Source organism: Astatotilapia calliptera, chromosome 16 (assembly GCF_900246225.1).
Source record: "Astatotilapia calliptera chromosome 16, fAstCal1.2, whole genome shotgun sequence".
Classification (NCBI taxonomy): Eukaryota; Metazoa; Chordata; class Actinopteri; order Cichliformes; family Cichlidae; genus Astatotilapia; species Astatotilapia calliptera.
Genome location: NC_039317.1, coordinates 25,235,094 through 25,305,430, shown reverse-complemented (window position 1 = coordinate 25,305,430; position 70,337 = coordinate 25,235,094). Strand labels below are relative to the sequence as shown.

At 42.8% G+C, this 70,337-nt stretch overlaps 9 protein-coding genes across 9 annotated transcripts; all 9 read right to left on the bottom strand.

Annotated features, from left to right (window-relative positions):
* Window positions 1-8,672: 8,672 nt before the first annotated feature.
* On the bottom strand, window positions 8,673-9,666 carry LOC113008354 (olfactory receptor 10Z1-like). Its single transcript, XM_026145713.1, has one exon. It carries the CDS (start codon window positions 9,615-9,617, stop codon window positions 8,673-8,675), a length of 945 nt encoding a protein of 314 aa, XP_026001498.1. The 5' UTR covers window positions 9,618-9,666.
* Window positions 9,667-13,217: 3,551 nt separating this feature from the next.
* LOC113008326 (olfactory receptor 142-like) lies at window positions 13,218-14,281 on the bottom strand. Its single transcript, XM_026145675.1, has one exon. It carries the CDS (start codon window positions 14,160-14,162, stop codon window positions 13,218-13,220), a length of 945 nt encoding a protein of 314 aa, XP_026001460.1. The 5' UTR covers window positions 14,163-14,281.
* A 3,253-nt stretch (window positions 14,282-17,534) lies between these two features.
* On the bottom strand, window positions 17,535-22,985 carry LOC113007596 (olfactory receptor 142-like). Its single transcript, XM_026144311.1, has 6 exons — window positions 22,923-22,985; window positions 22,202-22,267; window positions 21,169-21,973; window positions 18,866-19,086; window positions 18,129-18,188; window positions 17,535-17,621 (listed from the first exon to the last, which is right to left on the bottom strand). Exons 1-6 carry the CDS (start codon window positions 22,983-22,985, stop codon window positions 17,535-17,537), a joined length of 1,302 nt encoding a protein of 433 aa, XP_026000096.1.
* Window positions 22,986-33,470: 10,485 nt separating this feature from the next.
* Window positions 33,471-35,318, bottom strand: LOC113007595 (olfactory receptor 142-like). The gene is made up of 3 exons (XM_026144310.1): window positions 35,256-35,318; window positions 34,530-34,595; window positions 33,471-34,301 (listed from the first exon to the last, which is right to left on the bottom strand). The coding sequence occupies exons 1-3, from the start codon at window positions 35,316-35,318 to the stop codon at window positions 33,471-33,473; spliced, it is 960 nt and encodes a 319-aa protein (XP_026000095.1).
* A 2,248-nt stretch (window positions 35,319-37,566) lies between these two features.
* Window positions 37,567-38,630, bottom strand: LOC113008152 (olfactory receptor 10Z1-like). Its single transcript, XM_026145358.1, has one exon. It carries the CDS (start codon window positions 38,509-38,511, stop codon window positions 37,567-37,569), a length of 945 nt encoding a protein of 314 aa, XP_026001143.1. The 5' UTR covers window positions 38,512-38,630.
* Window positions 38,631-45,225: 6,595 nt separating this feature from the next.
* Window positions 45,226-46,170, bottom strand: LOC113008179 (olfactory receptor 6N1-like). The gene has a single exon (XM_026145417.1). It carries the CDS (start codon window positions 46,168-46,170, stop codon window positions 45,226-45,228), a length of 945 nt encoding a protein of 314 aa, XP_026001202.1.
* Window positions 46,171-54,713: 8,543 nt separating this feature from the next.
* LOC113007594 (olfactory receptor 10Z1-like) lies at window positions 54,714-55,783 on the bottom strand. Its single transcript, XM_026144309.1, has one exon. The coding sequence runs from the start codon at window positions 55,662-55,664 to the stop codon at window positions 54,714-54,716; it is 951 nt and encodes a 316-aa protein (XP_026000094.1). The 5' UTR covers window positions 55,665-55,783.
* Window positions 55,784-59,204: 3,421 nt separating this feature from the next.
* Window positions 59,205-60,268, bottom strand: LOC113008197 (olfactory receptor 142-like). The gene has a single exon (XM_026145439.1). The coding sequence runs from the start codon at window positions 60,147-60,149 to the stop codon at window positions 59,205-59,207; it is 945 nt and encodes a 314-aa protein (XP_026001224.1). The 5' UTR covers window positions 60,150-60,268.
* Window positions 60,269-66,930: 6,662 nt separating this feature from the next.
* Window positions 66,931-67,994, bottom strand: LOC113008189 (olfactory receptor 6N1-like). Its single transcript, XM_026145429.1, has one exon. The coding sequence runs from the start codon at window positions 67,873-67,875 to the stop codon at window positions 66,931-66,933; it is 945 nt and encodes a 314-aa protein (XP_026001214.1). The 5' UTR covers window positions 67,876-67,994.
* Between the last annotated feature and the right edge of the window lie 2,343 nt (window positions 67,995-70,337).

Genomic DNA, 70,337 nt, shown 5'->3' with positions numbered 1-70,337 from the left:
ATAGTAACACAAGTTTCCTGCTTTAACGCACGGGGACGGATCACACACTGCCACTTTTTCCTAATAACTAAAGACGGGTCACACACCGCCACGGATGAAACACAGATGCTATTATTTACACTGAGATACATTCAACTTAGCGAACAGATAATTTAGGCTTTAAACAATATGCACAGGGCAGCACGGTGGCACGGTGGTTAGCACTGTTGCCGCACAGCAAGAAGGTCCTGAGTTCAATTCCACCATCAGGCCGGGGTCTTTCTGTGTGGAGTTTGCATGTTCTCCCTGTGTTTGCGTGGGTTCTCTCCGGGTACTCCGGCTTCCTCCCACCGTCCAAAGACATGCAGCTTGTGGGGATAGGTTAATTGGATAATCCAAATTGCCACTAGGTGTGAATGTGCGAGTGAATGTGAGTGTGAATGGTTGTCTGTCCCTATGTGTTAGCCCTGCGACAGACTGGCGACCTGTCCAGGGTGTACCCCGCCTTTCGCCCTATGACAGCTGGGATAGGCTCCAGCGCCCCCCGCGACCCTGAAAAGGATAAGCGGAAGCGAATGGATGGATGGACAATATGCACGGTTCGAAAATAATTAGGTCGTGCTTACCTGTTCGCCTCGTTTCACGATCTCAACTCTGCCAATTCATCCTCTCTGGGCCTCGAACGAATCCCGGGTTTCGGCACCAAAACTGTTACGAAATTAGTTTTACCCCAGTTCTTTTATTCATCGAAACTTCCAGAGACGCCACCGGAACTCAGTAGTCATTTTACAAAACCTTTATTCATCTTTATTCATCTTCATTTAAGCATGCACTTCTAGAAGGGAAGACGAGGCCCGTGTGTCCCTCTGCAAAAAATCTTCACTCCTTTGTCTGTGAAACACAGTTTTGTAGGGGCGACCCTATCATAAAACCCCCCACGGTGTGCTGCAAACTCTGTGTCTGTGTCTATGTGCACGAGCACATGAATGCCTACATGTGCGCGTTCCCACGTGTCTATGTGAGTGCTCGTGTGTGACTGTGTACGCATACCTGTGTGTATGTGTGAGTGAACATGAGTGAGTGTGCGTGTGGATGTGTGTGCGTGACAGTTAAAACACTGTGGGTGTAGGTGACTCCCTAGGTCATAAAACCATCTCCCTTCCAGACCACAGTTATCCAGTTACAAATGTTGAGACCCCCACCCAAACATTCTCTGGGGAATTTCCACTCAGCATTAACTCCTCTCTGTTTTACTTTCACAGTTCAAGTGGGGGAGGGGTCTCCTACAATCTACTCCTAAGTTCACGACACAGTGAGGCCTTTATTATATTGACGGCAGTGTCAGTATCTCTACAATAGTTCTACATTCTATGTTAACACATTTCTAAACTCTAAAATAAGCTAAACACTCCTACACCGGTCAGCCAGCCAACCATTAATTTATTAATTCACTCACTCCCTCACTCCTTCATTCATTTATTCAATTGGTATAGTCAGTCCGTCTTCTCATGTTCTGTTCATCCTGGCTTCACAACAAACATCATCCACATCCTTCACCAGCCTGCGAGTCCTGAGTTTGAGTCCTCTCTTCCTTCCACACATCACATTGTGTCACATATATAGAGACTGTTTATACATAGGGCCCAGAATTCTGTGCTAACATGAACCTTGCACAATCTGTGGTGCCAACTCATAAACAAAAACACACTTGCTGTGTATATAGTACTGTCAGCATAGCTGGACTGGCCATCGGGCATACCGGGCACTTGCCCGGTGGGCCGCTCGCGATTTTTTTTTTTTAAGGAAGGGTATATATAATGAAAGGTGTTGGATTGGCCAATTGGTCATGATCGACTCTGGGCTGGACCAATTACAGCCGAGGAGGCTGAATGCACCCGCCCCCTTGTTTAGCAATCACGTGATTTTCGCGCATTGCATGCCGGGAATTAGTGGCAAAACAATCCAAGTACCGCATCAAATGCAAGCATTTGCAGCACCGCAAAACGTTCATTCTCCGGTTCCAATACCTTCTTGTTTTTTCTTTGCCGCACAAAAAAGGAATGTACAAAACAAAAGGAGAACAATGCCGGTCCGTACAAAGACAGACTCGACGAAAAGACAAAGAAAAGATACGAGGAAAAAATCAAAGGAGTGAAAGGGTCAGACCCTTACGAGCACGCAGAGGGACAAAATACGTTAGCGTGCTGCCCAACTTTCACCACGCGCAGATTTATAATTATACAAAACAAAACATCGTACGAACAAAGGTAAGTTTACCAGTCTCACAAATCGTCGTCATTAATACACATTCGTTAACCGTTTATTAATATAACCTTTGAGCTCAACGGTAATTAATTAGTAGTGGCAATAATATTGTATGCTGTAATCGCACTGGACAGTTAGTGATACAAAACAACTGTTTTATCCTGTGAATAAAAGTATATGTTTTTGTCAATGTACCATAATAACAGAAGCGAAACGCAATATTGTGTCAGGACAATTCACTATTTATGCACAATAAATAAAGGAGCATAGAGCGACAATTTCTGTTCAGCGCCAGACTTGCTTGTAACCTATATCACCAATTATGTTAAGAAAAATGACGTATTAACTACTACAAAACTCTGACCTTTGTGGGAATGCTTGGAGCAGACTAACATGTGAGCTGGAGTGTTCTGGGATGTTATATTTGGTATATCCAGACCATCCGTTGGCTCTTACTTCGGAAACATGGCTTAAAAAATTTCTCTTCAACGATGTAATCCGATAAAAAAAAACCAAAAACGATCGGCTTCCCGTGGCTGTCATGCGACCGGCTATTGCAGTTAATAATACAACAGCTTCTTGCCATTTTTTGTGTTTCTTTTTATCGCTGTGTAACTGAGTTCAATTGAAAGCCTGCGTGCGCTAGTACCTCTTGCCACAAGTTCCCAGAATCCTTTGCGGTTTTACCCCTGAATGACGTCACATTTTCAATCTTTATCCTGGTGGGCCGGTCTCTAGTCAAAATGCCCGGGCCGATTTTTTGTCCCAGTCCAGCCTTGACTGTCAGGCCTTTATTTTTTAACAGCAGCTCTGTGGAAAAAAGGTAGTTTTAAAGCAGCATGAATCTATAACCTACTAAGCAATCACTTCTTTCTTCCCCTGCCTTTGAATTAATTTGCAAACTGTGAAACTGATATTCTGTTAAATATAGACATCATGTCAGGTTTTTTTTTTTTTTTTTTTGAGTCAAGATGGCGCCGAGTATGGCAGCCTCGTCGCGAGCTCCCCCAAGCAACAGCTTTTTTCTGTGTTTAATTTTACTTTTCCTTCATTTTTTCGCGAGTAGCACATGTCTCCTTGTGTACGACCGACAAACCTTACTGGACATAAAAGACGGTCTTTCTTATAACTTTCCGTAGTTCAAGTTTTGCAACACGGACGCTCCGTTTGCAGACCCCCCATTCATCTCACCTGAGACGCCTTTGTTCTCTGGCCCTGGAGGCCGCAAACGCTGACGCAGAGGGAGAAGATCTGGCGTTCTGGTTCGACTGAGACGGCGCACTAACAGACCACCGTTACCCAGTTTATTACTGGCTAATGTGCAGTCTCTGGAGAACAAGCTGTGCGAGCTTCGGGCACGGATCTCATTCCAGCGAGATATGCGGGACTGCTGCGTGATCTGCCTCACAGAAACCTGGCTATCGGACAAGGTACCGGACTCCGCAATACAACTACCGGGGTTCTCCGTGCATCGCACGGACAGGTCACAGGATCTTACTGGGAAAAGCAGAGGCGGTGGTGTATGTTTCATGATCAACAACAGCTGGTGTGATTATGTGAACGTGCACCCGGTCAAATCCTTCTGCTCACCGGACCTGGAGTACCTGATGATTAAGTGCCGGCCATTCTGGCTACCGAGGGAATTTACAGCAGTGATTATTACGCCTGTTTACATTCCCCCACAAGCCGACACTGACCGAGCACTCAGGGAACTGTACAGCACGATCAGCAGCGAGGAAACCGCACACCCAGAGGCAGCGTTTATCACAGCCGGAGACTTTAATAAGGGAAACCTGAAGAAAGTCTCACCCAAACTCCACCAACACATCCATTTTAACACTCATGGAGACCAGCTACTTGACCACTGCTACACCTCTTTCCGGGATGCGTACAAAGCCCTCCCCCACGCCCCATTCGGCCAATCAGATCACCGCTCCATCCTGCTCCTGCCCGCCTACAGGCAGAAGCTGAAACAGGAAGCTCCAACCCGGAGGGCGGTGCACTGTTGGACGGACCAATCAGAGTCTGCGTTGCGGGACTGTTTTGATCATGCGGACTGGGAAATGTTTCACGTGGCTGCTAGGGACATTGATGAGTACACAGACTCAGTCTGCGGATTTATCAGGAAATGCGTGGAAGATGTCGTCCCATCCAGAACAGTTAAATCCTTCCCAAATCAAAAACCCTGGATTAACGGAGATGTTCGCACGGCACGGAGCACCGCCTTTGCCTCCGCGAACACATCGGACTACAAACACGCACATTACCAACTCCGGAAGACGATCAAAGCAGCCAAACATGAGTACAGGGACAGGGTGGAGCAACAGTTTGACAACTCTCGGGGTATGTGGCAGAGACTAAACACGATCACAGACTTTAGAGGGAAAACCAGCACACCGCAGACCACGGCCTCTCTGTGTGAGGATCTAAACGTATTCTACGCTAGATTCGACACAGCGAACACCATGAGACCGGACAGTGTGCGCACCACGGATGACATCAGTGCGCACACTGTGTCTGAGGAGGATGTGCGGAAGTGCTTCAGGAAGGTGAATGCACGCAAAGCTACAGGTCCGGACGGGATTCCCGGCCGCGTCCTCAAGTCATGCGCGGCTCAGCTGGCTGGAGTGTTCACGCACATCTTCAACCTTTCCCTCTCTCTGTCTGTAGTCCCAGCCTGCTTCAAAATGGCCACCGTCGTCCCTGTACCCAAATCCTCCACCATCTCCTCACTGAACGACTGGCGACCTGTAGCCCTGACCCCCATCGTGAGCAAATGCTTCGAGAAGCTGGTAAGGGACTTCATCTGCTCTGCACTACCCGACTCACTAGACCCTCTACAGTTCGCGTACCGCCACAACTGGTCCACTGATGATGCCATAGCCCTGACACTACACACTGCCCTGTCACACCTGGAGAAGAGAGACACGTATGTGAGGATGCTGTTTGTAGATTACAGCTCAGCATTCAATACCATCGTTCCCTCGAAGCTGGACAGGAAACTGCAGGATCTAGGACTGAGTAGCTCCCTCTGCAGCTGGATCCTTAGCTTCCTGTCTGACAGACGCCAAGTGGTCAGACTGGGCAGCATCACCTCATCCCCCATCACACTGAACACTGGTGCTCCACAGGGGTGTGTACTGAGCCCTCTCCTGTACTCACTCTACACCTACGACTGCACGGCCACTAACAACTCCAACATCATTGTGAAGTTTGCGGACGACACTACAGTGGTGGGTCTTATCACCAATGGTGATGAGACGGCTTACAGGGAGGAGGTCAGCGCCCTGACCCACTGGTGTCAAGACAACCATCTCACCCTCAACGTCGCAAAGACAAAGGAGTTGATAGTGGACTTCCGGAGGTGCAGAGAAGTACACACCCCCATCACCATCAACGGCGCTGCTGTGGAGAGAGTGAGCAGCTTCCGGTTCCTTGGTGTACATCTGGCTGAGGATCTTACGTGGTCAGTACACACAAACAAAACAGTGAAGAAGGCGCAGCAGCACCTCTTCTTTCTCAGGAGACTGAAAAGATTCGGCATGAGCCCCCACATCCTCAGGACCTTCTATCACTGTGCCATTGAGAGCATCCTCACTGGATGCATCACCACCTGGTATGGCAACAGCACCGCCTACAACTGCAAAGCTCTCCAGCGAGTAGTGCGGTGCTCTGAACGGATAATTGGAGGTGAGCTTCCCTCCCTCCAAGACATCTACAGGAAGCGCTGCCTGAGGAAAGCGGGGAGGATCATCAAGGACTCCAGTCACCCCAGCCATAAACTGTTCAGACTACTTCCATCAGGAAGGAGGTTCTGCAGCATCCGGTCCCGTACCAGCAGACTGAGAGACAGCTTCTTCCACCAGGCCATCAGACTGCTGAACACGTCATAGACACCTCAGCTTCACTACTGGAACTTTAACATTATGCACTCCATACTGTACAGTAATGCCACTGTTTTGCACATGTCTCAACTTTGTATATTTTTATATATTGTATTTATTGTTTACTCTATTTAATTTGTAAAATATGTGTACACACACACACACACACACACACACACACACACACACACACACACACACACACACACACGTAGAAAAATATTTAGTATACACATCCAAAAATGCATATACTATTATATATTGTACATATATTTATTAGTTTCAGATGTAGCCATTCTTGTATTTTGCTTGTTTACATTATTGTATTTTGCACAACTCTGTTGCTTGTGAAGCTCGCACACAAGAATTTCACTCACATGTGCTGTACCAATGTACCTGCACATGTGATGTGACAATAAAAGTGATTTGATTTGATTTGATTTACATTTTCTGAATTAGCCTTGTGATATAAGTGTACAATGAGCGAGACTACAGAGGCACCCGAAAAACTGGCTAAGCTTTGAGCCACAGTAAACACGTCACTCATGAGACTCAGACATTTTATGCTTGAAAAAAGGATATAAATATGAGTCTGTTACTTGAGAAACATAAACCTATTTACTGTAAATGACAATAAATTGACCAATTTACATCTTAATGGAACGTGTTAGAGATATGGCATTATGACACCTTAAGTTCAAACGATAAGATGACCTGGATTAAACCTAAAACCAGAAGTGGAAATGCATTTTAGTTTACATCTGAAAAAATGTAAAAAACAAAAAACAATAATTTTTAAAAGGTAAAATATGTGTAAGCTGTCTAGATCTTTGATAGTCTAAAGGTCAAATTTAAGTAAACAATAATGCTTTTTACTGAGACTTGGTTGTCTTGGTGCATTTATAGTTAATGTTATGATGCCTTCATTTGCTGTCATGTACAAGATAATAATGTACATTTTTGAAATTTTAGTTTGGTCTATTTTTATTTGGTGAACAAGAAAGTCTTAATTTTGAAGTTCTTTTAAAATAAAATAAACCCAATATCCTGTTTCGTATTTTGGTGAGTTTAAATGCATATATGAGAGGATTCATAACTGGAGGGATGATGAGAAATTCAATAGTGATGAAGTTTTGGAGGCTTTGAGGTAAACGTGTAGAGCCAGATATCATGTACACTGGATCAAGAAAAAACAGGAAAGTCATCAAAGAGATCAGGTGGGGCACACAGGTCTGCATAAACATTAACCTGTCCTCTCTGGACCTCGCACATGTTTTAATAAGATATATGTAAGTCCAAATTATAAAAAGCCAATGACACAGATAAACAATAAGTGTTACATTTGCACTGATGTTTTTTCTAAAGGTGTCAACATCAGGACAAGCAAGTTTAATTATTAACCAGTTTAGATACAAGACTCTGTGAATGTTTATATCACACAACTTGAGTCTTGATGTTAGCAGGACATTGATGGAGAAAAGGCAGAAAGGTGTTAGCCTGGAGAAACACACCAGCTGAGAGAGCCTCCTTCCTAGTTAAGGCGAGGAAGGAATAGAAGAGAAGGGAGTTACTGTTAAAATACTATTATTGCATTGTTTTTTGTTGTTGTTGTTGTTGTTTTTTAATTTTATGCTATGGGATTGAAAAACTTCAAAAAAACAACAACAGCACAATTTTATGCTTGATATGCTAAACAAAACTTTAATTTTTAAAGTAGTAAATACTACAGTATGTCAAGCAATGGGGATATATGATCAGATTTCAAAAAGTACAGAATTATGGTGTCATTAATTAATGTACAGAGAGAAATTTACATATAAATTTAAAAACAAAAAAAAGCCAAATAAAAGTAGGTAACAGTTCAATTACTATTACTATTTTTCCAAAATAATAATAAAAAAAACACTATATAAATAAATAAATACTACTGAAAAAATACAGCCTAATAACACTGATCCTTATATTTATACATGTAACGTGTTTATAGGAAAAAAAGAAACATTAAGCATTGTTAACTGACCTTTGTGATAAACTGAGATGTAACACACAGGGATTCCTGCACTAACCAGCCCTTTACAACAGAATATTTCATACAATATTTTGTTTACTTTAAACCTAAAACACTTTGAAATAAACCTGTTTAATCAACTTGCACATATATCAGCTAATCTACCTTGAACATGAAGACACAGCAAGGCAAGGTAATGAAATGTCAATTTGTGATGATTTCTGAATGGTATATAGATGAATTTTACAACAGTACTTAAAAACTCATGCAGAATCCTTTTTAAAATGAAGTCAAAAAAATGAAAAAAAAAACGTTGTTTTCATTTAACGTTCGTGCTGGATTGAGCAAATATGACACATGACAAATTTATGTAATATTATGACAAATATAACAAAGAATATTAGTAAAATTAGTCTAGTCCAAATATATGTTTGCCTTAGACAAGGCAAACATGACTAAATGTTTCTGAATCAAGTGCCTTCAGAAAGACTTGTATTTATATTGCTGCATCTGTTTTGAATATTTTTGAATTCAAATCATTTCCCTTTCAAATAAATTAAACTCGAGATTCTGTTTCGTATTTTGGTGAGATTAAATCCATACATGAGAGGATACATAACTGGACGGATGATGAGAAATTCAAGAGTGATGAAGTTTTGGAGGCTTTGGGGTAAATCTCTGGAGACAAAGCGCAAGTACATCGAATCAAAAACCATTACAGTGAAATTTATGATCACAGAAGTCAGATGGGGCACACAGGTCTGCGTAAACTTTACTCTGTCCTCTCTGGACCTCACACATGTTTTAATAATATATATGTAAGTCCAAATTATGAAAAGCCAATGAGACAGATAAACGACAAGTATCACATATGCACTTACGTTATTTGAAAAAGTGTCAGCTTCAGGACAAGCAAGTTTAACAATTAACCAGTTTAGACATAAGGCTCTCTGAATCTTTATACCACATAACTTGAGTCTTGCTGTAAGCACAACATTGATGGCAAAAATGCAGAAAGGTGTCAGCCAGGAGAAACACACCAGCTGTGAAAGCCTCCTCTTAGTCATGAAAGAGTAGTAGTGCAGAGGTCGACATATAGCCATATACCTGTCAAAGGCCATGACAGTTAAAATAGACAAATTACAGCACACAAATGAATACATGATAAAAGCTTGTAAAAGGCACCCTTCATAGGAGATTCTGTGAGAAGACGACAGTAAATCTGAAAGGAATTTGGGGTAGAAACCTGTGGTTCCATAAAGGGCATTAATGCAAAGGCTACTCAGGAAAATGTACATAGGTTCGTGGAGGCTTTCATCCAAGACAATGAGCAGCACAAGAGAAATATTGAAGAACAAAATCACACAGTAATACAGTAAAGTAACTGAGAAGAGGGGTACTGTGAAATTCATCGTCTCATTAAATCCTGACAGAATAAAACTTCTTTCATTAGACTGATTATCCATGATCAGAGGGCACATCTACCTTTTTAAAATAACAACATAACAGAGCACTGAGCTGCTGCTTCTGTACCTGACTAATGTCTGCTGTCCCTCTTCACCTCCCATTAATTATAGAATAAAATAAAATACTATATATACAGTACAATAAATAGAATAAAATATACAATAGGATAGAAATAGAATGCAAATGCTTTATACAACTGAGTAAAAATACAACTTTGTCAGAAAAAGAGTATTGCACTCAGAGTGTGTGAATGTGTGTGTTTGATCAGTTAAAGTCATTGTTGTGGAGCCTGACAGCAGTGAGGAGGAAAGACCTGCGAAATCTCTCCGTCCCACACCGTGTGTGCCGCAGCCTGCCACTGAAGGAGCTGCTCAGTGCTGTCACAGTCTCCTGCATGGGGTGGGAGATGTTGTCCAACAGGGATGAGTGTATGTTTTTGTTCTGTGTCCTGTTTGTTTCTATATGTGTCTTTCTGGCTGCTGTTACAAGCAAATTTCCCCTTGTGGGACAATTAAAGGATTATTCTATTCTAATGCTGTTTCTATCAAACTATTTTTCTCCTACAGTTACACAGAGGCCTGACAACAATATTATACATTCACATTATAATGCAGCCACCTAATGTTATCACATCATATCACAACTCCACACTGGGTTTCAGCCCCCAGCTGACTCTGGACCCCTGGAGGTTAAGAAGCCAGCTGAGGACTGCACCCGGCTGTTGCTGCCTGAGCAGAGTCAATGCCCTGTGCAGCTGCAGCCTGCTATGTGCCTGCCAGAGGCCCATGCGCCTGCTGGTCCTGTTCTGTGCCTGCCAGGGGCCCGTGTGCCTGCTGGTTCTGTTCTGTCCCTGCCAGGGGCCTGTGCACCTGCTGGTTCTGTTCTGTCCCTGCCAGGGGCCTGTGCACCTGCTGGTTCTGTTCTGTGCCTGCCAGGGGCCCGTGCACCTGCTGGTCCTGTTCTGTGCCTGCCAGGGGCCCGTGCACCTGCTGGTTCTGTTCTGTCCCTGCCAGGGGCCCGTGCACCTGCTGGTTCTCTTCTGTGCCTGCCAGAGGTCCCTGTGCCCACTGGTCCTGAGACTGTTCTCGCTGGAGGGCCCGAGGAGCCCATCCAACCTCCTGCCTCGTCAGCTGGAGGGCCCGAGGAGCCCATCCAACCTCCTGCCTCGTCAGCTGGAGGGCCCGAGGAGCCCGTCCAGCCTCCTGCCTCGTCAGCTGGGGGGCCCGAGGAGCATCGTCAGCGTCGCCAGCTCCGGCTTCATCCTCCGCTTCAGCTGCTTCATCCTCGTCTGGCCCAGCCTCCGCTTCGCCTTCGTCTGGCCCAGCCTCCGCTTCAGCTGCTTCATCCTCGTCTGGCCCAGCCTCCGTGTCTTCGCCTTCGGCGTCGCCTGGTCCAGCCTCGTCTGGGTCTGTGGTTTATTGGCCGCCTTCCAGGCCACTGGTCGGGCGTCATCTCCATCGTAGGCGGCCCCCAGACCCCCTTCGCCTGAATCGCCGCCGCTGCCTTCCGCTGCCTTCCGCTGCCTTCCGCACGGCCGGCCCCTGGACCCCTTTCGCCTGAGTCGCCACCGCTGCCTTCCGCACGGCCGGACCCCGGATCGCCGCCGCTGCCTTCCGCATGGCCGGCCCCCTGAACTGTTTCCACGTCGCCGCCGTTGCCGTCCGCACGGCCGGCCCCCTGAACTGTTCTTTTTTGGACTCCTCTTTTGTTTTGGGGCTTTCTTGTGCTTCGGTGTTTTGTTTCGAGCCCTCCTTCCTGGACCCCCGCTGCCCGCCCTGTTCGGGTTGTTTTCTGTTTTGGGCGGTTTTTGTGTTTTTCTTTCGTTTTCTTGTGTTGGGCTGTCTGGTGCCAGCCCTTGAGGGGGGGTACTGTCATGGTCCTGGGTCGGTGACCCAGCGCTTTTAGTTTATTATTATGATGATTATTATTGTTCGAGTTCTATGTGTTATATTCGGTCTGTCTGTCTATGGTGTCACCCCGTCTGTTTGCGAATCTGTCTGTTTAGTTCTGTGTCTTGTTTGGTTCCCTGTGTCTGAGTTTCCTGTCTTATTGTGAAGGTCTCTGTCTGATGTGAGTGTGTTCAGTTTACGTTTCCTCTGTCCCGTCAGCTCTGATTTCTCCCAGCTGTGTTGCCCTTCTGTCTCTCATCCCCTGATTACTGGTGTGTGTATTTAAGCCCTGTGTGTTCTCCTGCCTGTTGCCGGTTCGTCTGCGTTACGCCGTGTCAGTCTGCGTTACTCTGTGGTCCACGGTGTCCTGTCCCTCGTCAGTGTCTCTCTGCCTCTCACCCCATTCTGGTACCCTCTCAGGTTTGTCATTTAGCTTTCCCAGTTTAGGTCTTTAGTTTTGTCTTCCCTCTTGCCTGTTTTGTCATCTCACCACTGTGTAAATATAACATCACCAGCATTATCATCTACTGCCTGCGATTTGGGTCCTTTCTCCCGTCAATACCACATGGCTCGCCTCGACAGCCGTGACAGAATGTTTATATCACACAACTTGATGTTAGCAGGACATTGATGGAGAAAAAGCAGAAAGGTGTTAGCCTGGAGAAACACACCAGCTGAGAGAGCCTCCTTCCTAGTTAAGGCGAGGAAGGAGTAGAAGAGAAGGGAGTTACTGTTGAAATACTATTATTGCATTGTTTTTTGTTGGGTTTTTTTTTATGCTATGGGATTGAAAAACTTCAAAAAACAACAACAGCACAATTTTATGCTTGATATGCTAAACAAAACTTTAATTTTTAAAGTAGCAAATACTACAGTATGTCAAGCAATGGGGATATATGATCAGATTTCAAAAAGTACAGAATTATGGTGTCATTAATTAATGTACAGAGAGAAATATACATATAAATTTAAAAACAAAAAAAATGCAAAATAAAAGTAGGTAACAGTTCAATTACTATTTTTCCAAAATAATAATAAAAAAACCTTTATATATAAATAAATAAATACTACTGAAAAAATACAACCTAATAACACTGATCCTTATATTTATATATGGAACGTGTTTATAGGGAAAAAAAAAAGAAACATTAAGCGTTGTTAACTGACCTTTGTGATAAACTGAGATGTAACACACAGGGATTCCTGCACTAACCAGCCCTTTACAACAGAATATTTCATACAATATTTTGTTTACTTTAAACCTAAAACACTTTGAAATAAACCTGTTTAATCAACTTGCACATATATCAGCTAATATACCTTGAGCATCAAGACACAGCAAGGCAAAGAAATGAAATGTCAATTTGTGATGATTTCTGAATGGTATATAGATGAATTTTACAACAGTACTTAAAAACTCATGCAGAATCCTTTTCAAATGAAATTCTTAGTCAAAAACATGAAAAAAATGTTGTTTTCATTTAATGTTCGTGCTGGATTGAGCAAATATGTCATATATGACAAATATGTCTCATATTGTGACAAATATAACAAAGAATATTAGTAAAATTAGTCTAGTCCAAATATATGTTTGCCTTAGACAAGGCAAACATGACTAAATGTTTCTGAATCAAGTGCCTTCAGAAAGACTTGTATTTATATTGCTGCATCTGTTTTGAATATTTTTGAATTATTTTAAATAAGGAAATCTAACCTTAATGGAAATCATTTCCCTTTCAAATAAATTAAACTCAAGATTCTGTTTCGTATTTTGCTGAGTTTAAATCCATACATGAGAGGATTCATAACTGGAGGGATGATGAGAAATTCAAGAGTGATGAAGTTTTGGAGGCTTTGGGGTAAATCTCTGGAGCCAAAGCGCAAGTACATCACATCAACAGCCATTACAATGGCATTTATGATCACAGAAGTCAGATGGGCCACACAGGTCTGCATAAACATTACTCTGTCCTCTCTGGACCTCACACATGTTTTAATAAGATATATGTAAGTCCAAATTATGAAAACATAATGAAAATAACAAATAGCAATTATCACATATGCACTGATGTTATTTAGAAAAGTGTCAGCTTCAGGACAAGCAAGTTTAAGAATTAACCGGGTTAGACATAAGGCTCTCTGAATGTTTATACCACATAACTTGAGTCTTGCTGTAAACAGGACATTAATGGAAAAAAGACAGAAAGGTGTCAGCCAGGAGAAACACACCAGCTGTGAAAGCCTCCTCTTAGTCATGAAAGAGTAGTAGTGCAGAGGTCGACATATAGCCAGATACCTGTCAAAGGCCATGACAGTTAAAATAGACAAATCACAAAAAGAAAATGAATACGCGATAAAAGCTTGTAAAAGGCACCCTTCATAGGAGATTCTGTGAGAAGACGACAGTAAATCTGAAAGGAATTTGGGGTAGAAACCTGTGGTTCCATAAAGTGCATTAATGCAAAGGCTACTCACGAAAATGTACATAGGTTCATGGAGGCTTTCATCCAAGACAATGAGCAGCACAAGAGAAATATTGAAGAACAAAATCACACAGTAATACAGTAAAGTAACTGAGAAGAGGGGTACTGTGAAATTCATCGTCTCATTAAATCCTGACAGAATGAAACTTCTTTCATTAGACTGATTATCCATGATCAGAGGGCACATCTACCTTTTTAAAATAACAACATAACAGAGCACTGAGCTGCTGCGTCTGTACCTGACTAATGTCTGCTGTCCCTCTTCACCTCCCATTAATTATAGAATAAAATAAAATACTATATACAGTACAATAAATAGAATAAAATATACATTAGGATAGAAATAGAATGCAAATGCTTTATACAACTGAGTAAAAATACAACTTTGTCAGAAAAAGAGTATTGCACTCAGAGTGTGTGGATGTGTGTGTTTGATCAGTTAAAGTCTTTGTTGTGGACTCTGACAGCAGTGAGGAGGAAAGACCTGCAAAATCTCTCCGTCCCACACCGTGTGTGCCGCAGCCTGCCACTGAAGGAGCTGCTCAGTGCTGTCACAGTCTCCTGCATGGGGTGGGAGAGGTTGTCCAACAGGGATGAGTGTATGTTTTTCTTCTGTGTCCTGTTTGTTTCTATATGTGTCCTTCTGGCTGCTGTTACAAGCAAATTTCCCCTTGTGGGACAATTAAAGGATTATTCTATTCTATTCTAATGCTGTTTCTATCAAACTATTTTTCTCCTACAGTTACACAGAGGCCTGACAACAATATCATACATTCACATTATAATGCAGCCACCTAATGTTATCACATCATATCACAACTCCACACTGTGTATCTAAGCCCTCAGTTCCCAGTCTTGTCATTCCGTCCATTCCTCATGTGTGTTTTCAGTTCAGTCCATCCAGTCAGCCAGCCAACCATTAATTTATTAATTCACTCACTCACTCCCTCACTCATTCATTCATTTATTCAATTGGTATAGTCAGTCCGTCTTCTCATGTTCTGTTCATCCTGGCTTCACAACAAACATCATCCACATCCTTCACCAGCCTGCGAGTCCTGTGTTTGAGTCCTCTCTTCCTTCCACACATTACATTGTGTCACATATATAGAGACTGTTTATACATAGGGCCCAGAATTCTGTGCTAACATGAACCTTGTACAATGTGTGGTGCCAACTCATAAACAAAAACACACTTGTTGTATATATAGTACTGTCAGGCCTTTATTTTTTAACAGCAGCTCTGTGGAAAGAAGGTAGTTTTAAAGCAGCATGAATCTATAACCTACTAAGCAATCACTTCTTTCTTCCCCTGTCTTTGAATTAATTTGCAAACTGTGAAACTGATATTCTGTTAAATATAGACATCATCATGTCAGTTATATTTTCTGAATTAGCCTTGTGATATAAGTGTACAATGAGCGAGACTACAGAGGCACCCGAAAAACTGGCTAAACTTTGAGCCACAGTAAACACGTCACTCTTGAGACTCAAACATTTTATGCTTGAAAAAAGGATATAAATATGAGTCTGTTATTTGAGAAACAAAAACCTATTTACTGTAAATGACAATAAATTGACCAATTTACATCTCAATGGAACGTGTTAGAGATATGGCATTATGACACCTTAAGTTCAAACGATAAGATGACCTGGATTAAACCTAAAACCAGAAGTGGAAATGCATTTTAGTTTACATCTGAAAAAATGTAAAAAACAAAAAACAATAATGATAAATTTTTAAAAGGTAAAATATGTGTTAGTTGTCTTTAGATCTTTGATAGTCTAAAGGTCAAATTTAAGTAAACAATAATGCTTTTTACTGAGACTTGGTTGTCTTGGTGCATTTATAGTTAATGTTATGAGACCTTCATTTGCTGTCATGTACAAGAGAATAATGTACATTTTTGAAATTTTATTTTGCTCCATTTTTATTTGGTGAACAAGAAAATCTTAATTTCGAAGTTCTTTTAAAATAAAATAAACCCAATATCCTGTTTCGTATTTTGGTGAGTTTAAATCCATATATGAGAGGATTCATAACTGGAGGGATGATGAGAAATTCAATAGTGATGAAGTTTTGGAGGCTTTGAGGTAAACGTGTAGAGCCAGATATCATGTACACTGGATCAAGAAAAAACAGGAAAGTCATCAAAGAGATCAGGTGGGGCACACAGGTCTACGTAAACTTTAACCTGTCCTCTCTGGACCTCACACATGTTTTAATAAGATATATGTAAGTCCAAATTATAAAAAGCCAATGAGACAGATAAACAATAAGTGTTACATTTGCACTGATGTTTTTTCTAAAGGTGTCAACATCAGGACAAACAAGTTTAATTATTAACCAGTTTAGATACAAGACTCTCTGATTGTGTCATGGTCCTGGGTCGGTGACCCAGCGCTTTTAGTTTATTATGATGATGATTATTGTTCGAGTTCTATGTGTTATATCCGGTCTGTGTCTCTGTCTGTCTATGGTGTCACCCCGTCTTTATGCGAATCTGTCTGTTTAGTTCTGTGTCTTGTTTGGTTCCCTGTGTCTGAGTTTCCTGTCTTATTGTGAAGGTCTCTGTCTGATGTGAGTGTGTTCAGTTTACGTTTCCCCTGTCCCGTCAGCTCTGATTTCTCCCAGCTGTGTTGCCCTTCTGTCTCTCATCCCCTGATTACTGGTGTGTGTATTTAAGCCCTGTGTGTTCTCCTGCCTGTTGCTGGTTCGTCTGCGTTACGCCGTGTCAGTCTGCGTTACGCCGTGTCAGTCTGCGTTACTCTGTGGTCCATGGTGTCCTGTTCCTCGTCCGTGTCTCTCTGCCTCTCACCCCATTCAGGTACCCTCTCAGGTTTGTCATTTAGCTTTCCCAGTTTAGGTCTTTAGTTTTGTCTTCCATCTTGCCTGTTTTGTCATCTCACCACTGTGTAAATATAACATCACCAGCATTATCATCTACTGCCTGCGATTTGGGTCCTTTCTCCCGTCAATACCACACGGCTCGCCTCGGCAGCCGTGACAGTACGAACCAGCCAAACATGGACCCAGCGGCATTCGCACCTTCCAAGGAGGTTCGGGAGGAATTAACCGATTCAGTTTCAAGATGGACTAATCTGTGGCTAGAGCATGAGGGGGAGGAACTTCGTTATGCTCTGGAGGCCCGACTACAGCGGCTAGTTTTCAATCACCCCTGGCTGCTGGATTCACTTCACCCACTCGTATAGGACTTCATCCTCAACACACTTCATCTTCACCCCCCAACTGCGACAGCTGACCTGCCTGGCTTACCGGAAGATCCTCTCCCCAGTCCACCAGAGGACTCTCAGCCGGACAAAATGCCGCCCGTTCAGTCGGCTTCTCCCTCCTTCCGGGCAAAACGGCGGTCACGCCGCCGTCATCCTTCGCTCGCCAAGCAAGCCCTCGGGGTCAGTGAGAGTGACTGTTTCATTTACATGCAGCCCCCCAGTGGCCAGCTCACACCAGCCCAGGCTTTTTACAAAGCACTGGGAATCATCCTCATTCCACCCAGCCTATCCACCCCACAGCAGGAGCAGCCACTTCAGAGCTGGCTCATATCACCCCCCGCTTCCCCTGCCGCTCTTGCCCCTTCTCCCAGGTGGAAGCGACGTCCACGCGGCCGTCAGTTACCGGCAGATTCTGTGAGTCAGGAACACAGTGTTTTTTCTGTTCCATCTGAGCTTGCATTCATGACCACTCTGTCAGTTGATCCTGAGTCTAGTAATTCAATGCCAGTCAACTCAGGTTTATTCAAATGTGAAAAGATTAATTCAGAAACGGTTAATTCTTTGTCAGATACTCCAAGGTCCGTTAACACATGCTCTGAGGATTTAAAGGACTGCTTTCATTCTGCCTCTTCCGAGTCCTGTGTTATGCTAACCAGGACTTTTAATCCGGAATCTGAAAATAAAAAAGACTATCTACTAGAAGCTCGGTTAGCCGCCGGGCCAGAAGCTCAGTCGCCACCTCCACCACATTCAGCCTCACCACCCATAGCTCAGTTACAGTCACAGCCAGACTTACTGCAAACTATGTTGCAATCCCTAGCCCAGTCAGTAGCCCAGTTGGCAGAAGAATCATCAGCCTTATCATCCATTCAGTCTCCCACTCCACCACCATTGTCATCACAACCATTATGTCAGTCACCCTCAGTTCAGCCTCCTGTTCAGCAGCCACCAGCCCTGCATCCTGTGTCAGTTTCTCCACCTGTACAACAATACAAGTCAATTCAACCTGAAAAACACTGTTCTTCGCCCATCCATTCCAAGCAGAGAGACAAATCTAATAATGTCAACATTCCTCAAAGGCTGGCCAGTTCTGAGACTGAGATGCACTCCAGGGCCTCCATTGAGGCTGGGTTTCAGCCCCCAGCTGACTCTGGACCCCTGGAGGTTAAGAAGCCAGCTGAGGACTGCACCCGGCTGTTGCTGCCTGAGCAGAGTCAATGCTCTGTGCAGCTGCAGCCTGCTATGTGCCTGCCAGAGGCCCGTGCGCCTGCTGGTCCTGTTCTGTGCCTGCCAGGGGCCCGTGCGCCTGCTGGTTCTGTTCTGTCCCTGCCAGGGGCCCGTCCACCTGCTGGTTCTGTTCTGTGCCTGCAAGAGGCCCGTGCACCTGCTGGTTCTCTTCTGTGCCTGCCAGAGGTCCCTGTGCCCACTGGTCCTGAGACTGTTCTCGCTGGAGGGCCCGAGGAGCCCATCCAACCTCCTGCCTCGTCAGCTGGAGGGCCCGAGGAGCCCGTCCAGCCTCCTGCCTCGTCAGCTGGGGGGCCCGAGGAGCATCGTCAGCGTCGCCAGCTCCGGCTTCATCCTCCGCTTCAGCTGCTTCATCCTCGTCTGGCCCAGCCTCCGCTTCGCCTTCGTCTGGCCCAGCCTCCGTGTCTTCGCCTTCGGCGTCGCCTGGTCCAGCCTCGTCTGGGTCTGTGGTTTATTGGCCGCCTTCCAGGCCACTGGTCGGGCGTCATCTCCATCGTAGGCGGCCCCCAGACCCCCTTCGCCTGAATCGCCGCCGCTGCCTTCCGCTGCCTTCCGCACGGCCGGCCCCTGGACCCCTTTCGCCTGAGTCGCCACCGCTGCCTTCCGCACGGCCGGACCCCGGATCGCCGCCGCTGCCTTCCGCACGGCCGGCCCCCTGAACTGTTTCCACGTCGCCGCCGTTGCCGTCCGCATGGCCGGCCCCCTGAACTGTTTCCACGTCGCCGCCGTTGCCGTCCGCACGGCCGGCCCCCTGAACTGTTCTTTTTTGGACTCCTCTTTTGTTTTGGGGCTTTCTTGTGCTTCGGTGTTTTGTTTCGAGCCCTCCTTCATGGACCACTGCTGCCCGCCCTGTTCGGGTTGTTTTCTGTTTTGGGCGGTTTTTGTGTTTTTCTTTCGTTTTCTTGTGTTGGGCTGTCTGGTGCCAGCCCTTGAGGGGGGGTACTGTCATGGTCCTGGGTCGGTGACCCAGCGCTTTTAGTTTATTATTATGATGATTATTATTGTTCGAGTTCTATGTGTTATATTCGGTCTGTCTGTCTATGGTGTCACCCCGTCTGTTTGCGAATCTGTCTGTTTAGTTCTGTGTCTTGTTTGGTTCCCTGTGTCTGAGTTTCCTGTCTTATTGTGAAGGTCTCTGTCTGATGTGAGTGTGTTCAGTTTACGTTTCCTCTGTCCCGTCAGCTCTGATTTCTCCCAGCTGTGTTGCCCTTCTGTCTCTCATCCCCTGATTACTGGTGTGTGTATTTAAGCCCTGTGTGTTCTCCTGCCTGTTGCCGGTTCGTCTGCGTTACGCCGTGTCAGTCTGCGTTACTCTGTGGTCCACGGTGTCCTGTCCCTCGTCAGTGTCTCTCTGCCTCTCACCCCATTCTGGTACCCTCTCAGGTTTGTCATTTAGCTTTCCCAGTTTAGGTCTTTAGTTTTGTCTTCCCTCTTGCCTGTTTTGTCATCTCACCACTGTGTAAATATAACATCACCAGCATTATCATCTACTGCCTGCGATTTGGGTCCTTTCTCCCGTCAATACCACATGGCTCGCCTCGACAGCCGTGACAGAATGTTTATATCACACAACTTGATGTTAGCAGGACATTGATGTAGAAAAAGCAGAAAGGTGTTAGCCTGGAGAAACAGACCAGCTGAGAGAGCCTCCTTCCTAGTTAAGGTGAGGAAGGAGTAGAAGAGAAGGGAGTTACTGTTGAAATACTATTATTGCATTGTTTTTTGTTGGGGTTTTTTTTTATGCTATGGGATTGAAAAACTTCAAAAAACAACAACAGCACAATTTTATGCTTGATATGCTAAACAAAACTTTAATTTTTAAAGTAGTAAATACTACAGTATGTCAAGCAATGGGGATATATGATCAGATTTCAAAAAGTACAGAATTATGGTGTCATTAATTAATGTACAGAGAGAAATTTACATATAAATTTAAAAACAAAAAAAATGCAAAATAAAAGTAGGTAACAGTTCAATTACTATTTTTCCAAAATAATAATAAAAAAACCTTTATATATAAATAAATAAATACTACTGAAAAAATACAACTTAATAACACTGATCCTTATATTTATATATGGAACGTGTTTATAGAAAAAAAAAAAAGAAACGTTAAGCGTTGTTAACTGACCTTTGTGATAAACTGAGATGTAACACACAGGGATTCCTGCACTAACCAGCCCTTTACAACAGAATATTTCATACAATATTTTGTTTACTTTAAACCTAAAACACTTTGAAATAAACCTGTTTAATCAACTTGCACATATATCAGCTAATATACCTTGAACATCAAGACACAGCAAGGCAAAGAAATGAAATGTCAATTTGTGATGATTTCTGAATGGTATATAGATGAATTTTACAACAGTACTTAAAAACTCATGCAGAATACTTTTTCAAATGAAATTCCTAGTCAAAAACATGAAAAAAATGTTGTTTTCATTTAATGTTCGTGCTGGATTGAGCAAATATGACACATGACAAATTTATGTCATATTATGATAAATATAACAAAGAATATTAGTAAAATTAGTCTAGTCCAAATATATGTTTGCCTTAGACAAGGCAAATATGACTAAATGTTTCTGAATCAAGTGCCTTCAGAAAGACTTGTATTTATATTGCTGCATCTGTTTTGAATATTTTTGAATTGTTTTAAATAAGGAAATCTAACCTTAATGGAAATCATTTCCCTTTCAAATAAATTAAACTCAAGATTCTGTTTCGTATTTTGCTGAGTTTAAATCCATACACGAGAGGATTCATAACTGGAGGGATGATGAGAAATTCAAGAGTGATGAAGTTTTGGAGGCTTTGGGGTAAATCTCTGGAGCCAAAGCGCAAGTACATCACATCAACAGCCATTACAGTGACATTTATGATCACAGAAGTCAGATGGGCCACACAGGTCTGCATAAACATTACTCTGTCCTCTCTGGACCTCACACATGTTTTAATAAGATATATGTAAGTCCAAATTATGAAAACATAATGAAAATAACAAATGGCAATTATCACATATGCACTGATGTTATTTGGAAAAGTGTCAGCTTCAGGACAAGCAAGTTTAAAAATTAACCAGTTTAGACATAAGGCTCTCTGAATGTTTATACCACATAACTTGAGTCTTGCTGTAAGCAGGACATTAATGGAAAAAAGACAGAAAGGTGTCAGCCAGGAGAAACACACCAGCTGTGAAAGCCTCCTCTTAGTCATGAAAGAGTAGTAGTGCAGAGGTCGACATATAGCCAGATACCTGTCAAAGGCCATGACAGTTAAAATAGACAAATCACAAAAAGAAAATGAATACATGACAAAACCTTGTAAAAGGCACCCTTCATAGGAGATTCTGTGAGAAGACGACAGTAAATCTGAAAGGAATTTGGGGTAGAAACCTGTGGTTCCATAAAGGGCATTAATGCAAAGGCTACTCAGGAAAATGTACATAGGTTCATGGAGGCTTTCATCCAAGACAATGAGCAGCACAAGAGAAATATTGAAGAACAACATCACACAGTAATACAGTAAAGTAACTGAGAAGAGGGGTACTGTGAAATTCATCGTCTCATTAAATCCTGACAGAATGAAACTTCTTTCATTAGACTGATTATCCATGATCAGAGGGCACATCTACCTTTTTAAAATAACAACATAACAGAGCACTGAGCTGCTGCGTCTGTACCTGACTAATGTCTGCTGTCCCTCTTCACCTCCCATTAATTATAGAATAAAATAAAATACTATATACAGTACAATAAATAGAATAAAATATACATTAGGATAGAAATAGAATGCAAATGCTTTATACAACTGAGTAAAAATACAACTTTGTCAGAAAAAGAGTATTGCACTCAGAGTGTGTGGATGTGTGTGTTTGATCAGTTAAAGTCTTTGTTGTGGAGTCTGACAGCAGTGAGGAGGAAAGACCTGCGAAATCTCTCCGTCCCACACCGTGTGTGCCGCAGCCTGCCACTGAAGGAGCTGCTCAGTGCTGTCACAGTCTCCTGCATGGGGTGGGAGATGTTGTCCAACAGGGATGAGTGTATGTTTTTCTTCTGTGTCCTGTTTGTTTCTATATGTGTCTTTCTGGCTGCTGTTACAAGCAAATTTCCCCTTGTGGGACAATTAAAGGATTATTCTATTCTAATGCTGTTTCTATCAAACTATTTTTCTCCTACAGTTACACAGAGGCCTGACAACAATATTATACATTCACATTATAATGCAGCCACCTAATGTCATCACATCATATCACAACTCCACACTGTGTATCTAAGCCCTCAGTTCCCAGTCTTGTCATTCCGTCCATTCCTCATGTGTGTTTTCAGTTCAGTCCATCCAGTCAGCCAGCCAACCATTAATTTATTAATTCACTCACTCACTCCCTCACTCATTCATTCATTTATTCAATTGGTATAGTCAGTCCGTCTTCTCATGTTCTGTTCATCCTGGCTTCACAACAAACATCATCCACATCCTTCACCAGCCTGCGAGTCCTGTGTTTGAGTCCTCTCTTCCTTCCACACATCACATTGTGTCACATACAGTGGGGCAAAAAAGTATTTAGTCAGCCACCGATTGTGCAAGTTCCCCCACTTAAAATGATGACAGAGGTCAGTAATTTGCACCAGAGGTACACTTCAACTGTGAGAGACAAAATGTGAAAAAAAAATCCATGAATTCACATGGTAGGATTTGTAAAGAATTTATTCGTAAATTAGGGTGGAAAATAAGTATTTGGTCACCTCAAACAAGGAAAATCTCTGGCTCTCACAGACCTGTAACGTCTTCTGTAAGAAGCTTTTCTGTCCCCCACTCGTTACCTGTATGAATGGCACCTGTTTGAACCCATCATCTGAATAAAAGACACCTGTCCACAGCCTCAAACAGTCAGACTCCAAACTCCGCCATGGCCAAGACCAAAGAGCTTTCGAAGGACACCAGGAAAAGTATTGTAGACCTGCACCAGACTGGGAAGAGTGAATCTACAATAGGCAAGCAGCTTGGTGTGAAAAAATCAACTGTGGGAGCAATCATCAGAAAATGGAAGACATACAAGACCACTGATAATCTCCCTCGATCTGGGGCTCCACGCAAGATTTCATCCCGTGGGGTCAAAATGATCATGAGAATGGTGAGCAAAGATCCCAGAACCACACGGGGGGACCTGATGAATGACCTGCAGAGAGCTGGGACCAAAGTAACAAAGGTCACCATCAGTAAAACACTACAACGGCAGGGAATCAAATCCCGCAGTGCCAGACGTGTTCCGCTGCTGAAGCCAGTGCATGTCCAGGCCCGTCTGAAGTTTGCCAGAGAGCACATGGATGATACAGCAGAGGATTGGGAGAATGTCATGTGGTCAGATGAAACCAAAGTAGAACTTTTTGGTATAAACTCAACTCGTCATGTTTGGAGGAAGAAGAATACTGAGTTGCATCCCAAGAACACCATACCTACTGTGAAGCATGGGGGTGGAAACATCATGCTATGGGGCTGTTTTTCTGCCAAGGGGACAGGACGACTGATCCGTGTTAAGGACAGAATGAATGGGGCCATGTATCGTGAGATTTTGAGCCAAAACCTCCTTCCATCAGTGAGAACTTTGAAGATGAAACGAGGCTGGGTCTTCCAACATGACAATGATCCAAAACACACCGCCCGGGCAACAAAGGAGTGGCTCCGTAAGAAGCATTTGAAAGTCCTGGAGTGGCCTAGCCAGTCTCCAGACCTCAACCCCATAGAAAATCTGTGGCGGGAGTTGAAAGTCCGTGTTGCTCGGCGACAGCCCCAAAACATCACTGCTCTCGAGAAGATCTGCATGGAGGAATGGGCCAAAATACCAGCTACTGTGTGTGCAAACCTGGTAAAGACCTATAGTAAACGTTTGACCTCTGTTATTGCCAACAAAGGTTATGTTACAAAGTATTGAGTTGTTGTTGTTGTTGTTTTGTTATACTTATTTTCCACCCTGATTTACGAATAAATTCTTTACAAATCCTACCATGTGAATTCATGGATTTTTTTTTCACATTCTGTCTCTCACAGTTGAAGTGTACCTCTGGTGCAAATTACTGACCTCTGTCATCATTTTAGGTGGGGGAACTTGCACAATCGGTGACTGACTAAATACTTTTTTGCCCCACTGTATATAGAGACTGTTTATACATAGGGCCCAGAATTCTGTGCTAACATCCCTGAACCTTGTACAATCTGTGGTGCCAACTCATAAACAAAAACACACTTGCTGTGTATATAGTACTGTCAGGCCTTTATTTTTTAACAGCAGCTCTGTGGAAAGAAGGTAGTTTTAGAGCAGCATGAATCTATAACCTACTAAGCAATCACTTCTTTCTTCCCCTGTCTTAAATTAATTTGCAAACTGTAAAACTGATATTCTGTTAAATATAGACATCATCATGTCAGTTATATTTTCTGAATTAGCCTTGTGATATAAGTGTACAATGAGCGAGACTACAGAGGCACCCGAAAAACTGGCTAAACTTTGAGCCACAGTAAACACGTCACTCATGAGACTCAAACATTTTATGCTTGAAAAAAGGATATAAATATGAGTCTGTTATTTGAGAAACAAAAACCTATTTACTAGGGGTGCAACGACACACAAAATTCACTATTCGGTTCGGTTCGATACTTTGGTGTTACGGTTCGATATTTTTTCGATACAAAAAAAATGTTCATGCCTTTTTAATTTGTCATTTATTAAAATTATAAATATATATTTTAACTCAAAAGTACAGTTTTTAAATTTAACCCTGTTGGGGGAAAACTCTGCAAAAGACCCAGGAGAAATAAAGACACAATGAGACAAAGTTACTTTCTTTATCAAACGTGTACACGGGTGAGCTGCTAAGAACAACTCACACCATGCACAGTGGCTTGGTAATTTTTATAGGCACAGAGCACAGAGACAGTGAGAACAGGATAACAAATAATAAACAGATAGAACAAAACAACTCCATATATGGTGCTAGTCTCGTCAGCAGAGAGCTAGGGAAGATAAAACAATCTAAAACAATATGTCCCAGAAACAAGATGTGTTTGCTGGGAAAGTCTAAAAAGATAATTCTAAACTAATCTAACCATAGGCAGAGGGCAGACAAAAGGCATCTTTGTACATTTAACACTGGCAGTCCCAGGCTTCTACCTTTCTACCTTTAAAACCCGCCACCAGCCAAATGGCTGGTAGGCTTTTAGCTAAGCTTTAGCTTCAGGCAAGTGGAAGCTAAATTGGCTAGTCATTCATATGTAAATTGGGTTGTTACCTGGGAATTCTGGGGGGGGGGGAGTGGGGGTGTGTGGATGAGGGGGTGGGGGAGCTGCTAAAAGCGGTGAGCTTCCTTTTGTGTTTCATCTTGATGCATTCTCAATCATCCAGGGAAACAAATCTCCAAAAGTCACCAACTTGGAGTGTTTCAGTTTGCCATCTTAGGGAGAAATCAACACACATGGGTGTATGTCCTTTGTTGCTGAGATTTATTGATAAAAACAGTACAAAAAATCAACCATTTGTACACATTTTTACAAATAATTATAAAAAGTGAGTGAGTACATTTCAACATTTTCAGCAATCACTCACAATCCTGGCACTGCCATGGTATCTGTAGTCTGCATTTACCTTGGCTTGGCTTCCTGATCAATTGTCCACTACCAAAAGGAAGCCAAGCCCTGTGATCACACCTTGTTTTGTTGTAAAGGGTGGCAGGGCTTGGCTTCCTTTTGGTAGTGGAGCATTGATCAGTCGTCCATTGTGGCATCAATGTGATCACACCTTGTTTTGTTGTAAAGGGTGGCAGGGCTTGGCTTCCTTTTGGTAGTGGAGCATTGATCAGTCGTCCATTGTGGCATCAATGTGATCACACCTTGTTTTGTTGTAAAGGGTGGCAGGGCTTGGCTTCCTTTTGGTAGTGGAGCATTGATCAGTCGTCCATTGTGGCATCAATGTGATCACACCTTGTTTTGTTGTAAAGGGTGGCAGGGCTTGGCTTCCTTTTGGTAGTGGAGCATTGATCAGTCGTCCATTGTGGCATCAATGTGATCACACCTTGTTTTGTTGTAAAGGGTGGCAGGGCTTGGCTTCCTTTTGGTAGTGGAGCATTGATCAGGAAGCCAAGCCCTATATATATGATACAATCTCACTACACTTAGCCTAATCCTTCATTGCCCTGAAGAATTCTGTGGTGTACGGACCTCCTCTCCAAGGAAAGAAAATGCAGAGAAGACTCACCACTCAGCAGGCCTTGGAAATGATCCTGAGGGAAGTCGACCCTTGTGACTCGGATGGAGAAGACCTACAAGTTCAGCCGGATTCGGACTCAGAGCTGTCTGATCAGTCTTCCGGTTAGTTGCATTTCATGTTATTTCCTATTTCATTTCAAATAAGTAAGTGGATGTAGTTTGTAAGTAAGATATTTCAGACATTATTCTGATACAGAGGAGGAGATACTGGACCTTCCCATTGCTCACAATTTGAATTTGTTCACACTGCAGATGAGGAGACTGCTTCTGCACCTAAAAAGAGAGCTTGTTTGGGGACTGAGACAGCGAAAGATGGCACAGTGTGGCGTGAAGAACAGGTGGGGACCTGTCTCCCTTTCACCCCAATAGAAGCGTACGCTGCAGATGGAGAGCCAACGGCTAAGGCCAGGAGAAATATCACGAGTCGCCTTCGGAGCTTCCTGTGTTTCATTACTCTTGACATGCTTCGTAGCATTCAAGAATGGACTGATCAACATGCACAGCAAACGGAGCATGTTCATTGGTTCATGGACCTCCCTGAACTAATGGCATTTATTGCAATTGTCATCTTGCGGGGGGTTACCAGGGTTCCATCTCTAAATGACTGCTGGTCAGCAAACCTGGGAAACCCACAGATAATTGGAACTATGGCACGAAACCGCTTCCAAGAAATCATGCAACACCTACGCTTTGATGACAAGTCCACCCGCAGTGATCGAGCAAAGACTGATAAGTTCGCTGCAATTTCCAGTTTGTGGGGATCATTTGTCACCAACTGCATCACGTGCTACAACCCTGGTATGTCATGTTTGCATAGTAAGCTAACAATTAATAAGACGATGTCATAGGAATTGGTGCACAAATTATCATCACTCACAGATCAGTGCTGTCGCTCTCGCGATTGCAAAGTGAAAGCAAAAAAACAAGCGCAAATTCAAACGCGATTTCAATATGTCACATATTGACAGTGGCTCACCGATGCCAATGACATAATTACCCAGCTACATTTCCGAAAGAATGCAAAAGCATTGACATATATTTTTCCTTCCTACGATAGCCCGACGGGCAGGGCAGAGATAGATTTTGGTACCCCGACTGAAAAAATCGCTAGCTCCGGGACGTCGGGCTAGCGATATTGCGAGCCCTGTATCTGAAATATGTGTTAGTTGTCTTTAGATCTTTGATAGTCTAAAGGTCAAATTTAAGTAAACAATAATGCTTTTTACTGAGACTTGGTTGTCTTGGTGCATTTATAGTTAATGTTAATAACCCAATATCCTGTTTCGTATTTTGGTGAGTTTAAATCCATATATGAGAGGATTCATAACTGGAGGGATGATGAGAAATTCAATAGTGATGAAGTTTTGGAGGCTTTGAGGTAAACGTGTAGAGCCAGATATCATGTACACTGGATCAAGAAAAAACAGGAAAGTCATCAAAGAGATCAGGTGGGGCACACAGGTCTGCGTAAACTTTAACCTGTCCTCTCTGGACCTCGCACATGTTTTAATAAGATATATGTAAGTCCAAATTATAAAAAGCCAATGACACAGATAAACAATAAGTGTTACATTTGCACTGATGTTTTTTCTAAAAGTGTCAACATCAGGACAAGCAAGTTTAATTATTAACCAGTTTAGATACAAGACTCTCTGAATGTTTATATCACACAACTTGAGTCTTGATGTCAGCAGGACATTGATGGAGAAAAGGCAGAAAGGTGTTAGCCTGGAGAAACACACCAGCTGAGAGAGCCTCCTTCCTAGTTAAGGCGAGGAAGGAGTAGAAGAGAAGGGAGTTACTGTTTAAATACTATTATTGCATTGTTTTTTGTTGTTTTTTTGTTTTTTTATTTTATGTTATGGGATTGAAAAACTTCAAAAAACAACAACAGCACAATTTTATGCTTGATATGCTAAACAAAACTTTAATTTTTAAAGTAGTAAATACTACAGTATGTCAAGCAATGGGGATATATGATCAGATTTCAAAAAGTACAGAATTATGGTGTCATTAATTAATGTACAGAGAGAAATTTACATATAAATTTAAAAACAAAAAAAATGCCAAATAAAAGTAGGTAACAGTTCAATTACTATTACTATTTTTCCAAAATAATAATAAAAAACCCTATATAAATACATAAATACTACTGAAAAAATACAAACTAATAACACTGATCCTTATATTTATACATGTAACGTGTTTATTGAAAAAAAAGAAACATTAAGCATTGTTAACTCCTTCTCAGAGATTGGTTGCTCCTCCCTGGCTGACCACCTGTGGGCAATTATTCCGGCAGCATATAAGACCTGCGCACTCAACCGTTCATCGCCTGAGTATCTGCTATCCCATGTTAGTCAAGTGGTGTTTGAGTGCTTTGTCCAGAACCCGTGTGAAGACTTACCTGTTTTTCTTGTCCTCAGAGGTAGCTCCTGGAGTGGGGGTCTTGGCTCCCTCATCTCCGCTTTCCTGGACCTGGGCCACCTGCTGCTGGTACGACGTTGCCAACTGGCCCGCCACTCACTTGCCTGCCTCCCCACGCCTCGACTGTATCCGGGCCTTCCGCCCCACCTGTCACCTCCACCTAAAACCAAGTAAGGCAACTCAGTTTAACTGTGGAGGATCACTGATTGTCTGCCGGATCCAGTTGACTGTGCTCTCCTCTCATTACAGTGCCCCGGCCACTTCATAGTCCAGTTTCCACCTCCCCACTGCCTCAGCTGTTCAGCTGCATCCTAGCGTTGTCTAGGTCACTCTTAGTTGACTTAGTTTTTACCAATCGTTGCTGATAGTGGAAAACTGCGCCCTAATTTAAGTATCCACTGACAGCAATATTACGTCATTCCAAAAATAAAATCAATTCTTTTTGCTTTTGAAATGGATTGAATTGCTACAATCCTTTTAAACACAGGTCTTACCATCTAATATGGTCAGCGCCCCTTTAGGTGAATTTCCTCAGAAGCCCATTGTAATTTAAAGAGAAGCTCACCATATATTTGCTCTCAATTAAAGTGTTTTATAGCGCTTTTACTCCCAATCTTGCAAGCCTGCTTTTAAATCATCAGCACACAAAATATCACCACCAGAGGGATAATACCTGGCAGGTTTTTTCCTAAGTGCACTGTTGCAAAAAAAAAAAACCAAAAACATATTAGGCACAGTTCCAGACATGTCTGAGTGTAAAAAACAAAACAAAACAGTCTTTCTCTTACAAAAAGAAAACAAACCTAACTGGCAGAATCAGCCTGGTACTAAAACAAAACCCTAAAATCAGCCAGAAACATCACAGGAAAAGTTTTGCTTTTAGGTGAAACAACATGCTATAGGGATTAGAACTTGCCACGCAGTGCTGCAGTCACTGCTTCTGGCTTTAATTAATAACTGATGCTTACATCTAGGGATGGGTATCGAAACCCTGTTCTTGTTGAGAACCGGTTCCCACTGTTTCAATTCCTTGGAATTGTTGGCCATTTTAACAAACGATTCCCTTATCGATTCCAGTCGCCCCGAATGATGTCACCACGTTGCGGAGCTTCATTTACCTGGCAGGAAACACGGCGCCTAAGTGGCTCAAACACTCAAAAGTTTGGTTATACTTTACGAGAACGGATGACAACAGGGCAACTTGCAATATTTGCAAAGTAGATATTTCATTTAAGGGAGGAAACACTACGAATATGCAAAAGCATTTGTTCACAAAACACGCGATAACCTTAAATGAATGTTGTGTTTTTAATTCCGCTCCGAAGTCATGAAACTCAACCCAGCAGCAGCGGTAACGTTTGCATGTCCTCTCCCGTTAATGCAGCAGGTAAATAATCAACTAACAGTGCATATTACAAAACCTGCCATTACTGTGCGCTGCATTTAGGTGACCATGATGAGAGAGACAGACAGAGTGGCATTGCAGCCTTTGCTTTGGTACAAAGTGCTAAAAACAATAAACCCAAGGACAGAAGAGTCCTTCCCAAGGACGGGGGTGTATACCTTCTCCCTCACAGAGAGAATTATAACCTTGTTTTCTACTTGGCTGTCACCTAAGGATTTGCAGCCGGATTTACATCCCTGATACTCTAGATATAGAGTCCCTCTATATATTTAATGTCTCCCATTACAATGGCCTCATTGTGCTAACATTCCACATGCACCTGGTGACAGGAGTGCTCTTACTATAATAAAGTGAGAAGTGATATTACTGTAACTTAATGTGATATGATTAAATATGTGACTAATACATGAGAAAAGAAATCTGCCACCACCAACCTAAAAAAATGTGCAGGAAATGTTTCACTCATTTTTTATTTAATGTTGTAAAAACCAGAAGAACGCGCTGATGCATATGCTTATTGAGACTGATTCTCTATATGATTTTAAGTGTTTATAGTTTAACATTGTGGCGGAGGTGTGGTCCGGGGCGCAGCTGCAGGGGAGGAGTGGTGCAGTGAGCTCAACGGGGCGGTGCTGGTAAGAACAGCTGATGGCGATTTTGGACTGATGGTGGTTTTCCTTTCCTTTATATAGTGAAGGTGGAGAGGAGCGGAGGAGAGAGACGCTGGGGAAACCGACCGCTGTCAGACGGTGTTCTGTTGTAATTCAGTGCACACTCTTAATAAATGTGGGATCTGATGACAACGACCTGTGTGTGGGTGTATCTGTGCCTAGCGTGTGTCACAAACATATGTAATGAATTTATGTAAACTAATGAAAGGTAACACATTATAACACAAACCTGCCACAAAGGTGAAAGTACCCTGTATTTAAGTTCAATTTGAGGACATCAAGTCAGGCTTTTGCCAACAAACAATGAAAACAAGTACACTGGTAAGTACCCTGTACTTTTCTGGGGTGCGGGTCTTGTTATGGAGTGACTAAGGTGCAGTACCCTGTACTTACTTGCGTTTTGCAGGCAACAAGTCAGGTTTTTGCCAATAAACAATAAAACAGGTGCACTGTAAAGGTGGAAGAGTTGATGTGTGAGCAGTAGTATGACTTCAGGCTTCATGACAAGAAAGAGCACTTTAGATGCGATGTATAGTATGCATATGTATAGCATGTATAGAATACATGTGTGTGAAGGAGCAGGAGATAGATATGACTGTGACAGATGGAAGGAGTAGCGGTAGTGGATGGTTTCATTCTTTTGGAGGGAAGTCTTACATTTTAAGCGTTTTAATTGTTTAAAATGATTAAAATTATTGCATTTTTAAAATGAAACTATATTTACAAATAATAGTTCCTTGATGATCTGGTTTGACCTCTGATTTATCTTTGTACCAAACAGTTTGGAAATAGTATAATACAGCAGGTGAGATGAATGGATCATATCAGATCTTTATCCTTGTAGAAGCTTTATTTAGTCATTTAATTGTTTTCTAAGGATATTCATGGAATTATCGCCCTTTCGTACCTTTCTGATATTTTATTGTACAATTTCTTCAAGATCACTGAGGTCTTGCAGACCACAATGCTCCTACATTTCCTGAGGTCCAGATTAAGGACACAGAGGAGATCGGGGCCTTTGCTGTGGCTGCTCCTAAACTGTGGGAACAAAATGCCCTTTCACAATCAGATCACCCCAACATTAGACATTTTTAAAACCCATTTGTAAAAAGCCACTTTTATTTTTTGTCTTTTAAATCAGAAGAGATTTGATTACTTTTTTGTGGTATTTCTTACTCATGTTTTCTCTTTTTATTTTTCCTTCCTTAAATTCTGTCATTTTGTCCCGTGTTTTTTTTTTTGTCATTTGATTATTATTATTACTTGATAGCCACATTAGTCAAAAGCTATTGTTTTAAACCGTGCTTTAGAAATACTATTCACTTTGAATTTAAAGGGATTCTGCTATTAGAAAGAGATATGATAGAGCTGAGGGTTGGTTGGAAGGATAAGGCGAGGAAGGAGTAGAAGAGAAGGGAGTTACTGTTAAAATACTATTATTTGCATTGTTTTTTTGTTGGGTTTTTTTTTTTAATTTAATGCTATGGGATTGAAAAAATACAATTTATACTTGATATGCTAAACAAAACTTTAATTGTTAAAGTAGTAAATACTACTGTATGTCAAGCAATGGGGATATATGATATCAGATTTCAAAAAGTACAGAATTATGGTGTCCATTAATTAATGTACAGAGAGAAATTTACATATAAATTTTAAAAACAACAAAAAAACTGCCAAAATAAAAGTAGGTAACAGTTCAATTACTATTACTATTTTTCCAAAATAATAAAAACCCCTATATAAATAAATAAATACTACTGAAAAAATTACAACCTAATAACACTGATCCTTATATTTATACATGTAACGTGTTATATATCAGCTAATATACCTTGATCATCACGACACAGCAAGGCAAAGAAATGAAATATCAATTTGTGATGATTTCTGAATGGTATATTCAGAAATCATCAGAATTTTACAACAGTACTTAAACAATCATGCAGAATCCTTTTTAAAATGAAATTCTTAGTCAAAAACATGAAAAAACAATGTTGTTTTCATTTAACGTTCGTGCTGGATTGAACAAATATGACATATATGACAAATATGTGTCATATTATGATAAATATAACAAAGAATATTAGTAAAATTAGTCTAGTCTAAATATATGTTTGCCTTAGACAAGGCAAACATGACTAAATGTTTCTGAATCAAGTGCCTTCAGAAAGACTTGTATTTATATTGCTGCATCTGTTTTGAATATTTTTGAATTGTTTTAAATAAGGAAATCTAACCTTAATGGAAATCATTTCCCTTTCAAATAAATGAAACTCAAGATTCTGTTTCGTATTTTGGTGAGTTTAAATCCATACATGAGAGGATTCATAACTGGAGGGATGATGAGAAATTCAAGAGTGATGAAGTTTTGGAGGCTTTGGGGTAAATCTCTGGAGCCAAAGCGCAAGTACATCACATCAACAGCCATTACAGTGACATTTATGATCACAGAAGTCAGATGGGCCACACAGGTCTGCATAAACATTACTCTGTCCTCTCTGGACCTCACACATGTTTTAATAATATATATGTAAGTCCAAATTATGAAAAGCCAATGAAAATAACAAATGACAATTATCACATATGCACTGATGTTATTTGGAAAAGTGTCAGCTTCAGGACAAGCAAGTTTAAAAATTAACCAGTTTAGACATAAGGCTCTCTGAATGTTTATACCACATAACTTGAGTCTTGCTGTAAGCAGGACATTAATGGAAAAAAGACAGAAAGGTGTCAGCCAGGAGAAACACACCAGCTGTGAAAGCCTCCTCTTAGTCATGAAAGAGTGGTAGTGCAGAGGTCGACATATAGCCAGATACCTGTCAAAGGCCATGACAGTTAAAATAGACAAATCACAGCAAGCAAATGAATACATGATAAAAGCTTGTAAAAGGCACCCTTCATAGGAGATTCTGTGAGAAGATGACAGTAAATCTGAAAGGAATTTTGGGTAGAAACCTGTGGTTCCATAAAGTGCATTAATGCAAAGGCTACTCACGAAAATGTACATAGGTTCATGGAGGCTTTCATCGAAGACAATGAGCAGCACAAGAGAAATATTGAAGAACAAAATCACACAGTAATACAGTAAAGTAACTGAGAAGAGGGGTACTGTGAAATTCATTATCTCATTAAATCCTGACAGAATGAAACTTCTTTCATTAGACTGATTATCCATGATCAGAGGGCACATCTACCTTTTTAAAATAACAACATAACAGAGCACTGAGCTGCTGCGTCTGAACCTGACTAATGTCTGCTGTCCCTCTTCACCTCCCATTAATTATAGAATAAAATAAAATACTATATACAGTACAATAAATAGAATAAAATATACAATAGGATAGAAATAGAATGCAAATGCTTTATACAACTGAGTAAAAATACAACTTTGTCAGAAAAAGAGTATTGCACTCAGTGTGTGTGGATGTGTGTGTTTGATCAGTTAAAGTCTTTGTTGTGGAGTCTGACAGCAGTGAGGAGGAAAGACCTGCGAAAGCTCTCCGTCCCACACCGTGTGTGCCGCAGCCTGCCACTGAAGGAGCTGCTCAGTGCTGTCACAGTCTCCTGCATGGGGTGGGAGATGTTGTCCAACAGGGATGAGTGTATGTTTCTGTTCTGTGTCCTGTTTGTTTCTATATGTGTCTTTCTGGCTGCGGTTACAACCAAATTTCCCCTTGTGGGACAATTAAAGGATAATTCTATTCTATTCTAATGCTGTTTCTATCAAACTATTTTTCTCCTACAGTTACACAGAGGCCTGACAACAATATTATACATTCACATTATAATGCAGCAACCTAATGTCATCACATCATATCACAACTCCACACTGTGTATCTAAGCCCTCAGTTCCCAGTCTTGTCATTCCGTCCATTCCTCATGTGTGTTTTCAGTTCAGTCCATCCAGTCAGCCAGCCAACCATTAATTTATTAATTCACTCACTCACTCCCTCACTCATTCATTCATTTATTCAATTGGTATAGTCAGTCCGTCTTCTCATGTTCTGTTCATCCTGGCTTCACAACAAACATCATCCACATCCTTCACCAGCCTGCTAGTCCTGAGTTTGAGTCCTCTCTTCCTTCCACACATCACATTGTGTCACATATATAGAGACTGTTTATACATAGGGCCCAGAATTCTGTGCTAACATGAACCTTGTACAATCTGTGGTGCCAACTCATAAACAAAAACACACTTGCTGTGTATATAGTACTGTCAGGCCTTTATTTTTTAACAGCAGCTCTGTGGAAAGAAGGTAGTTTTAAAGCAGCATGAATCTATAACCTACTAAGCAATCACTTCTTTCTTCCCCTGTCTTTGAATTAATTTGCAAACTGTGAAACTGATATTCTGTTAAATATAGACATCATCATGTCAGTTATATTTTCTGAATTAGCCTTGTGATATAAGTGTACAATGAGCGAGACTACAGAGGCACCCGAAAAACTGGCTAAACTTTGAGCCACAGTAAACACGTCACTCTTGAGACTCAAACATTTTATGCTTGAAAAAAGGATATAAATATGAGTCTGTTACTTGAGAAACATAAACCTATTTACTGTAAATGACAATAAATTGAACAATTTACATCTCAATGGAACGTGTTAGAGATATGGCATTATGACACCTTAAGTTCAAACGATAAGATGACCTGGATTAAACCTAAAACCAGAAGTGGAAATGCATTTTAGTTTACATCTGAAAAAATGTAAAAAACAAAAAACAATAATTTTTAAAAGGTAAAATATGTGTAAGCTGTCTAGATCTTTGATAGTCTAAAGGTCAAATTTAAGTAAACAATAATGCTTTTTACTGAGACTTGGTTGTCTTGGTGCTTTTATAGTTAATGTTATGATGCCTTCATTTGCTGTCATGTACAAGAGAATAATGTACATTTTTGAAATTTTATTTTGCTCCATTTTTATTTGGTGAACAAAAAACTCTTAATTTTGAAGTTCTTTTAAAATAAAATAAACCCAATATCCTGTTTCGTATTTTGGTGAGTTTAAATCCATATATGAGAGGATTCATAACTGGAGGGATGATGAGAAATTCAATAGTGATGAAGTTTTGGAGGCTTTGAGGTAAACGTGTAGAGCCAGATATCATGTACACTGGATCAAGAAAAAACAGGAAAGTCATCAAAGAGATCAGGTGGGGCACACAGGTCTGCGTAAACTTTAACCTGTCCTCTCTGGACCTCGCACATGTTTTAATAAGATATATGTAAGTCCAAATTCTAAAAAGCCAATGACACAGATAAACAATAAGTGTTACATTTGCACTGATGTTTTTTCTAAAAGGTGTCAACATCAGGACAAGCAAGTTTAATTATTAACCAGTTTAGATACAAGACTCTCTGAATGTTTATATCACACAACTTGAGTCTTGATGTCAGCAGGACATTGATGGAGAAAAGGCAGAAAGGTGTTAGCCAGGAGAAACACACCAGCTGAGAGAGCCTCCTTCCTAGTTAAGGCGAGGAAGGAGTAGAAGAGAAGGGAGTTACTGTTAAAATACTATTATTGCATTGTTTTTTGTTTTTGTTTTTTTTATGCTATGGGATTGAAAAACTTCAAAAAACAAAAGCACAATTTTATGTTTGATATGCTAAACAAAACTTTAATTTTTAAAGTAGTAAATACTACATTATGTCAAGCAATGGGGATATATGATCAGATTTAAAAAATTCAGAATTATGGTGTCATTAATGTACAGAGAGAAATATACATATAAATTTAAAAACAAAAAAAAAAGCCAAATAAAAGTAGGTAACAGTTCAATTACTATTACTATTTTTCCAAAATAATAATAATAAAAAAACCCTATATAAATACATAAATACTACTGAAAAAATACAAACTAATAACATTGATCCTTATATTTATACATGTAACGTGTTTATTGAAAAAAAGAAACATTAAGCATTGTTAACTGACCTTTGTGATAAACTGAGATGTAACACACAGGGATGCCTGCACTAACCAGCCCTTTACAACAGAATATTTCATACAATATTTTGTTTACTTTAAACCTAAAACACTTTGAAATAAACCTGTTTAATCAACTTGCACATATATCAGCTAATATACCTTGAACATCAAGACACAGCAAGGCAAAGAAATGAAATATCAATTTGTGATGATTTCTGAATGGTATATAGATGAATTTTACAACAGTACTTAAAAACTCATGCAGAATCCTTTTCCTTAGACAAGGCAAACATGACTAAATGTTTCTGAATCAAGTGCCTTCAGAAAGACTTGTATTTATATTGCTGCATCTGTTTTGAATATTTTGAATTATTTTAAATAAGGAAATCTAACCTTAATGGAAATCATTTCCCTTTCAAATAAATTAAACTCAAGATTCTGTTTCGTATTTTGGTGAGTTTAAATCCATACATGAGAGGATTCATAACTGGAGGGATGATGAGAAATTCAAGAGCGATGAAGTTTTTGAGGCTTTGGGATAAATCTCTGGAGCCAAAGCGCAAGTACATCGCATCAAAAGCCAGTACAGTGGCATTTATGATCACAGAAGTCAGATGGGGCACACAGGTCTGCGTAAACTTTACTCTGTCCTCTCTGGACCTCACACATGTTTTAATAATATATATGTAAGTGCAAATTATGAAAAGCCAATGAAAATGATAAATGACAATTATCACATATGCACTGATGTTATTTGAAAAAGTGTCAGCTTCAGGACAAGCAAGTTGAACAATTAACCAGTTTAGACACAAGGCTCTCTGAATCTTTATACCACATAACTTGAGTCTTGCTGTAAGCAGGACATTAATGGAAAAAAGACAGAAAGGTGTCAGCCAGGAGAAACACACCAGCTGTGAAAGCCTCCTCTTAGTCATGAAAGAGTAGTAGTGCAGAGGTCGACATATAGCCATATACCTGTCAAAGGCCATGACAGTTAAAATAGACAAATCACAACAAGCAAATGAATACATGACAAAACCTTGTAAAAGGCACCCTTCATAGGAGATTCTGTGAGAAGATGACAGTAAATCTGAAAGGAATTTGGGGTAGAAACCTGTGGTTCCATAAAGTGCATTAATGCAAAGGCTACTCACGAAAATGTACATAGGTTCATGGAGGCTTTCATCCAAGACAATGAGCAGCACAAGAGAAATATTGAAGAACAAAATCACACAGTAATACAGTAAAGTAACTGAGAAGAGGGGTACTGTGAAATTCATCGTCTCATTAAATCCTGACAGAATGAAACTTCTTTCATTAGACTGATTATCCATGATCAGAGGGCACATCTACCTTTTTAAAATAACAACATAACAGAGCACTGAGCTGCTGCGTCTGTACCTGACTAATGTCTGCTGTCCCTCTTCACCTCCCATTAATTATAGAATAAAATAAAATACTATATACAGTACAATAAATAGAATAAAATATACAATAGGATAGAAATAGAATGCAAATGCTTTATACAACTGAGTAAAAATACAACTTTGTCAGAAAAAGAGTATTGCACTCAGTGTGTGTGAATGTGTGTGTTTGATCAGTTAAAGTCTTTGTTGTGGAGCCTGACAGCAGTGAGGAGGAAAGACCTGCGAAATCTCTCCGTCCCACACCGTGTGTGCCGCAGCCTGCCACTGAAGGAGCTGCTCAGTGCTGTCACAGTCTCCTGCATGGGGTGGGAGATGTTGTCCAGCAGGGATGAGTGTATGTTTCTGTTCTGTGTCCTGTTTGTTTCTATATGTGTCTTTCTGGCTGCTGTTACAAGCAAATTTCCCCTTGTGGGACAATTAAAGGATTATTCTATTCTATTCTAATGCTGTTTCTATCAAACTATTTTTCTCCTACAGTTACACAGAGGCCTGACAACAATATTATACATTCACATTATAATGCTGATATTCTCTTAAATATAGACATCATGTCAGTTATATTTTCTGAATTAGCTTTGTGATATAAGTGTACAATGAGCGAGACTACAGAGGCACCCGGAAAACTGGCTAAACTTTGAGCCACAGTAAACACGTCACTCATGAGACTCAAACATTTTATAATTGAAAAAAGGATATAAATATGAGTCTGTTACTTGAGAAACATAAACCTATTTACTGTAAATGACAATAAATTGACCAATTTACATCTTAATGGAACGTGTTAGAGATATGGCATTATGACACCTTAAGTTCAAACGATAAGATGACCTGGATTAAAGCTAAAACCAGAAGTGGAAATGCATTTTAGTTTACATCTGAAAAAATGTAAAAACAAGAAACAATAATAATAAATTTTCAAAAGGTAAAATATGTGTTAGTTGTCTTCAGATCTTTGATAGTCTAAAGGTCAAATTTAAGTAAACAATAACGCTTTTTACTGAGACTTGGTTGTCTTGGTGCATTTATAGTTAATGTTATGAGGCCTTCATTTGCTGTCATGTACAAGAGAATAATGTACATTTTTGAAATTTTATTTTGCTCCATTTTTATTTGGTGAACAAGGAGCTCTTAATTTCGAAGTTCTTTTAAAATAAAATGAACCCAATATCCTGTTTCGTATTTTGGTGAGTTTAAATCCATATATGAGAGGATTCATAACTGGAGGGATGATGAGAAATTCAATAGTGATGAAGTTTTGGAGGCTTTGAGGTAAACGTGTAGAGCCAGATATCATGTACACTGGATCAAGAAAAAACAGGAAAGTCATCAAAGAGATCAGGTGGGGCACACAGGTCTACGTAAACTTTAACCTGTCCTCTCTGGACCTCACACATGTTTTAATAAGATATATGTAAGTCCAAATTATAAAAAGCCAATGACACAGATAAACAATAAGTGTTACATTTGCACTGATGTTTTTTCTAAAGATGTCAACATCAGGACAAGCAAGTTTAATTATTAACCAGTTTAGATACAAGACTCTCTGAATGTGTCATGGTCCTGGGTCGGTGACCCAGCGCTTTTAGTTTATTATGATGATAATTATTATTGTTCGAGTTCTATGTGTTATATCCGGTCTGTGTCTCTGTCTGTCTATGGTGTCACCCCCACTGTTTGCGAATCTGTCTGTTTAGTTCTGTGTCTTGTTTGGTTCCCTGTGTCTGAGTTTCCTGTCTTATTGTGAAGGTCTCTGTCTGATGTGAGTGTGTTCAGTTTACGTTTCCCCTGTCCCGTCAGCTCTGATTTCTCCCAGCTGTGTTGCCCTTCTGTCTCTCATCCCCTGATTACTGGTGTGTGTATTTAAGCCCTGTGTGTTCTCCTGCCTGTTGCTGGTTCGTCTGCGTTACGCCGTGTCAGTCTGCGTTACGCCGTGTCAGTCTGCGTTACGCCGTGTCAGTCTGCGTTACTCTGTGGTCCATGGTGTCCTGTTCCTCGTCCGTGTCTCTCTGCCTCTCACCCCATTCTGGTACCCTCTCAGGTTTGTCATTTAGCTTTCCCAGTTTAGGTCTTTAGTTTTGTCTTCCCTCTTGCCTGTTTTGTCATCTCACCACTGTGTAAATATAACATCACCAGCATTATCATCTACTGCCTGCGATTTGGCTCCTTTCTCCCGTCAATACCACACGGCTCGCCTCGGCAGCCGTGACAGTACGAACCAGCCAAACATGGACCCAGCGGCATTCGCACCTTCCAAGGAGCTTCGGGAGGAATTAACCGATTCAGTTTCAAGATGGACTAATCTGTGGCTAGAGCATGAGGGGGAGGAACTTCGTCATGCTCTGGAGGCCCGACTACAGCGGCTAGTTTCCAATCACTCCTGGTTGCTAGACTCACTTAACCCACTCGTACAGGACTTCATCCTCAACACGCTTCATCTTCACCCCCCAACTGCGACAGCTGACCTGCCTGGCTTACCGGAAGATCCTCTCCCCAGTCCACCAGAGGACTCTCAGCCAGACAAAATGCCGCCCGTTCATTCGGCTTCTCCCTCCTTCTGGGCAAAACGGCGGTCACGCCGTCGTCATCCTTCGCTCGCCAAGCAAGCCCTCGGGGTCAGCTAGAGTGACTGTTTCATGTACATGCAGCCCCCCAGTGGCCAGCTCACACCAGCCCAGGCTTTTTACAAAGCACTGGGAATCATCCTCATTCCACCCAGCCTATCCACCCCACAGCAGGAGCAGCCACTTCAGAGCTGCCTCATATCACCGCCCGCTTCCCCTGCCGCTCTAGCCCCTTCTCCCAGGTGGAAGCGACGTCCACGCGGCCGTCAGTTACCGGCAGATTCTGTGAGTCAGGAACACAGTGTTTTTTCTGTTCCATCTGAGCTTCCATTCATGACCACTCTGTCAGTTGATCCTGAGTCTAGTAATTCAATGCCAGTCAACTCAGGTTTATTCAAATGTGAAAAGATTAATTCAGAAACTGTTAATTCTTTGTCAGATACTCCAAGGTCCGTTAACACATGCTCTGAGGATTTAAAGGACTGCTTTCATTCTGCCTCTTCCGAGTCCTGTGTTATGCTAACCAGGACTTTTAATCCGGAATCTGAAAATAAAAAAGACTATCTACTAGAAGCTCGGTTAGCCGCCCGGCCAGAAGCTCGGTTAGCCGCCCGGCCAGAAGCTCGGTTAGCCGCCTGGCCAGAAGCTCAGTCGCCACCTCCACCACATTCAGCCTCACCACCCGTAGCTCAGTTACAGTCACAGCCAGACTTACTGCAATCTATGTTGCAATCCCTAGCCCAGTCAGAAGCCCAGTTGGCAGAAGAATCATCAGCCTTATCATCCGTTCAGTCTCCCACTCCACCACCATTGTCATCACAACCATTATGTCAGTCACCCTCAGTTCAGCCTCCTGTTCAGCAGCCACCAGCCCTGCATCCTGTGTCAGTTTCTCCACCTGTACAACAATACAAGTCAATTCAACCTGAAAAACACTGTTCTTCGCCCATCCATTCCAAGCAGAGAGACAAATCTAATAATGTCAACATTCCTCAAAGGCTGGCCAGTTCTGAGACTGAGATGCACTCCAGGGCCTCCCCTGAGGCTGGGTTTCAGCCCCCAGCTGACTCTGGACCCCTGGAGGTTAAGAAGCCAGCTGAGGACTGCACCCGGCTGTCGCTGCCTGAGCAGAGTCAATACTCTGTGCAGCTGCAGCCTGCTATGTGCTTGCCAGAGGCCCGTGTGCCTGCTGGTTCTGTTCTGTCCCTGCCAGAGGCCCGTGCGCCTGCTGGTTCTGTTCTATGCTTGCCAGAGCCCACTGGTCCTGAGACTGTTCTTGCTGGAGGGCCCGAGGAGCCCGTCCAGCCTCCTGCCTCGTCAGCTGGGGGGCCCGAGGAGCCCGTCCAGCCACCAGCTGCTCCACCAGCAGCCTCATCCACGCTTGCAGCAGCAGTTTCATCCTTGCCGCCGCCTGCTCCACCAGCAGCCTCCTAATCAGCTTCAGCGTCGCCTGCAGCAGCCTCCTCATCAGCATCAGCCTCCTCATCAGCATCAGCGTCGCCTGCAGCAGCCTCCTCATCAGCATCGTCAGCGTCGCCAGCTCCGGCTGCATCCTCGCCTGGTCCAGCTCCGGCTGCATCCTCGCCTGGTCCAGCTCCGGCTTCATCCTCGCCTGGTCCAGCTCCGGCCTCAGCTTCGCCTGGTCCGGCCTCAGCTTCGCCTGGTCCGGCCTCAGCCTCAGCTTCGCCCGCTTCGCTCGGTCCGGCCTCCGCCTCAGCTTCTCCCGCTTCGCCATCGTCTGGCCCGGCCCCCGCTTCAGCTGCTTCGCCTTCGGCTGGCCCAGCCTGCGCTTCAGCTGCTTCGCCTTCGTCTGGCCCAGCCTCCGCTTCAGCTGCTTCATCCTCGTCTGGCCCAGCCTCCGTGTCTTCGCCTTCGGCGTCGCCTGGTCCAGCCTCGTCTGGGTCTGTGGTTTATTGGCCGCCTTCCAGGCCACTGGTCGGGCGTCATCTCCGTCGTGGGCGGCCCCCAGACCCCCTTCGCCTGAATCGCCGCCGCTGCATTCCGCACGGCCGGCCTCCGGACCCCTTTCGCCTGAGTCGCCGCCGCTTCCTTCCGCACGGCCAGCCCCCTGAACTATTTCCACGTCGCCACCGTTGCCGTCCGCACGGCCGGCCACCTGAACTGTTTCCACATCGCCGCCGTTGCCTTCCGCATGGCCGGCCCCCTGAACTGTTCTTTTTTGGACTCCTGTTTTGTTTTGGGACTTTCTTGTGCTTCGGTGTTTTGTTTCGAGCCCTCCTTCATGGACCCCCGCTGCCCGCCCTGGTCGGGTTGTTTTCTGTTTTGGGCGGTTTTTGTGTTTTTCTTTCATTTTCTTGTGTTGGGCTGTCTGGTGCCAGCCCTTGAGGGGGGGGGGGGGGGGGGGGGTACTGTCATGGTCCTGGGTCGGTGACCCAGCGCTTTTAGTTTATTATGATGATGATTATTATTGTTCGAGTTCTATGTGTTATATTCGGTCTGTCTCTGTCTGTCTATGGTGCCCCCCCCCCCCCCACTGTTTGCGAATCTGTCTGTTTAGTTCTGTGTCGTGTTTGGTTCTCTGTGTCTGAGTTTCCTGTCTTATTGTGAAGGTCTCTGTCTGATGTGAGTGTGTTCAGTTTACGTTTCCCCTGTCCCGTCAGCTCTGATTTCTCCCAGCTGTGTTGCCCTTCTGTCTCTCATCCCCTGATTACTGGTGTGTGTATTTAAGCCCTGTGTGTTCTCCTGCCTGATGCCGGTTCGTCTGCGTTACGGCGTGTCAGTCTGCGTTACTCTGTGGTCCACGGTGTCCTGTCCCTCGTCCGTGTCTCTCTGCCTCTCACCCCATTCTGGTACCCTCTCAGGTTTGTCATTTAGCTTTCCCAGTTTAGGTCTTTAGTTTTGTCTTCCCTCTTGCCTGTTTTGTCATCTCACCACTGTGTAAATATAACATCACCAGCATTATCATCTACTGCCTGCGATTTGGGTCCTTTCTCCCGTCAATACCACATGGCTCGCCTCGGCAGCCGTGACAGAATGTTTATATCACACAACTTGAGTCTTGATGTTAGCAGGACATTGATGGAGAAAAGGCAGAAAGGTGTTAGCCTGGAGAAACACACCAGCTGAGAGAGCCTCCTTCCTAGTTAAGGCGAGGAAGGAGTAGAAGAGAAGGGAGTTACTGTTAAAATACTATTATTGAATTGTTTTTTGTTGTTTTTTTAAATTTTTTAATTTTATGCAATGGGATTGAAAAACTTCAAACAACAACAGCACAATTTTATGCTTGATATGCTAAACAAAACTTTAATTTTTAAAGTAGTAAGTACTAAAGTATGTCAAGCAATGGGGATATATGATCAGATTTCAAAAAGTACAGAATTATGGTGTCATTAATTAATGTACAGAGAGAAATTTACATATAAATTTAAAAACAAAAAAAAATGCCAAATAAAAGTAGGTAACAGTTCAATTACTATTACTATTTTTCCATAATAATAATAAAAAAAAAACTATATATATAAATAAATACTACTGAAAAAATACAGCCTAATAACACTGATCCTTATATTTATACATGTAACGTGTTTATAGGAAAAAAAAAACATTAAGCATTGTTAACTGACCTTTGTGATAAACTGAGATGTAACACACAGGGATGCCTGCACTAACCAGCCCTTTACAACAGAATATTTCATACAATATTTTGTTTACTTTAAACCTAAAACACTTTGAAATAAACCTGTTTAATCAACTTGCACATATATCAGCTAATATACCTTGAACATGAAGACACAGCAAGGCAAGGAGATGAAATGTCAATTTGTGATGATTTCTGAATGGTATATAGATGAATTTTACAACAGTACTTAAAAACTCATGCAGAATCCTTTTTAAAATGAAATTCTTAGTCAAAAACATGAAAAAAATGTTGTTTTCATTTAATGTTCGTGCTGGATTGAGCAAATATGACATATATGACAAATATGTGTCCTATTATGACAAATATAACAAAGAATATTAGTAAAATTAGTCTAGTCCAAATATATGTTTGCCTTAGACAAGTTTTGAATATTTTTGAATTATTTTAAATAAGGAAATCTAACCTTAATGGAAATCATTTACCTTTCAAATAAATTAAACTCAAGATTCTGTTTCGTATTTTGGTGAGTTTAAATCCATACATGAGAGGATTCATAACTGGAGGGATGATGAGAAATTCAAGAGCGATGAAGTTTTTGAGGCTTTGGGATAAATCTCTGGAGCCAAAGCGCAAGTACATCGAATCAAAAGCCAGTACAGTGAAATTTATGATCACAGAAGTCAGATGGGGCACACAGGTCTGCGTAAACTTTACTCTGTCCTCTCTGGACCTCACACATGTTTTAATAATATATATGTAAGTGCAAATTATGAAAAGCCAATGAGACAGATAAATGACAATTATCACATATGCACTGATGTTATTTGAAAAAGTGTCAGCTTCAGGACAAGCAAGTTGAACAATTAACCAGTTTAGACATAAGGCTCTCTGAATGTTTATACCACATAACTTGAGTCTTGCTGTAAGCAGGACATTAATGGCAAAAACACAGAAAGGTGTCAGCCAGGAGAAACACACCAGCTGTGAAAGCCTCCTCTTAGTCATGAAAGAGTGGTAGTGCAGAGGTCGACATATAGCCAGATACCTGTCAAAGGCCATGACAGTTAAAATAGACAAATCACAGCAAGCAAATGAATACATGATAAAACCTTGTAAAAGGCACCCTTCATAGGAGATTCTGTGAGAAGATGACAGTAAATCTGAAAGGAATTTTGGGTAGAAACCTGTGGTTCCATAAAGTGCATTAATGCAGAAGCTGCTCAGTAAAATGTACATAGGTTCATGGAGGCTTTCATCCAAGACAATGAGCAGCACAAGAGAAATATTGAAGAACAAAATCACACAATAATACAGTAAGGTGGTTAACAAGAGTGGTACTCTGTAATTCATTGTCTCATTAAATCCTGACAAAATAAAAATTCTTACAATAGACACATTATCCATGATCAGAGAACACATCTACCTTCTTTGTGTAACAATATGTAAGTGTACAGAGCACAGAGCTGCTGTATCTAGATCCCTAACAGTATCTGTTCTCCCTCGTCACCTTCCCTTAAATGCTGCCTTTGGCTCAACAACAAACACACACCTGGGAATTTGACCTCTGTTGATTGAAGGGCAAAAAAGTTATAAAATTGATGATGGCACAAGTTAATATAATATAATATAATATAATATAATATAATATAATATAATATCGTCTTCATGCATGCTCAATCGTCCAGGTAAGTAAATCTCCAAAAGTTGATTCTGTTCATCTGGACGTTGCGTTTTCAGTGGGAGAAATGTTTTGTCAGTTGGATGAATGAAACATTTCTCTCATCTCACTTGGATGAGGCTGGACGGGCGACTCGGGCCCTCTACACAGCAAATCCAGCATGTCCAAATTAACACTGTCGGATTTGATTTCAACACTATTAAAGTGTCTATATGGGTCCACACCAGAGAGTGTTAATTTAACTCTTTTTGGAGAGTTGGTACGTTAACTCTGATTTAGTGTTAAACACCAAATCTGTCTGGAGTTGATAATTTAACACTTGGTGTTAAGAGTTTATATATTAACTCTCAAGAGTATTTTAGTTTAACTACGTAAGAGTTATCTTCTAATTCATTCTAAAAAGCGGGAATTTTACTGTTCTGAACTTCTAGAAATTTCTTTTGGAAATAAACATTTACTAAAAAGACGCAATGGTTTTTGAAAAACATTTATTCTGAACTGTGTTCAGTGTACATGTTCTCACTTTCATTAGAATTGTGTTTATCAAAAGGTCTGACATAGGTGAGCTGGTAAATGCAAATAACAGCATTCTCATCACTTATTTCTTCAATACAATATGCATGTCCTTCATTCATCCCTTTGTGGAACTTCAACGCACTTCTGCTCTCCCCCATATTCCATCTTCACAAGCATATCCTGTGCGGAGATTGAATAAAAATTAGTTGACACTAATTAATGGCACAAATAATCCAGTAAACAATTGCAGCACAGTAAAAAAAAAGAAAAAAAAAAAAGGAATCCTTTTTGAGCCATTACTTGTGTAAAGTATTTTCCCAAAGGACAAGGACGCAGGCAACAGGTAATACTGAACTAAATGTAAAACCTCAACCTTTTTCATTTTTACCTAAACCGTGTGCACAAAACTCTGGAGGGATCTAAATGCTAACGTAGAATCCAGTCAGGACGTCTGCTACTGCTGTTTGCTCGTTTTTTTTTTTATGGGCGATCGTTGTCAGACTTCAAGTAGCACCATTATACTAACATTTCACATTCTAGACATTGTTTTAGGTGTATTTGACCAAAGGTTTGACTGAAAATTCACATGCAAGCTTTTTTCAAGGCTGTGGTATTTGCCCACAAACAATACCTTTCAGCTAGCTAAAACAGAATATTATGCTATCAGCGAGCAACACGGCTAATGCCTTTCACACAGCTTTGTCTCAACTCCAAAGAGCCACAGAAGTAAAAGCTCATAATAATAATTGAAACAATCTTTGAAAAAAATGACTTACCAAGCATGGCAAACAACTCAAATATGTAGAGCAAAATGTTCTGAAACGGCTTCACTTCAGCTTCGACTGGAGCCGTGCTGGAGGCGGAGTCTGTGAATTTACTCTGTTGGTGTCATAGCCCCTGTCGGAGTTCAGAGTTAAGAGGTCAGGAGTTAATGTTTCCATTGTAACACCCCCAGATTTGACAGAGAAACACTCATTTTTAACACTCGATTTTAACTACTATCATTTTACACCTCAGAGTTACATTAAAAGAATGTGACTCTGCTTAGAGTAAAATTAACTCTACTTTTGCAAGAAGACTATAAACACCAAAACATTTAACACTTTTGAATTTGCTGTGTAGCAGACGACACTTGAGGCTGGACGGGCGACTCGGGCCTTCCAGCAGACGACACTTGAGGCTGGCTGGGTTCACCTGAACCCCCAGCTAACATGGCTTGAGACTGGACGGGCTCCTCTGGCCCTCCAGTGGAAACAGACACTGAAGCAGCAGGTACAGAGACCTCTGCCAGTGTGGACCCTGGCTGGGACTAAGCAGTCCTCAGAGGGCTGAAAGTGTTCCCCAATACACTCAGCAGAGGACGGAGGCGGACGGGTGAACTCACTTGAGCTCTCAGGGGGTGCTGAGAGCTGACACTGTTCTTGTGAGTTCTCCGGTGAGGCTGCTGGCGCTGGCGTCTTGACCTCTAGGGGTCCAGAGTTGGCTGGTGACTGACACCCAGCCTCTGGGGAGGCCCTAGAGGAAGCAACTGTCTCTGACATGGCCAGCTTAAGAGAACCAGCAGATATTCTGGTGAAGTGTGTTCCCTGCTTTGAATGAGACAGTGAGGATGGTGGCTGAGTAAATGAGCGGGCAGACAGCTGAACTGGTGGGGACAGTGCAATAGGCAGCGAAGCGGCTACAGACTGACCTACAGGTAGCGGAGACGATTGTAGTGGAGTCGTAATAAGTGGTGGAGTGGCTGACTGAACTGAGGGCAGCGCGGCTGCTGACTAAACTGAGGGCAGCGCGGCTGCTGACTAAACTGAGGGCAGCGCGGCTGCTGACTGAACTGAGGGCATCACGGCTGCTGACTGAACTGACTGAACTGAGGGCAGCGTGGCATTTGACTGGGATGGAAGTGAGGATGAGACAATGGAGCGGACACGGTCATAAACATGGAACGAGGGTTCAGAACAGGCAGTCTTACAAGCTATGGCCATGGGTGAGAAATCATTGTTATCCTCAGTAGAAACACAAAAAATAGCTCCAGAAAACACAGTCACAGAGTCTGACGCAGCAGAAAAAGCTTTCCTTTCACTCACCACAGCCGATTGCTTACATGTCCCGACATCTGGCTGTGTGGGTGCCACGCCGACGGCGCAAACGTCGCTTCTTTCTTGGAGATGGCTCCGACAGGCCGGGTAATCCCTCGTCCGGCGATTCGGACGGCACGTCCTCCGTTGAAGCGAGCAGGCAAGCGGTAGCGGCGGGGGGGTGTAGGTGAAGCTCGTGGAGAACGAAATTCTGCACGAGCGGATGCAGAGAGTCCAATAGCCAGGGATAACCGGAAATAAGCTATTGTAGGTTGGCTTCCACAGTGTAAAGAGAGGCTTCTCCCTCATGCTCTAACCACTGGTTAATTAATCTAGAAGCAGAGTCGATAACGGGTGCCCGAGGGCGAGCATCTGGTGGCCAGGCCTTAGTCCATGGGGCCCGGCCGGGCACAGCCCGAAAAGGAGACATGGGCCCATCCTCCCGCAGGCCCACCACCCGCAGGAGGCGCCATAGGGTTCGGGTGCATTGTGTGCCGGGTGGCGACCAGGAGCGGAGGCCCTGGCGGACTGACCACCGGCTGCCAAGACTGGCAATAGGGACATGGAATGTCACCTCTCTGGTGGGGAAGGAGCCTGAGTTAGTGCGTGAGGTTGAGAGGTACCGGCTAGATATAGTCGGGCTCACCTCTACGCATGGCTTGGGCTCTGGAACCAGTCTCCTGGAGAGGGGCTGGACTCTGTCTCAGTCTGGAGTTGCCCCTGGTGAGAGGCGACGGGCTGGGGTGGGTATTCTAATATCCCCTCGGCTTGCTGCCGGTACGTTGGGGTTTTTCCCGGTGGACGAGAGGTTTTGTTCCCTGCGCCTTAGGGTTGGAGAATGGGTCCTGACTGTCATCTGCGCTTATGCGCTGAGTGGAAGTTCAGAGTACCCAGCCTTCTTAGAGTCCCTGGGGGGGTGCTGGAAGGTGCTCCACCTGGAGACTCTGTTGTCCTGCTGGGAGACTTCAATGCTCATGTGGGTAACGACAGCGAGACCTGGAGGGGCGTGATTGGGAGGAACGGCCTCCCTGATCTGAACCCGAGCGGTGTTTTGTTATTGGACTTCTGTGCTAATCACAGTTTGGCCATAACGAACACCCTGTGTCCATAAGTGCACGTGGCACCAGGACGCTCTAGGCCGTAGGTCGATGATCGATTTTGTAATCGTATCATCAGACCTGCGACCATATGTTCTGGACACTTTGGTAAAGAGAGGGGCTGAGCTGTCAACTGATCACCACCTGGTGGTGAGTTGGATCAGGTGGCGGGGGAGGATGCTGGACAGACCTGGTGCACCTAAACGCGTAGTGAGGGTGTGCTGGGAACATCTAGCAGAGGCCCCAGTCCGCGAGATCTTCAACGCACACCTCCGGCAGAGCTTCAACAGCATTCCGAGGGAGACTGGGGACATTGAGTCCGAATGGACCATGTTCAGCGTCTCCATTGCCGAAGCTGCTGCATTGAGCTGCGGCCGCAGGGTGGTTGGTGCCTGCCGTGGTGGTAATCCCCGAACCAAATGGTGGAGACCAGAGGTGAAGGGAGCCACCAGGCTGAAGAAGGAGTCCTATTGGGCTTGGTTAGCCTGTGGGACTCCGGAGGCAGCCGACAGGTATCGACAGGCCAAGCGGAATGCGGCTCGGGCAGTGGCTGAAGCAAAAACTCGGGTGTGGGAGGAGTTCGGAGAGGCCATGGAAAAAGACTTTCGGACTGCCTCGAAGAGATTCTGGAAAACTGTCAGGCGTCTCAGGAGGGGAAAGCGGTGCTCTACCTGCACTGTGTATAGTGCTGGCAGAGCGCTGCTGACGTCGACTGAGAAAATTGTCAGGCGGTGGAAGGAATACTTCGATGACCTCCTTAATCCCACTGACACGTCTTCCGAGGAGGAAGCAGAGTCTGGGGATGAGGGGAATGACCTGCCAATTTCCGGGGGTGAGGTCACTGAGGCAGTTAAACAACTCCTTGGTGGCAGAGCCCCTGGTGTTGATGAGGTTCGCCCCGAGTTCCTGAAGGCTCTGGACATTGTAGGGCTGTCCTGGTTGACACGCCTCTGCAATGTTGCATGGAGATCAGGGGCAGTATCTGTGGACTGGCAGACCGGGGTGGTGGTCCCCATCTTTAAGAAGGGGGACCGGAGGGTGTGTTCCAACTGCTGCGAGATCGATCAACTTTAGACCAGACAACAAACTACGGAGGCTCCGGAAAAGTGCAATCAAACGATGAGTTTTATTATCACAGGAGAACAACCAACCGTCAGCATACGGAATGGGTTGCTCTGACAAGAATACATTGGGTTCTGGTTTTATAGGACAAAATATCACACCTACGTCAATACAGTTCAAAAATACATGGTGACAGATGGGCAAAAGTTCAACTCGTGCAGACAAGGGTACATCACGTACATATAACCTTACACCGACATATAACTTCTCCTTTCTACATTACTTGCCTTTTAAGGTAATAACTTCAGGTCTTAGCATCTCTGAGAGCTAATAATGGACCCTCGTCATTAATCACTAAGTAGAGTACTTTGCAGCCAGTCTCAAACTGAAGCAGAAGACGCTTAGGCCTTCGCTCAGACCTGCTACTAGATTAATATGTGTATCATAAGCGTGCATGCAATTAACCTGCTATGTTCTCATCTCCCCTCAGCATGTATCATCTGGACACTTTCACCAGTGAAGCTTAAAACCTTCTAGAATGGAACATCAACTCTAACCAAGCACATTTATGCATTGTGTATAAAATGAACTCAACCTATAAAAATAGAAAGGTCAATGTGATGACAGACATATTCAATGCAATATAAACCCTGTAGGAAATATTACTGATAAATGATACTGTGAAACATGTTATTAATACATTCTTCATAAGGCAAATTATATGGTAGCAATAAAAGAATCTCTGAATCCCAACACAACTACAGGGGGATCACACTCCTCAGCCTCCCTGGGAAAGTCTATGCCAGGGTGCTGGAAAGGAGAGTTCGTCCACTAGTCGAACCTCGGATACAGGAGGAACAATGCGGTTTTCGTCCTGGTCGCGGAACACTGGACCAGCTCTTTATCCTCTCGAGGATACTTGAGGGTGCATGAGAGTTTGCCCAACCAGTCTACATGTGTTTTGTGGACTTGGAGAAGGCATTCGACCGTGTCCCTCGGGGTGTCCTGTGGGAGGTGTTGCGGGAGTATGGGGTGTCTGGCCCATTGCTACGGGCCATTCGATCCCTATACAACCGTTGTAAGAGCTTGGTTCGCATTGCCGGCAATAAGTCGGACTCGTTCCCGGTGGGTGATGGGCTCCGCCAGGGCTGCCCTTTGTCTCCGGTTCTGTTCATAATTTTTATGGACAGGATTTCTAGGCGCAGCCAAGTGGCGGAGGGCTTTCGCTTTGGTGGCCTCAGAATCTCATCTCTGATTTTTGCAGATGATGTGGTTCTGTTGGCTTCATCGGGTGATGGCCTCCAGCTCGCACTGGAATGGTTCGCAGCTGAGTGTGAAGCAGCGGGAATGAGGATCAGCACCTCCAAATCTGAGGCCATGGTTCTCAGCCGGAAAAGGGTGGAGTGCCCACTCCGGGTCGGGGATGAGTTCCTGCCCCAAGTGGAGGAGTTCAAGTATCTCGGGGTCTTGTTCGCGAGTGATGGGAGAAGGGAGCCGGAGATCGACAGACGGATTGGGGTGTTCCGGGCATATGACACCGGGAGGAGGCCCCGAGGCAGACCCAGGACACGCTGGAGAGATTATATCTCTCAGCTGGCCTGGGAACGCCTTGGTGTTCCCCCGGATAAGCTGGAGGACGTGGCTGGGGAGAGAGAGGTCTGGGCCTCTTTACTTAGGCTGCTGCCCCCGCGACCCGGCCTCGGATAAAGTGGATGAAGATGGATGGATGAATGGATAAATACTACAGTATATCAAGCAATGGGGATATATGATCAGAATTATGGTGTCATTAATTAATGTACAGAGAGAAATTTACATATAAATTAAGAAAAAAAGCCAAATAAAAGTAGGTAACAGTTCAATTACTATTACTATTTTTCCAAAATAATAATAAAAAAAACTCTATATAAATAAATACATACTACTGAAAAAATAAATACAAACTAATAACACTGATCCTTATATTTATACATGCAACATGTTTATTGAAAAAAAAAGAAACATTAAGCATTGTTAACTGATCTTTGTGATAAACTGAGATATAACACACAGGGATGCCTGCACTAACCAGCCATTTACAACAGAATATTTCATACAATATTTTGTTTACTTTAAACCTAAAACACTTTGAAATAAACCTGTTTAATCAACTTGCACATATATCAGCTAATATACCTTGAACATGAAGACACAGCAAGGCAAAGAAATGAAATATCAATTTGTGATGATTTCTGAATGGTATATAGATGAATTTTACAACAGTACTTAAAAACTCATGCAGAATCCTTTTTAAAATCAAATTCTTAGTCAAAAACATGAAAAAAAAATTTGTTTTCAATTAACGTTCGTGCTGGATCGAGCAAATATGACATATATGACAAATATATGTCATATTATGACAAATGTAACAAAGAATATTAGTAAAATTAGTCTAGTCCAAATATATGTTTGCCTTAGACAAGGCAAACATGACTAAATGTTTCTGAATCAAGTGCCTTCAGAAAGACTTGTATTTATATTGCTGCATCTGTTTTGAATATTTTTGAATTATTTTAAATAAGGAAATCTAACCTTAATGGAAATCATTTCCCTTTCAAATAATGTCACAGTTCGGCTGTGTGGCAGGCAGGAGAAGGACCCAAACGCAAACTCACAGAGTCAAAAGGTAAACTCAAAAAACACAGCTTTATTGCTGGCGTGAAGTGGGACACGACAAACAACACAAAATAAACTAAACTGGGAAAACTAAAGCACAAGGAGCCACAGGGAAAAATCACACAGCTATGAGGGAGGACGCAACACTGACAAAGAGAAACATGGGGCTTAAATACACTGAGGGATAACGAGGGGGAATGAGCCACAGGAGGAGAGCACAGCTGACAGACATAAACCTAATGACAGGACCAGGAGAGGAAAGCTAAATACAATAAACAAAGAACACATGACATTGTCAGAATAAAACAGGAAATACTAAAACTAAAACATGACAACACAACTTAACAGACCTAATATGTGATGAATAAATACAAAACCCCAAAACATAGAAAACCCAGGAACAATAACTGCCTAAACTAAAGGCAGATAGGAAATAACACAAACTAAATCACATGACAAAATGAGACAAATACAAATATGAACTCAGAGCGCTGGGTCAGAGACCCAGCCTGTGACAAAAAATTAAACTGACAAGAGAAACATGGGGCTTAAATACACTTGAGGGATAACGAGGGGGAATGAGCCACAGGAGGAGAGCACAGCTGACAGACATAAAACCTAATGACAGGACCAGGAGAGGAAAGCTAAATACAATAAACAAAGAACACATGACATTGTCAGAATAAAACAGGAAATACTAAAACTAAAACATGACAACACAACTTAACAGACCTAATATGTGATGAATAAATACAAAACCCCAAAACATAGAAAACCCAGGAACAATAAACTGCCTAAACTAAAGGCAGATAGGAAATAACACAAACTAAATCACATGACAAAATGAGACAAATACAAATATGAACTCAGAGCGCTGGGTCAGAGACCCAGCCTGTGACAAAAAATTAAACTCAAGATTCTGTTTCGTATTTTGGTGAGTTTAAATCCATACATGAGAGGATTTGTAACTGGAGTGATGATGAGAAATTCAAGAGCGATGAAGTTTTGGAGGCTTTGGGATAAATCTCTGGAGCCAAAGCGCAAGTACATCGAATCAAAAGCCATTACAGTGACATTTATGATCACAGAAGTCAGATGGGGCACACAGGTCTGCGTAAACTTTACTCTGTCCTCTCTGGACCTCACACATGTTTTAATAAGGTATATGTAAGTCCAAATTATGAAAAGCCAATGAGACAGATAAACGACAAGTATCACATATGCACTTGTGTTATTTGAAAAAGTGTCAGCTTCAGGACAAGCAAGTTTAACAATTAACCAGTTTAGACATAAGACTCTCTGAATGTTTATACCACATAACTTGAGTCTTGCTGTAAGCACTACATTGATGGCAAAAATGCAGAAAGGTGTCAGCCAGGAGAAACACACCAGCTGTGAAAGCCTCCTCTTAGTCATGAAAGAGTGGTAGTGCAGAGGTCGACATATAGCCAGATACCTGTCAAAGGCCATGACAGTTAAAATAGACAAATTACAGCAAGCAAATGAATACATGATAAAAACTTGTAAAAGGCACCCTTCATAGGAGATTCTGTGAGAAGACGACAGTAAATCTGAAAGGAATTTGGGGTAGAAACCTGTGGTTCCATAAAGGGCATTAATGCAAAGGCTACTCAGGAAAATGTACATAGGTTCATGGAGGCTTTCATCCAAGACAATGAGCAGCACAAGAGAAATATTGAAGAACAAAATCACACAGTAATACAGTAAAGTAACTGAGAAGAGGGGTACTGTGAAATTCATTATCTCATTAAATCCTGACAGAATGAAACTTCTTTCATTAGACTGATTATCCATGATCAGAGGGCACATCTACCTTTTTAAAATAACAACATAACAGAGCACTGAGCTGCTGCGTCTGTACCTGACTAATGTCTGCTGTCCCTCTTCACCTCCCATTAATTATAGAATAAAATAAAATACTATATACAGTACAATAAATAGAATAAAATATACAATAGGATAGAAATAGAATGCAAATGCTTTATACAACTGAGTAAAAATACAACTTTGTCAGAAAAAGAGTATTGCACTCAGTGTGTGTGAATGTGTGTGTTTGATCAGTTAAAGTCTTTGTTGTGGAGCCTGACAGCAGTGAGGAGGAAAGACCTGCGAAATCTCTCCGTCCCACACCGTGTGTGCCGCAGCCTGCCACTGAAGGAGCTGCTCAGTGCTGTCACAGTCTCCTGCATGGGGTGGGAGATGTTGTCCAACAGGGATGAGTGTATGTTTTTGTTCTGTGTCCTGTTTGTTTCTATATGTGTCTTTCTGGCTGCTGTTACAACCAAATTTCCCCCTGTGGGACAATTAAAGGATTATTCTATTCTAATGCTATTTCTATCAAACTATTTTTCTCCTACAGTTACACAGAGGCCTGACAACAATATTATACATTCACATTATAATGCAGCCACCTAATGTTATCACATCATATCACAACTCCACACTGGGTTTCAGCCCCCAGCTGACTCTGGACCCCTGGAGGTTAAGAAGCCAGCTGAGGACTGCACCCGGCTGTTGCTGCCTGAGCAGAGTCAATGCTCTGTGCAGCTGCAGCCTGCTATGTGCCTGCCAGAGGCCCATGCGCCTGCTGGTCCTGTTCTGTGCCTGCCAGGGGCCCGTGTGCCTGCTGGTTCTGTTCTGTCCCTGCCAGAGGCCCGTGCACCTGCTGGTTCTGTTCTGTGCCTGCCAGAGGCCCGTGCACCTGCTGGTTCTGTTCTGTGCCATCCAGGGGCCCGTGCGCCTGCTGGTCCTGTTCTGTGCCTGCCAGGGGCCCGTGCACCTGCTGGTTCTGTTCTGTCCCTGCCAGGGGCCCGTGCGCCTGCTGGTTCTGTTCTGTCCCTGCCAGGGGCCCGTGCACCTGCTGGTTCTCTTCTGTGCCTGCCAGAGGTCCCTGTGCCCACTGGTCCTGAGACTGTTCTCGCTGGAGGGCCCGAGGAGCCCATCCAACCTCCTGCCTCGTCAGCTGGAGGGCCCGAGGAGCCCGTCCAGCCTCCTGCCTCGTCAGCTGGGGGGCCCGAGGAGCATCGTCAGCGTCGCCAGCTCCGGCTTCATCCTCCCCTTCAGCTGCTTCATCCTCGTCTGGCCCAGCCTCCGCTTCGCCTTCGTCTGGCCCAGCCTCCGTGTCTTCGCCTTCGGCGTCGCCTGGTCCAGCCTCGTCTGGTTCTGTGGTTTATTGGCCGCCTTCCAGGCCACTGGTCGGGCGTCATCTCCATCGTAGGCGGCCCCCAGACCCCCTTCGCCTGAATCGCCGCCGCTGCCTTCCGCTGCCTTCCGCTGCCTTCCGCTGCCTTCCGCACGGCCGGCCCCTGGACCCCTTTCGCCTGAGTCGCCGCCGCTGCCTTCCGCACGGCCGGCCCCCTGAACTGTTTCCACGTCGCCGCCGTTGCCGTCCGCACGGCCGGCCCCCTGAACTGTTCTTTTTTGGACTCCTCTTTTGTTTTGGGGCTTTCTTGTGCTTCGGTGTTTTGTTTCGAGCCCTCCTTCCTGGACCCCCGCTGCCCGCCCTGTTCGGGTTGTTTTCTGTTTTGGGCGGTTTTTGTGTTTTTCTTTCGTTTTCTTGTGTTGGGCTGTCTGGTGCCAGCCCTTGAGGTGGGGGGTACTGTCATGGTCCTGGGTCGGTGACCCAGCGCTTTTAGTTTATTATTATGATGATTATTATTGTTCGAGTTCTATGTGTTATATTCGGTCTATCTGTCTATGGTGTCACCCCGTCTGTTTGCGAATCTGTCTGTTTAGTTCTGTGTCTTGTTTGGTTCCCTGTGTCTGAGTTTCCTGTCTTATTGTGAAGGTCTCTGTCTGATGTGAGTGAGTTCAGTTTACGTTTCCTCTGTCCCGTCAGCTCTGATTTCTCCCAGCTGTGTTGCCCTTCTGTCTCTCATCCCCTGATTACTGGTGTGTGTATTTAAGCCCTGTGTGTTCTCCTGCCTGTTGCCGGTTCGTCTGCGTTACGCCGTGTCAGTCTGCGTTACTCTGTGGTCCACGGTGTCCTGTCCCTTGTCAGTGTCTCTCTGCCTCTCACCCCATTCTGGTACCCTCTCAGGTTTGTCATTTAGCTTTCCCAGTTTAGGTCTTTAGTTTTGTCTTCCCTCTTGCCTGTTTTGTCATCTCACCACTGTGTAAATATAACATCACCAGCATTATCATCTACTGCCTGCGATTTGGGTCCTTTCTCCCGTCAATACCACATGGCTCGCCTCGACAGCCGTGACAGAATGTTTATATCACACAACTTGATGTTAGCAGGACATTGATGGAGAAAAGGCAGAAAGGTGTTAGCCTGGAGAAACACACCAGCTGAGAGAGCCTCCTTCCTAGTTAAGGCGAGGAAGGAGTAGAAGAGAAGGGAGTTACTGTTAAAATACTATTATTGCATTGTTTTTTGTTGGGGTTTTGTTTTATGCTATGGGATTGAAAAACTTCAAAAAACAACAACAGCACAATTTTATGCTTGATATGCTAAACAAAACTTTAATTCTTAAAGTAGTAAATACTACAGTATGTCAAGCAATGGGGATATATGATCAGATTTCAAAAAGTACAGAATTATGGTGTCATTAATTAATGTACAGAGAGAAATTTACATATAAATTTAAAAACAAAAAAAATGCAAAATAAAAGTAGGTAACAGTTCAATTACTTTTTTTTCGAAAATAAAATAAAAAAAACCTTTATATATAAATAAATAAATACTACTGAAAAAATACAACCTAATAACACTGATCCTTATATTTATATATGGAACGTGTTTATAGGAAAAAAAAAAAAAGAAACATTAAGCATTGTTAACTGACCTTTGTGATAAACTGAGATGTAACACACAGGGATTCCTGCACTAACCAGCCCTTTACAACAGAATATTTCATACAATATTTTGTTTACTTTAAACCTAAAACACTTTGAAATAAACCTGTTTAATCAACTTGCACATATATCAGCTAATATACCTTGAACATCAAGACACAGCAAGGCAAAGAAATGAAATGTCAATTTGTGATGATTTCTGAATGGTATATAGATGAATTTTACAACAGTACTTAAAAACTCATGCAGAATCCTTTTTAAAATGAAATTCTTAGTCAAAAACATGAAAAAAATGTTGTTTTCATTTAATGTTCGTGCTGGATTGAGCAAATATGACACATATGACAAATTTATGTCATATTATGACAAATATAACAAAGAATATTAGTAAAATTAGTCTAGTCTAAATATATGTTTGCCTTAGACAAGGCAAACATGACTAAATGTTTCTGAATCAAGTGCCTTCAGAAAGACTTGTATTTATATTGCTGCATCTGTTTTGAATATTTTTGAATTGTTTTAAATAAGGAAATCTAACCTTAATGGAAATCATTTCCCTTTCAAATAAATTAAACTCAAGATTCTGTTTCGTATTTTGCTGAGTTTAAATCCATACATGAGAGGATTCATAACTGGAGGGATGATGAGAAATTCAAGAGTGATGAAGTTTTGGAGGCTTTGGGGTAAATCTCTGGAGCCAAAGCGCAAGTACATCCAATCAACAGCCATTACAGTGAAATTTATGATCACAGAAGTCAGATGGGCCACACAGGTCTGCATAAACATTACTCTGTCCTCTCTGGACCTCACACATGTTTTAATAATATATATGTAAGTCCAAATTATGAAAAGCCAATGAAAATAACAAATGACAAGTATCACATATGCACTGATGTTATTTGGAAAAGTGTCAGCTTCAGGACAAGCAAGTTTAAAAATTAACCAGTTTAGACATAAGGCTCTCTGAATGTTTATACCACATAACTTGAGTCTTGCTGTAAGCAGGACATTAATGGAAAAAAGACAGAAAGGTGTCAGCCAGGAGAAACACACCAGCTGTGAAAGCCTCCTCTTAGTCATGAAAGAGTGGTAGTGCAGAGGTCGACATATAGCCATATACCTGTCAAAGGCCATGACAGTTAAAATAGACAAATCACAAAAAGAAAATGAATACGCGATAAAAGCTTGTAAAAGGCACCCTTCATAGGAGATTCTGTGAGAAGACGACAGTAAATCTGAAAGGAATTTGGGGTAGAAACCTGTGGTTCCATAGAGTGCATTAATGCAAAGGCTACTCAGGAAAATGTACATAGGTTCATGGAGGCTTTCATCCAAGACAATGAGCAGCACAAGAGAAATATTGAAGAACAAAATCACACAGTAATACAGTAAAGTAACTGAGAAGAGGGGTACTGTGAAATTCATCGTCTCATTAAATCCTGACAGAATAAAACTTCTTTCATTAGACTGATTATCCATGATCAGAGGGCACATCTACCTTTTTAAAATAACAACATAACAGAGCACTGAGCTGCTGCGTCTGTACCTGACTAATGTCTGCTGTCCCTCTTCACCTCCCATTAATTATAGAATAAAATAAAATACTATATACAGTACAATAAATAGAATAAAATATACAATAGGATAGAAATAGAATGCAAATGCTTTATACAACTGAGTAAAAATACAACTTTGTCAGAAAAAGAGTATTGCACTCAGTGTGTGTGGATGTGTGTGTTTGATCAGTTAAAGTCTTTGTTGTGGAGTCTGACAGCAGTGAGGAGGAAAGACCTGCGAAAGCTCTCCGTCCCACACCGTGTGTGCCGCAGCCTGCCACTGAAGGAGCTGCTCAGTGCTGTCACAGTCTCCTGCATGGGGTGGGAGATGTTGTCCAACAGGGATGAGTGTATGTTTCTGTTCTGTGTCCTGTTTGTTTCTATATGTGTCTTTCTGGCTGCGGTTACAACCAAATTTCCCCTTGTGGGACAATTAAAGGATAATTCTATTCTATTCTAATGCTGTTTCTATCAAACTATTTTTCTCCTACAGTTACACAGAGGCCTGACAACAATATTATACATTCACATTATAATGCAGCAACCTAATGTCATCACATCATATCACAACTCCACACTGTGTATCTAAGCCCTCAGTTCCCAGTCTTGTCATTCCGTCCATTCCTCATGTGTGTTTTCAGTTCAGTCCATCCAGTCAGCCAGCCAACCATTAATTTATTAATTCACTCACTCACTTCCTCACTCATTCATTCATTTATTCAATTGGTATAGTCAGTCCGTCTTCTCATGTTCTGTTCATCCTGGCTTCACAACAAACATCATCCACATCCTTCACCAGCCTGCTAGTCCTGAGTTTGAGTCCTCTCTTCCTTCCACACATCACATTGTGTCACATATATAGAGACTGTTTATACATAGGGCCCAGGATTCTGTGCTAACATGAACCTTGTACAATGTGTGGTGCCAACTCATAAACAAAAACACACTTGCTGTGTATATAGTACTGTCAGGCCTTTATTTTTTAACAGCAGCTCTGTGGAAAGAAGGTAGTTTTAAAGCAGCATGAATCTATAACCTACTAAGCAATCACTTCTTTCTTCCCCTGTCTTTGAATTAATTTGCAAACTGTGAAACTGATATTCTGTTAAATATAGACATCATCATGTCAGTTATATTTTCTGAATTAGCCTTGTGATATAAGTGTACAATGAGCGAGACTACAGAGGCACCCGAAAAACTGGCTAAACTTTGAGCCACAGTAAACACGTCACTCTTGAGACTCAAACATTTTATGCTTGAAAAAAGGATATAAATATGAGTCTGTTACTTGAGAAACAAAAACCTATTTACTGTAAATGACAATAAATTGACCAATTTACATCTCAATGGAACGTGTTAGAGATATGGCATTATGACACCTTAAGTTCAAACGATAAGATGACCTGGATTAAACCTAAAACCAGAAGTGGAAATGCATTTTAGTTTACATCTGAAAAAATGTAAAAAACAAGAAACAATAATAATAAATTTTTAAAAGGTAAAATATGTGTTAGTTGTCTTTAGATCTTTGATAGTCTAAAGGTCAAATTTAAGTAAACAATAATGCTTTTTACTGAGACTTGGTTGCCTTAGTGCATTTATAGTTAATGTTATGAGGCCTTCATTTGCTGTCATGTACAAGAGAATAATGTACATTTTTGAAATTTTATTTTGCTCCATTTTTATTTGGTGAACAAGAAACTCTTAATTTTGAAGTTCTTTTAAAATAAAATAAACCCAATATCCTGTTTCGTATTTTGGTGAGTTTAAATCCATATATGAGAGGATTCATAACTGGACGGATGATGAGAAATTCAATAGTGATGAAGTTTTGGAGGCTTTGAGGTAAACGTATAGAGCCAGATATCATGTACACTGGATCAAGAAAAAACAGGAAAGTCATCAAAGAGATCAGGTGGGGCACACAGGTCTACGTAAACTTTAACCTGTCCTCTCTGGACCTCACACATGTTTTAATAAGATATATGTAAGTCCAAATTCTAAAAAGCCAATGACACAGATAAACAATAAGTGTTACATTTGCACTGATGTTTTTTCTAAAGGTGTCAACATCAGGACAAGCAAGTTTAATTATTAACCAGTTTAGATACAAGACTCTCTGAATGTGTCATGGTCCTGGGTCGGTGACCCAGCGCTTTCAGTTTATTATGATGATGATTATTGTTCGAGTTCTATGTGTTATATCCGGTCTGTGTCTCTGTCTGTCTATGGTGTCACCCCGTCTGTTTGCGAATCTGTCTGTTTAGTTCTGTGTCTTGTTTGGTTCCCTGTGTCTGAGTTTCCTGTCTTATTGTGAAGGTCTCTGTCTGATGTGAGTGTGTTCAGTTTACGTTTCCTCTGTCCCGTCAGCTCTGATTTCTCCCAGCTGTGTTGCCCTTCTGTCTCTCATCCCCTGATTACTGGTGTGTGTATTTAAGCCCTGTGTGTTCTCCTGCCTGTTGCTGGTTCGTCTGCGTTACGCCGTGTCAGTCTGCGTTACTCTGTGGTCCATGGTGTCCTGTTCCTCGTCCGTGTCTCTCTGCCTCTCACCCCATTCTGGTACCCTCTCAGGTTTGTCATTTAGCTTTCCCAGTTTAGGTCTTTAGTTTTGTCTTCCCTCTTGCCTGTTTTGTCATCTCACCACTGTGTAAATATAACATCACCAGCATTATCATCTACTGCCTGCGATTTGGCTCCTTTCTCCCGTCAATACCACACGGCTCGCCTCGACAGCCGTGACAGTACGAACCGGCCAAACATGGACCCAGCGGCATTCGCACCTTCCAAGGAGGTTCGGGAGGAATTAACCGATTCAGTTTCAAGATGGACTAATCTGTGGCTAGAGCATGAGGGGGAGGAACTTCGTCATGCTCTGGAGGCCCGACTACAGCGGCTAGTTTCCAATCACCCCTGGCTGCTGGATTCACTTCACCCACTCGTACAGGACTTCATCCTCAACACACTTCATCTTCACCCCCCAACTGCGACAGCTGACCTGCCTGGCTTACTGGAAGATCCTCTCCCCAGTCCACCAGAGGACTCTCAGCCGGACAAAATGCCGCCCGTTCAGTCGGCTTCTCCCTCCTTCCGGGCAAAACGGCGGCCACGCCGCCGTCATCCTTCGCTCGCCAAGCAAGCCCTCGGGGTCAGTGAGAGTGACTGTTTCATTTACATGCAGCCCCCCAGTGGCCAGCTCACACCAGCCCAGGCTTTTTACAAAGCACTGGGAATCATCCTCATTCCACCCAGCCTATCCACCCCACAGCAGGAGCAGCCACTTCAGAGCTGGCTCATATCACCGCCCGCTTCCCCTGCCGCTCTTGCCCCTTCTCCCAGGTGGAAGCGACGTCCACGCGGCCGTCAGTTACCGGCAGATTCTGTGAGTCAGTGTTTTTTCTGTTCCATCTGAGCTTGCATTCATGACCACTCTGTCAGTTGATCCTGAGTCTAGTAATTCAATGCCAGTCAACTCAGGTTTATTCAAATGTGAAAAGATTAATTCAGAAACGGTTAATTCTTTGTCAGATACTCCAAGGTCCGTTAACACATGCTCTGAGGATTTAAAGGACTGCTTTCATTCTGCCTCTTCCGAGTCCTGTGTTATGCTAACCAGGACTTTTAATCCGGAATCTGAAAATAAAAAAGACTATCTACTAGAAGCTCGGTTAGCCGCCCGGCCAGAAGCTCAGTTGCCACCTCCACCACATTCAGCCTCACCACCCATAGCTCAGTTACAGTCACAGCCAGACTTACTGCAAACTATGTTGCAATCCCTAGCCCAGTCAGTAGCCCAGTTGGCAGAAGAATCATCAGCCTTATCATCCATTCAGTCTCCCACTCCACCACCATTGTCATCACAACCATTATGTCAGTCACCCTCAGTTCAGCCTCCTGTTCAGCAGCCACCAGCCCTGCATCCTGTGTCAGTTTCTCCACCTGTACAACAATACAAGTCAATTCAACCTGAAAAACACTGTTCTTCGCCCATCCATTCCAAGCAGAGAGACAAATCTAATAATGTCAACATTCCTCAAAGGCTGGCCCAGTTCTGAGACTGAGATGCACTCCAGGGCCTCCATTGAGGCTGGGTTTCAGCCCCCAGCTGACTCTGGACCCCTGGAGGTTAAGAAGCCAGCTGAGGACTGCACCCGGCTGTTGCTGCCTGAGCAGAGTCAATGCTCTGTGCAGCTGCAGCCTGCTATGTGCCTGCCAGAGGCCCATGCGCCTGCTGGTCCTGTTCTGTGCCTGCCAGGGGCCCGTGTGCCTGCTGGTTCTGTTCTGTCCCTGCCAGGGGCCCGTGCACCTGCTGGTCCTGTTCTGTGCCTGCCAGAGGCCCGTGCACCTGCTGGTTCTGTTCTGTGACTGCCAGGGGCCCGTGCACCTGCTGGTTCTCTTCTGTGCCTGCCAGAGGTCCCTGTGCCCACTGGTCCTGAGACTGTTCTCGCTGGAGGGCCCGAGGAGCCCGTCCAGCCTCCTGCCTCGTCAGCTGAGGGCCCGAGGAGCCCGTCCAGCCTCCTGCCTCCGTCAGCTGGGGGGCCCGAGGAGTATCGTCAGCGTCGCCAGCTCCGGCTTCATCCTCCGCTTCAGCTGCTTCATCCTCGTCTGGCCCAGCCTCCGCTTCGCCTTCGTCTGGCCCAGCCTCCGCTTCAGCTGCTTCATCCTCGTCTGGCCCAGCCTCCGTGTCTTCGCCTTCGGCGTCGCCTGGTCCAGCCTCGTCTGGGTCTGTGGTTTATTGGCCGCCTTCCAGGCCACTGGTCTGGCGTCATCTCCATCGTAGGCGGCCCCCAGACCCCCTTCGCCTGAATCGCCGCCGCTGCCTTCCGCTGCCTTCCCGCTGCCTTCCGCTGCCTTCCGCACGGCCGGCCCCTGGACCCCTTTCGCCTGAGTCGCCACCGCTGCCTTCCGCACGGCCGGACCCCCGGATCGCCGCCGCTGCCTTCCGCACGGCGGCCCCTGAACTGTTTCCACGTCGCCGCCGTTGCCGTCCGCACAGCCGGCCCCCTGAACTGTTCTTTTTTGGACTCCTCTTTTGTTTTGGGGCTTTCTTGTGCTTCGGTGTTTTGGTTTCGAGCCCTCCTTCCTGGACCCCGCTGCCCGCCCTGTTCGGGTTGTTTTCTGTTTTGGGCGGTTTTGTGTTTTTCTTCGTTTCTTGTGTTGGGTTGTCTGGTGCCAGCCTTGAGGGGGGGTACTGTCATGGTCCTGGGTCGGTGACCCAGCGCTTTTAGTTTATTATTATGATGATTATTATTGTTCGAGTTCTATGTGTTATATTCGGTCTGTCTGTCTTATGGTGTCACCCCGTCTGTTTGCGAATCTGTTCGTTTAGTTCTGTGTCTTGTTTGGTTCCGTGTCTGAGTTTCCTGTCTTATTGTGAAGGTCTCTGTCTGATGTGAGTGTGTTCAGTTTACGTTTCCTCTGTCCGTCAGCTCTGATTTCTCCAGCTGTGTTGCCCTTCTGTCTCTCATCCCTGATTACTGGTGTGGTATTTAAGCCCTGTGTGTTCTCCTGCCTGTTGCCGGTTCGTCTGCCGTTACGCCGTGTCAGTTGCGTTACTTCTGTGAACAAGAAACTCCTTAATTTTGAGTTCTTTCTCTTTTAATCCAAATCCAAATTCTAAAAAGCCAATGACACAGATAAACAATAAGTGTTACATTTGGCCTGATGTTTTTCTAAAGGTGTCAAACATCAGGACAATCAAAGCAAGGTTTAATTATTAACCAGTTTAGATACAAGACTCTCTGAATGTTTATATCACACAACTTGAGTCTTGATGTTAGCAGGACATTGATGGAGAAAAGGCAGAAAGGTGTTAGCCAGGAGAAACACACCAGCTGAGAGAGCCTCCTTCCTAGTTAAGGCGAGGAAGGAGTAGAAGAGAAGGGAGTTACTGTTGAAATACTATTATTGCATTGGTTTTTGTTGGGGTTTTTTTTATGCTATGGGATTGAAAAACTTCAAAAAACAACAACAGCACAATTTTATGCTTGATATGCTAAACAAAACTTTAATTTTTAAAGTAGTAAATACTACAGTATGTCAAGCAATGGGGATATTTGATCAGATTTTAAAAATTCAGAATTATGGTGTCATTAATGTACAGAGAGAAATTTACATATAAATTTAAAAACAAAAAAAAAGCCAAATAAAAGTAGGTAACAGTTCAATTACTATTACTATTTTTCCAAAATAATAATAATAAAAAACCCTATATAAATACATAAATACTACTGAAAAAATACAACCTAATAACACTGATCCTTATATTTATACATGTAATGTGTTTATTGAAAAAAAGAAAGATTAAGCATTGTTAACTGACCTTTGTGATAAACTGAGATGTAACACACAGGGATGCCTGCACTAACCAGCCCTTTACAACAGAATATTTCATACAATATTTTGTTTACTTTAAACCTAAAACACTTTGAAATAAACCTGTTTAATCAACTTGCACATATATCAGCTAATATACCTTGAACATCAAGACACAGCAAGGCAAAGAAATGAAATATCAATTTGTGATGATTTCTGAATGGTATATAGATGAATTTTACAACAGTACTTAAAAACTCATGCAGAATCCTTTTTCCTTAGACAAGGCAAACATGACTAAATGTTTCTGAATCAAGTGCCTTCAGAAAGACTTGTATTTATATTGCTGCATCTGTTTTGAATATTTTTGAATTATTTTAAATAAGGAAATCTAACCTTAATGGAAATCATTTCCCTTTCAAATAAATTAAACTCAAGATTCTGTTTCGTATTTTGGTGAGTTTAAATCCATACATGAGAGGATTCATAACTGGAGGGATGATGAGAAATTCAAGAGCGATGAAGTTTTTGAGGCTTTGGGATAAATCTCTGGAGCCAAAGCGCAAGTACATCGCATCAAAAGCCAGTACAGTGGCATTTATGATCACAGAAGTCAGATGGGGCACACAGGTCTGCGTAAACTTTACTCTGTCCTCTCTGGACCTCACACATGTTTTAATAATATATATGTAAGTGCAAATTATGAAAAGCCAATGAAAATGATAAATGACAATTATCACATATGCACTGATGTTATTTGAAAAAGTGTCAGCTTCAGTACAAGCAAGTTGAACAATTAACCAGTTTAGACACAAGGCTCTCTGAATCTTTATACCACATAACTTGAGTCTTGCTGTAAGCAGGACATTAATGGCAAAAACACAGAAAGGTGTCAGCCAGGAGAAACACACCAGCTGTGAAAGCCTCCTCTTAGTCATGAAAGAGTAGTAGTGCAGAGGTCGACATATAGCCATATACCTGTCAAAGGCCATGACAGTTAAAATAGACAAATCACAGCAAGCAAATGAATACATGACAAAACCTTGTAAAAGGCACCCTTCATAGGAGATTCTGTGAGAAGATGACAGTAAATCTGAAAGGAATTTTGGGTAGAAACCTGTGGTCCCATAAAGTGCATTAATGCAAAGGCTACTCACGAAAATGTACATAGGTTCATGGAGGCTTTCATCGAAGACAATGAGCAGCACAAGAGAAATATTGAAGAACAAAATCCCACAGTAATACAGTAAAGTAACTGAGAAGAGGGGTACTGTGAAATTCATCGTTTCATTAAATCCTGACAGAATGAAACTTCTTTCATTAGACTGATTATCCATGATCAGAGGGCACATCTACCTTTTTAAAATAACAACATAACAGAGCACTGAGCTGCTGCGTCTGTACCTGACTAATGTCTGCTGTCCCTCTTCACCTCCCATTAATTATAGAATAAAATAAAATACTATATACAGTACAATAAATAGAATAAAATATACAATAGGATAGAAATAGAATGCAAATGCTTTATACAACTGAGTAAAAATACAACTTTGTCAGAAAAAGAGTATTGCACTCAGTGTGTGTGGATGTGTGTGTTTGATCAGTTAAAGTCTTTGTTGTGGAGTCTGACAGCAGTGAGGAGGAAAGACCTGCGAAAGCTCTCCGTCCCACACCGTGTGTGCCGCAGCCTGCCACTGAAGGAGCTGCTCAGTGCTGTCACAGTCTCCTGCATGGGGTGGGAGATGTTGTCCAGCAGGGATGAGTGTATGTTTCTGTTCTGTGTCCTGTTTGTTTCTATATGTGTCTTTCTGGCTGCTGTTACAAGCAAATTTCCCCTTGTGGGACAATTAAAGGATTATTCTATTCTATTCTAATCAAGTTCAAGTTCAAGTTCAAGTTCAACTTTGTCACTTCAACCATATACAGTTTAAAAATACACAGTGAGGCGAAACAACGTTCCTCCAGAAACCAAGGTGCTACAAGACAAGTTAGTGCAAAAAAAATAATAATATATAATATATCTAGTAATAATATTGTGCAAAAGAGCATTTACAGGTTGGTGTGTGCGATGGTTTGGTGGTGTAGGTCAGTGTGTTTGCGCTTTGTGTTGGTTAGTTAGTCCAGACTCAATGTTTTGAGGTATTTGAGTTAAGCTGAGTGATAATGTTAGTGTATGTGTGTGTGTGCGTGTTTATCAGTCAGTCCCTTTTTGCTGAGGAGACGGATGGCTTGTGGAAAAAAGCTGTTGCACAGTCTGGATGTGCGTGCCCGAATGCTTCGGTACCTTTTTCCAGATGGCAGGAGTGTAAAGAGTGTGTGAGAGGGGTGTGTCCGATCAGCCACAATGCTGGTGGCTTTGCGAATGCAGCGTGTGGTGTAGATGTCCTCAATAGAGGGTAGAGAGACCCCGATGATCTTCTCTGCTGTTCCCACTATCCGCTGTAGGGTCTTGCGGTCTGATATGGCACAGCTCCCAAACCAGACAGTGATGCAGCCGCTCAGGATGCTCTCAATAGTTCCTCTATAGAAGGTGGTCAGGATCGGTGGTGGAAGCCGGGCCTTTCTCAGTCTTCTCAGAAAGAAGAGACGCTGTTGGGCTTTCTTGTGCAGGGAGCTGGTGTTGAGGGACCAGCCGAGGTCCTTCTCCAGGTGTACACCCAGGAATTTGGTGCTGTCAACGATCTCCACAGAGGAGCCGTTGATGCTCAGCGGTGAGTGGTCGCCTCGTGTCCTCCTAAAGTCAACAACCATCTCTTTTGTCTTGTCAACATTCAGAGACAGGTTGTTGTCCTTACACCAGTCCGTTAGTCTCTGCACTTCCTCTCTGTACGCTGACTCGTCGTTCTTGCTAATGAGACCCACCACGGTCGTGTCATCAGCGAATTTAATGATGTGATTTGAACTGTGTGTTGCTACACAGTCATGAGTCAGCAGTGTGAACAGCAGAGGACTGAGCACACAGCCTTGTGGGGCCCCAGTGCTCAGTGTGGTGGTGCTGGAGGTGCAGTTCCCGATCCGTACTGACTGAGGCCTTCCGGTCAGAAAGTCCAGGATCCAGTTGCAGAGGGAGGTGTTCAGGCCTAACAGGCTCAGCAGTGCTGTTTCTATCAAACTATTTTTCTCCTACAGTTACACAGAGGCCTGACAACAATATTATACATTCACATTATAATGCAGCAACCTAATGTCATCACATCATATCACAACTCCACACTGTGTATCTAAGCCCTCAGTTCCCAGTCTTGTCATTCCGTCCATTCCTCATGTGTGTTTTCAGTTCAGTCCATCCAGTCAGCCAGCCAACCATTAATTTATTAATTCACTCACTCACTCACTCATTCATTCATTTATTCAATTGGTATAGTCAGTCCGTCTTCTCATGTTCTGTTCATCCTGGCTTCACAACAAACATCATCCACATCCTTCACCAGCCTGCGAGTCCTGTGTTTGAGTCCTCTCTTCCTTCCACGCATCACATTGTGTCACATATATAGAGACTGTTTATACATAGGGCCCAGAATTCTGTGCTAACATGAACCTTGTACAATGTGTGGTGCCAACTCATAAACAAAAACACACTTGCTGTGTATATAGTACTGTCAGGCCTTTATTTTTTAACAGCAGCTCTGTGGAAAGAAGGTAATAATAATAATAATAATGGATTGGATTTATATAGCGCTTTTCAAGGCACCCAAAGCGCTTTACAATGCCACTATTCATTCACTCTCACATTCACACACTGGTGGAGGCAAGCTACGGTTGTAGCCACAGCTGCCCTGGGGCAGACTGACAGAAGCGAGGCTGCCATATCGCG

What these genes read in the sequence shown, in the direction of transcription:
- LOC113008354 (XM_026145713.1), bottom strand. Translation starts at nt 9,617, where the DNA reads ATGTGCCCTCTGATCATGGATAATCAGTCTAATGAAAGAAGTTTTATT.
- LOC113008326 (XM_026145675.1), bottom strand. Translation starts at nt 14,162, where the DNA reads ATGTGCCCTCTGATCATGGATAATCAGTCTAATGAAAGAAGTTTCATT.
- LOC113007596 (XM_026144311.1), bottom strand. Translation starts at nt 22,985, where the DNA reads ATGTGTGGAAGGAAGAGAGGACTCAAACACAGGACTCGCAGGCTGGTG. An exon ending in AATACGAAACAGAATCTTGA is followed by an intron (nt 19,087 to 21,168) that starts GTTTAATTTATT and finishes TGCGGAAGGCAG; the next exon opens with CGGCGGCGATCCGGGGTCCG. An exon ending in AACAGGAGGCTGAACTGAGG is followed by an intron (nt 17,622 to 18,128) that starts GTGACTGACATA and finishes CCTGACTCACAG; the next exon opens with AATCTGCCGGTAACTGACGG.
- LOC113007595 (XM_026144310.1), bottom strand. Translation starts at nt 35,318, where the DNA reads ATGTGTGGAAGGAAGAGAGGACTCAAACTCAGGACTAGCAGGCTGGTG. An exon ending in TGGTGAAGGATGTGGATGAT is followed by an intron (nt 34,596 to 35,255) that starts GTTTGTTGTGAA and finishes ATTTTTACTCAG; the next exon opens with TTGTATAAAGCATTTGCATT. An exon ending in TTCTATTTATTGTACTGTAT is followed by an intron (nt 34,302 to 34,529) that starts ATAGTATTTTAT and finishes TTACTGTATTAC; the next exon opens with TGTGTGATTTTGTTCTTCAA.
- LOC113008152 (XM_026145358.1), bottom strand. Translation starts at nt 38,511, where the DNA reads ATGTGCCCTCTGATCATGGATAATCAGTCTAATGAAAGAAGTTTCATT.
- LOC113008179 (XM_026145417.1), bottom strand. Translation starts at nt 46,170, where the DNA reads ATGTGTTCTCTGATCATGGATAATGTGTCTATTGTAAGAATTTTTATT.
- LOC113007594 (XM_026144309.1), bottom strand. Translation starts at nt 55,664, where the DNA reads ATGTGCCCTCTGATCATGGATAATCAGTCTAATGAAAGAAGTTTCATT.
- LOC113008197 (XM_026145439.1), bottom strand. Translation starts at nt 60,149, where the DNA reads ATGTGCCCTCTGATCATGGATAATCAGTCTAATGAAAGAAGTTTTATT.
- LOC113008189 (XM_026145429.1), bottom strand. Translation starts at nt 67,875, where the DNA reads ATGTGCCCTCTGATCATGGATAATCAGTCTAATGAAAGAAGTTTCATT.